General features: G+C 37.4%; 2 protein-coding genes and 1 pseudogene across 2 annotated transcripts; 1 reads left to right on the plus strand and 2 right to left on the minus strand.

Moving 5' to 3' along the window:
- Positions 1-21,185: 21,185 nt before the first annotated feature.
- On the minus strand, positions 21,186-24,363 carry LOC127148305 (uncharacterized). The gene is made up of 4 exons (XM_051081787.1): positions 24,136-24,363; positions 23,681-24,016; positions 21,552-21,641; positions 21,186-21,362 (listed from the first exon to the last, which is right to left on the minus strand). Exons 1-4 carry the CDS (start codon positions 24,361-24,363, stop codon positions 21,186-21,188), a joined length of 831 nt encoding a protein of 276 aa, XP_050937744.1.
- A 587-nt stretch (positions 24,364-24,950) lies between these two features.
- On the minus strand, positions 24,951-25,400 carry LOC107991239 (uncharacterized). Its single transcript, XM_017045896.1, has one exon. It carries the CDS (start codon positions 25,398-25,400, stop codon positions 24,951-24,953), a length of 450 nt encoding a protein of 149 aa, XP_016901385.1.
- A 25,476-nt stretch (positions 25,401-50,876) lies between these two features.
- Positions 50,877-51,954, plus strand: LOC127148107 (ribosomal protein S4, mitochondrial-like; annotated as a pseudogene).
- The last annotated feature ends 20,135 nt before the right edge of the window (positions 51,955-72,089 follow it).

Consider the following 72,089-nt stretch of genomic DNA (forward strand, 5'->3'; position numbering starts at 1 on the left):
AGAATTTTCATAAATTATTTCTATTATTTATGGAGCCTTGTTTCTTCATAAATTATTCCATATTGAATCTTTTAGGGAGAGGGTATAGGCTTAGGGGACAAAAAGGAAATGGAGTGACTACCTCAATTGGGGTTTTATGCAAAGTGAACAACTGAGCCATCAAAATGAAATTCCTCTTTTGAGTAGGTTTAGTGGCTTTCACCTCTTTCTCAACTCCTACAGAGCCTTGTTCATTGATCTTTTTTCTTCTTTCTTTCGCGGAGTATTGCTCTCAAACTCCTAACTACAACTCCTCTCCTGACAGTCAAGTCGCTTTCGCTCGTCTTGACCCCGTAGAAACAAAGGTCCTTAATGAATACGAAGGATTTCTTAAATAAGGGTCCATACTAGCTTAATTAGGCATTTGAGATGAGACTGAATCAATGGATAAAGTCAAAGAATTTGCAAAAAACCATATTCACTTTCTGACTTTATCATCTTCCCTTTCTTCTGCTTTTGATGCGAATAAGGAAAGAAAGACCTGTGAGTTATTGGATGGCTAGCTAGTCTAACCCTCTATTTCCTGACTTGTTTATGGAATTTCATTCTTGCGGTATATCGGTATCCTAGAATTTCTCTCTTTTTAGTTGAGACCTCTGGACTATTCAATCTATTACTTTGAGCCTTCTTCCTTCTCACTGATTTTTTGAACTAATTTCATGCCCTTTGTTTAATGATCTTAGACCCTTATAATTGCCTTGTTGTGGGACTTTCAACCTACTAAAAAGATGAAAGAAAGTCTTTGTTCATTGATTAGGCTTTCTCAACTCCTACGGAGCCTAAATATTCCATAACACCGCTCCGTAGGTCTTTATCTAGTGGTTGTTAATGGTTAGGTTAGGAGGCAGTTGCGGTTTCTTATCAATGGATCTGGGTTGATCCTAGGCTTTCTTCTCTTTGTCTTTGATTAATAAGAGCTATGGTTTTCCGTAGGTTGTTTATAGTCTTTGTTAATTGGGAGAAGAAAGGCATTTGAATTTCATTTAGCCTTTGAATTTTGAAAGAAGCCCTTTATCATTCATTCATTCAGGAAGGAAGGAGTTGAAGAAGACCTCTTCTTCAAGAGCTTCAACGGATCCTTCAACAGCCGCAACTACTTTAAGTAGAGGATAGTTGGTCTCTCATGAATTCCTATCCTGAACAGGTAGAGCTATTTCTTTCTCTCCCGCCTACTCAGTTCCATTAACAAGTTCGCTGCTTCTTTGTGGGGTCCGACTGTAAAGGTTCAAAGAATATCTAGACTTAAAGAGGTGAAGTAAGGCTCGACTGAAAGATGCGAAACAGCTCGACTAAGAAGGAGAGAAAGGGGCGAAGCAACTATTTAAGGAGTGCAAGTTGACCTACTAAATAAGGAGAGGAGCGATAAAAAATATATATAATGAATGAGTCCTTCGATCGAAAATATATATATGATTCATAGTCCTGTGGTCGAAAATTTAATGATTCATAGTTCTTTGGTCTTAATACTTCTAACGGAACGGGGGATAAACAAGAAATTCTTTGCTCTTCTATAGTACAAAATCAAGGCGGTCAATGAAAGCCTATGCTTCAGGACGTAGAAGGAGGCTTCATAGGAGGTCTAATTAAACTACTCTAAATGAGTTGTGAATCTTGGTGAAAAGAAGATTTCAGAACAAGGCTCGACTGAAAGCCAAGGAGTTAAGCGCAAACTCTTCTTGATCCTAGGCCTTGAGTAATGCCGTTGAACTCGTAACTTCAAGTGGATAGAGTAGGACCTAAAGGAGGAAGACAGATGTTACCTTCAGGAACCATTCTCAATTGAGGAGCTAGAACTCCTCCTTTGATTAGGGTTGGTTAGAAAGGAAGAAGCCTAATTAGTTTCCGAAGCAAGCTAGAAAAAAGAGAATCATATGAGGGTCCTATTCCTAATAGATTTCTCCGAAGAGAAATCTCAGATCTTTTGTCTAAGGAAGGAAGGGGAGCAAAGGGGACCTCAATCTTCAATACAGTTTTCTCAAGCTTGGGTTTCTAGTCTTGGAATTAGTCCAACAAGAGTCCGTGGATCAACCCATTTCTTTGTTGCACTCTTTATTTAGTAGCTTAACTTGCACTCCTGTTAAGAATAAGGAATTTTCTTCGCCCTTCTCCTTATCATTTGGAGTCGAGTTATTTCATAATGCACTCCTTTGATTTGATAATGAAGTCTTTTATTTAATGAGCTTTGACCTCTCATTTGATTTTGGAGTCGAGTTATTTCATAATGCACTCCTTCATAGCCATTTCGCTTCGCGCCTACTTTGCCTCAGTCCTTGTTTATCCATATGTAGGTAAAGGACTTGTTAATTCTACCATATTCATCTTATTGCCGGACTTGTGAATTCCACCAGAGATTCCACTATTTGAAAGCCTAGACTTATAAGGAGAAAGTGTAGTGGAAGAAAGCCGTCAGTCCTGAATATTCCATAAAAAGCCTGGGAGGGAAGGAAAGAAAGCCTATCCTTAAAGTTCATATTCCATTTTGAGTCCAAAAAACCCACAAAAGTAGTAAAATCTAAATTAGTCATCTTAAATTATTTATTATTTAATCAATAATTTTATATGTGTAAATTAAATAATTAAAAGCTAAGCCTATTAATTTGAATTACTTATCATCGTTTAGTGGAATAGCAAAGATCTTGTTCTTTTTCTTATGCCTTTTAAATTCTTTTCTCAGACTAGAGAGAAAAACCTATTCAAAGATGCTAGAATTAGCATCTTGTCTCAACTGGATCACTTTCTTTTCCACTAGAAACTAATCTTCCTTGGTCTAAGGCAAGACAAAAGGAAGAGGATGTGAGGCTTCACTAAATGTGATTTTGATTTTTCTACATATATATAACTGAAGGAGATTCCAATCTTGTCTAACTTTGCTAACTTCTCCTTTGTCTCACGTAGGAAAGGATGAACTCGTCTTAGTCTGATGCGTAGAAGGATGAGAATCTTCTTCCAATAATTGAATGAAGAGAGCAAGATGAGAGTAAATTTTTCCTTCTTCTATCAAGTCAAAGGTTCTTTCTTATGTACTCCAGAGAAGTAAGGTCTTTCCGTGTTTATGATCTTTTATCTAGGTGAGGCTCAATTCAAATAGAAAGCGAGAAGGTTTAGAATAGCCATAAGATATGCTTCTTCCATTCTTTCTTTAATTTTCAAGATCCCAGCAGCAAATCAAGTCAAAGGACGATAAACGAAGAGTGAAGAGACTTTTCGAACCTACAGAATCACAGCAAGAGTCAGATTGAACGAAGTGAGTTACTAATTTCTATAGAGCTGGGTCATAAACCAAAGAGGAGTCAGAGTATCAGCAGCTCATTCAAGCTGGCATTTTTGGCTTTCCATCTCTAATTGTATACAAGAGATCATCTCAACCTTCGAAAGTATACATATTCATTGATAGGCTAGGAAGGATTCGAAAGGAGTCAGAGATGTTATCTCCTTTTACCGAATGGAGGTATCATAGCGTAGCGAAAGGATGAAGTCTGAATTAGGGTGATGAGCTTGAGTAAGAAAGACCTTAACTGAGATCAATTCCCATACCTCAATCTACTTCCCAAGAGCGATAAGAACCCGAGTCTAATGGGTTTGATAAAGCAAACAAATGGTTTTGAGTAGAAGCAGATGGAAAAGAAAAAAGGCAAAAAATACCAAGATGGAAAAGAGTTTCTCTACTTATACTATACCTATAGAAAAGATCATGAAAGCAGCGAGAAAAGCGTATAGTCAAAGGGAGAAGCCTAAGGCGTAGAAGGACCATAAATCAGAGATTAGAAGGACGTAGAAGGCTCAGAACCTGCTATCTCTCCCACTCCGCGGTTTAAATTTCAAGGAATAAAAGGATATCAGTTTCAGTGGAATTTAGAGAGGCTCACAGAATATTGAGTTGAATAAGGAGTCACAAAAAAGTATGAAAAGGATTGAGGTGCAAAGAATTTGCGAACAAAGACCAGAGAATTTGAGAGGAGTTACGAAAAGGATATATGGAATAGTCCTCCAGACCTCTTTGATCCTAACAAAGGCTCCACAAGAGTTGAGAAGACGAAGATGAAAGCAATAGGAGGATATATGAAAATAGAGAAGGAGGAGTTCTCTTGTCTTTTATTTTGTATGGGATTGGTCCTACGTAGCTTAATAGAAAAGGAAGTTTGAGTTCTATAAATCAGTCCCACAACAATCAGTGGAATGAACGGATAAGGTGAATATGGAATTTCATGACTCCTTCGGAGGCTTAATGAAATATGGGGGGTTTAGCCATTTTCTAATTTCCATTTTCGAATTTAAGAGCTATAACCTCTACAACTGCAGAAGCAATCGCTCGGTGGGCCCCCAACTCCGGAGCTTCGGTGCTAAGTAGGTCTCTTTCATATGCAAAAGTTGGTACTTCTTGTCCAAGACAAAGAGAAAGGACTTGTACACTCCATGGGTGCCTTGCCTCAAAGAGATACGATTCCCCAGCCCTAACACTCATTAACTCAATTCAGACGCATTCCGAGATCTCTTCTCTTATTTGATATGCGGTTTCCAGTACCATCCTTGGTCGAGCTCTTTTGATCTTCAAAGCGGTACTCAATCCCACCCACTACGTGGTCAATTGGGGTTAATTTATCCTTGTGGGTTCCTCGGTCTCATGCTGAAAGATCTGTTGACCCCTTGTTCATTGAGGCAGCCTCTCCTTAAAGCAACTGCGCAGACATAAGCTCCTTTCCCCTCTGCTCTCCACTAATAACTGGTATTCATTTAAGATGGCAGACTACCTTAACGCTTTCAGTCTAGGATTGACCCTAATGGAATACTTTTTTTCCATTTCTAATTACCTCTGAGATCGATTAGTAACCTTTATAGGATTTTTTCATCATAAAAAACCTGTTCAAGATAAAAGTGGTAATTCGCAAATTTTTTGCACCTTGTTCATTGACTTGAAATTTTCTCTTTTATCAATAGAAAGTCTATCCAACAACATGAAAGTGAAATAGGAGAAAGAAAGCCTATCTATAGAAGTTCGGAGGACTGAAGAAAGTTCAGTCAGGAAAGCCTAACCTCTTGATTCCACCTTTTCTCTTATTTATATCGACTTCTATGGACTTTAGACCTTCAAAAAGGGGATTATGTTCTTACAGATTAAGACCCATTCAATCCCTCATTTCCCCGTCACTCGCTCGAGTAGGCTAGGTTTCTTATCAGTGGAATTCTCCCACAGCTTTCTTCTTTTCTCCTTTTGAAAGCTGTTCGTAGGTGCCAAGGCCTAATTCCCAGTCTGTTTAGTCATTCGCAAGAGTTCGAGCCGAATCTCAGAAAGAAGATCAGATCTTGCGCGGAAAGGGGGTGTGTCAGTGACTTAGCTTGCTTCAATGACCCCTACTAAAATGAAAGAACTTCTCTCCTACAACCTATATTTCCTGAAAGAAAGACCTTAATAAGGTTAGAACTGAAAGGCATAGATTCCATCCTCTGCCTCGAAACCTGCATCGAGAAAGAATGTCCCTCTTCCTTGTTTATTACATTAGTTTGAGATCAGCTTTTGCTTAAACTACAAAACTAATGTGTTCAGCTGACTAAAGATGGGGAGTCTTTATCCTCTTTCTTTTAGTCTAGAATTTTCTCCTCTTCAATGAAAGGGCAACTGAAGTAGTAGATCGAGCTATTCAAACCTCTGCAAGATCTCATTCAAACTCTGATCTTTTCCTATTGGTGCGCCCTACTACGGTCTCAGTTCCCTTTGTTTACTCATTATCTCTAACTCGATCAAGAACAATTTGAGTGAAAAATGATAACATTTGTTCTCACAATTCCCTTCCTAGGCTTTCTTCCATGGAGTGCTTTCTTGACTTTCTTGTGATGGTAGGCTTTCTCTTAGAGGAGAAGGATGTAGAAGTCGATTTGTGCTCTGCTCCATGGAAGCCTTTTTCATTGATCTCTTTTCTTTCTTCCATTGCAAAATATCCTCTTATTTTACTATTACAAGAAAGCCTATCTTCTTATTCCGTTGCCTAGGGGAATGCCAGTTTGAAAGGTTTTGACCCCATATTAGGAGTCGAAAGTTTGAGTGGTTTTCTATCCTTGAAGAAAAAGAAGTTTAAGGCTCCATAAGACAGAGATATTGTTTGAATAAAGTCAAAGAAGAGATTCAAGGTTTGAATTAAAAGGAAGAAAAATCAGGCAATGGAAGGAGTGGAGCCACAAATTCTTTGCGCTTTTATCAATGAGCTTTAATTAATCTAAGGGCTCTTTCACAATCGCTTCGCTTTGCGCCTCATTTTGAGCAACGAATTTGCGCTAAAAGAAATCCATATTTGCAAATTTTTTGCGCCTTATAATTTTAGAGGTCCTTAGAGAAAGAGAAAGAGCGTAAACGTCCAAAATGGACGATGAATAAGAAATCCCCTATGGGTGGATGGAATCAAATGCCTTGTTTGACTCGTTGGAATCTTTGTTTTCTTAGGTCCCCCTTTTCATGGTTTTGGGTCTAAGTCGTAGGCTTTCTTGTCTCAGACGAAGGCATCAAAATGAAATTCTTCCTTCATCTTTAGACTGACGGTTCTTAAGAGGCATAAAAAGAGAAGATGATCCTTTTATTCCTTGCTTTGCTTCTTCCTCTAGGCTTGATATCATATCTGAAGTTTCAGGAAGAATCCAAGAATTTTGCCTAGGTCTCGCTATGGAATAACCTTGATTTCCTCTCCTCATATCTTTTCTTGTCATTTTTCATCTTTTATCTACATATAATTTGGAATATTTAGCTAAAATCACATAAATTTCATCAAGGTGGAATAAATTGAATGGAAAAAGAAAGTGAATATTCCATAAAGAGTCCGACTATCGATAGAGGAGTCTTGTCTTTTCTTTCTTTTTCTCTTTTCCTTATCTTTGCCTTCCTTTCTCTTTCGTACAAATACTCAATCTTCTTCCGGTCGGGAGAGCTTCTAAGGACTCTTCGGAAAGATCTCTTGTTGCTAAAAGGAGGAAACCTAGTTTGACAGAAGAGCTACTTGGGAGCTACTTCTACCCTCTTTGGAAAGATCTCACTCTCACTCTTCTGCTATGCATTCAATGCCCGATTCACACTTATATTACATAATTGAGTGAACTCTTTCTTTCTAGCTTCGCAGTTTTAGCTTTTTTGACCCTAGCTTCAGAAAGCAACTTAAGACCCTATCGATACCTATTGTTGTTATTCATCCATTTAATTACATCTGATTAAATGGCACAACTGAACACATATGCTTATCGTACTTCTACCTATTCTCCTTATACTAAAAAATCTTTTTTTGCCCTAGCTTACTCCCTAACTAATGATCATACTTTTTCTTTCTCTTTCTCTAGCTTCACTCATTATCTCTTTAATTATTCTCATTCAAGGGGTCGATTTTAGATGAGATTGAAGATGAGAATCTCACGAGAATGACCTTTGTTTAAAGAGTGACTTGGCTTTTGGAAAGACTACTTTGATAGCGGGTGTCTCTTCACAAGTTAGAGATGGAGGTTTGTCCCGCATGTTCATGCAGATCGGTACTTCCTTAGAAAAATCCTTTCTAGAAAATGGAGCGCAAATCTAGATAGAGGATAAAAAGATGAATTATTGGTCCCCTAAAGTGAGAAATGAGGTTAGACTGCAATGTATACCTATGGAAAGAAAACTCACGAAAACCGTATGATCATAAAGAAAGGCTCGCCTATACATACCTCTTTCTAGCGTACGCACTTTCTTTCGATTGAAGCCTCTCTCTACCTGCAGGATCAATCAACCTATTCTAGTTCACTTGTCTCATCCAATTTAAGGGAATGAATTGGATAGTGAAGTTTCTTTACACCTAGCCTTTGATCTTTCGCTAGGAGCGAGGTTGCCCTTAGCAAGAATAGTTGGAACCTGGTCAGACGTATGAGACTACTCGAATGGGGTACTCCCATAAGAAAGCTATGATCGGACAATAGCATACAGTAGAGCTCGCTTTGATTCAATAGTCGAAATTCTTTGCCTCTTAACTCACTACGCGGTCTAACTCAAAGAAATTGTAAACAAGCATCAATATGACTAACAATGGTAGAAAAAGCAGAGAAGGAATGAGTTGTCAGATGAAAGGTAATTCACTTAAAAGGCATGAGCATCACTCCAAGAAGGCAATGAAAGAAGCATTGAATTACGACTTACTACTCACCTTTGAATCTCTTGAAGAAAGGGTTGATAAACTCCATGATTGATGGTATATGGATAGTCAAAAAGCGTGCAGAGTGGCTAATCCAAGTCCTCACCGGCCTGCTCCCCAAATGAGCTTTATTGAAATAAGTAGTTAGCCTAGTGGCTGCTCCAATGTGATAGATTACCCCTACCTTCTATAGAGAAAGAAGTCCCGTGGATAATGCTACATACAGTAAGCTCTATTGCTATGCCCTACTGTTCCAAGAACCAAAACAAAGAAGGTCGTCTGACGCCTCAGTCTCTAAAGAAAGCGAGACTCTAACCATCCTAAGGACTATTCAACCTATTGCTTCATTTGATCAGTACCCTAGGCTTTCCTTCCTAGTAAGAGGATATGAACATTGGCTTTTTCTTTCTTTTCCCAGAATGCATGCATTAAGCAAAACATCAGAGAAAGAAATAAAAAAAAGAAGCAAGTTACGTTTTCCCGATAGTTAAGGTTACAACTATTAGAGTTGTTGGACTGAGAGCTTTGTATACTTTATTCTTTTCAACTTCATTGATCTGAAAGAAGTGAAAGAAGAAAGCTACTAGCACACTTTAAGGCGGGTATGTGCATTCTACTTCGTACCTTCGATTTCATTAGCGGTGAAATTTCGCAGTATCTGCCAAGCGAGTTTCAGTTGATTCTCTTGCGCAGCAGGGTCAAGTACTTCCCAATCATCACTAGCGCAGCATATTGCGATTGACTTTGCCTTTTTAGCTTCTTAAAGAAAATGGAGTTTTAGCCATGGCACTTGGCAGAGACGCGGAGTCTAGGATGTTGCCACAGCCATTTCAGTAGCTGAGTCCTCGATAGAAAGAAGCTTGAGTTTTCCAAAGCCAGCAAAGAGAAGGGCAAGGGAAAGGGTGGGGGAGGCAAGTTGGAAAAAGCTACGACAAAAGTAAAATCAAAGGAGGCAGTCTTAGCGAGGAGCAAGGACAAGAAGAAGGATGGGGAGCCTATCAAATTCTTCAATTATGGATGTGAGGGGGTGAAAAGATGTCAAGAGAAATCTGGATTTTTGGCACTATGAAAAGATGAAGATGAGATCCTTGAAGATTTTGAATGCTATATAGGCCAAAGTTGAAGTGCCCAAGGCAGCAAGAAAGGGTCCCTTCTATGTAGAAGGCAAACTAGTTAACTACACAGCCATTATGGACACAAGGGCTACGAACAACTTTCGAGAGGAGAAGGAAGCTAAGCCTTTGGACATTAAATAGATTAAGGAGCCTAGATGGCTCAAGACAGTAAACTTAAGGCCTAAATCCATCTTCGGAGTAGCTCGTGGTGTGAACTTGGGGTAGTGGAGTGGAGAGATTGACTTTGGAGTTCTAAGAAAAATCAAGCTTCAGATGAGGATAAAAGGCACGAAGCGTGAACCTACAATAAGAGAACATTTGAGTAGAACAGACAAAAGAGAAGAAGAAGATCAACTTCAAGAAGAATTGCCTATGCTTCTATCTATGTCAAAATGAAGGAGCGTAAAGGGAGATGGAGTTCTTTGAGACTAGAAGCTCGAAAGAGGATGAGGTCCTAGACAGAGCAAGGTGCAAAGTGAAGCAACTGTTAAGGAGTGCAAGTTTTCCTACTAAATGAGGCGGTGGAGTAAGAAGGTCCGACTATCCACTAGGGTAGGAAGAAGTCTTTCCCGAGTTGAGTCAGTAACTTCAAGACTCAGACTTTCAAAAATAGGCAGTACGATTTCAGTTCTTATCCGACGAGTACGATTGATTTCTTAATGAATAGTATAGTATGAACCAGCTAGAAGCAAGAACAAATAATTTAAGATCTCAACAGCTTTCCCAACAAGCAAGTAGGTAGGGAAAGATCTTAATTATTAATATTAAAATATTCTCTTAATTGTTAATTAAAATAATTATTTAAATATTATTCGTTCAATAATTAATGACTATTATTTATTACTTTAATAATACATGAATAAAATATTATAGAATTTGCGAAGGCGAAATAATAAAGACCTTTAAAAATATATTAATCATCTTAAATTATTTGTTCTATTTTGTTTTTTTCACTATTTTTTCAAACCCTTGTATGGGAACATTTGCCTACTGCATGTAGGCTGGGGGGCCTGAAATTGGTCCTAAAAGCTAGCTAGGATTGATTATTCTATTCCAACTTCAACGATTGCCAAATCCAAATTCAATTCATACACTTGTATTGACCATCTGACCCCTCCGTTAGGAGTTTGAAGACCTCAGTAGTAGTCTGTTTTCATCATCCATATGGAATGAAGAATTTCACAATTCAAAGAAAATACTTATAGATCCTAACATCTGGCTAACGGTTTCTTGTTAGGCTTTCCCCTTCAAGCAGACATAGGAAGAGTGAAGCATAGTATAGTCACTTTCGAAATAAATAGCGAAGTCTCATATCTTTTTCTAGTGAGTGAAAGCAATCAATGAACAAGGAAATGTCCAATGGTCAGTAGGAATCTATATTAAAGCTCAAATACTAGACTAATGAGATAGAATAAATGAATGTATAATAAGATTCAAACTAGTCAATATCATAGAGTATAAGAGTCAGTTGTAGTTCTTGTATCATATGGAAGTCAGGAAGAGTGGTTGTTCTATTAGATAGTGGATCTCCTCATGGAGCAGTGGATATGAAAATGAAATGGATAAAGGCTCAAAGAATGTTAAAAGGACTTTGGACTGATCCTTTAGAGTCTTCTTCCTTCTATTTAAGTAGGTGATGACTGGTTTCTTAGCTCAAATTCAGAAAATGCAAGAGCCAAAATTCACTCTTTGACTAGGGAAAGAGCATCAGAAAAAAGGGGATGAGAATCAGTAAGTCTGATTCGGTAACAAAAATAACTTGTCAATTCAAGCCCTCGGCAGCTAAAGGCTGCTAATAATCATTTGGGTGTCCAAAGATTATGATGAGATCTCTCAATTCTTTACGCGGGATCTCCTGGTATCCTTAGAAAAAACTATGTATTCGTTTATTCTCCTCTTGAAAGAACACTTCTTCTTTTTCATTCTTGGGGGGCATAACAATTCTAATGTTTAAAGGGAGTTGCAAAGGCTCTATCCTTATTGTAGTAAAGAAGATATATAGGCCACATTGCGTAATTTAGGTTTCCTTTTGATCTACGTATAGAAAGATGTCGGAAGCTTTGGGGTCTCCCTGTCATTGTGGCAGAGTTTTTACACCCATAATTAGTATGACCACGAAGATGAGTAGATTCAACTCAGCATGGGTGACCTGCTCATATCTCATAGAGATATAAGGGGTATTTTCTCCTGGGTTATTAGACCTCCTAACTGGAAGGATAATAGAATCCTTATCCGTTCTAATCTTGAGTAGGCAAAAACGAGGGTCAAAACCATACCTTTCTTTAGGAAAGAAAAGATCTTTGATCCTCTCATATAGGGATGCCCCAGAATTTTGAAAACAATCATTGAGAGAACGAATAATGTAATTCTCCACTCTAAGAGAATTGTATGAAATGGTCGGATCGACCAGGAGGTCTTACGTACACGCTCTTGTAACAAAAGCATTCTAGAATGTGGCTATTACCTTCTCCTCACTCGAGTTTTGAAACTTGGAAAAGAGCTTGGGAGGCATCAGCTGTTCAACCCATTGTGAGTTCATGACTCTGAAGCTAGAAGGGATGCTATCACCTTCTATAATAATGAGAGGAATATTCACCTTTTTGGTTTTTTCCATTCTAGAATCTCAAGAAGACTGAGGAGTCTTCTACTACTGGATTGACCCTCAAGCCTCCACCCGCAATAGCTAAATGTTCTTCTTGATTCCAAATTAACCCACAATTGGTTTGTATTCAGAAATCTCAAATCAAAGTCCTTTTTTCAACTTTTTTCTAAGCCCCATACTAAGGGTAAGAACCGCGATAACATTTCAAGGAGAAGTACACCTTGTCCGTAGGATCCCTGTAAAGGAAGAGCTCTTTCATCTCTTGAAACCTATTCCCAACTCAGTTTACAGCCAACCAGTCTAGGAGTAGTCAAATTCATTGAATTCCTTAGGACAGTATGCCTGGGGCTACTGATAATGTTCTTAGCAAACGTCTTTTCTCTGAGAATTTTGTCTTTTTGAAGAGTATTCCACTTATCCTTTGTATGGGCTTTTAGTTTCATGTTTCTATTCAGCGGGTGTGGTTATTGGCAAGAACTTATTTCATCCATCATTTGGGCTCATAATAAAAGAAAAGTTGCTTCTGCTATTCAACATAGAGCCTTGAGCATTGTCCAAGGACATGATGTAGGAGTAACCCATTACCTTCTGGGTGGAATTGTTATAACATGGGCGTTCTTCTTACCAAGAATTATTGCAGTTGGATAATGGCTAGGAGGATTTGAAAGGCATTATGGCACTAATATTTACAAGGTTTAGCTAAGGCTTAGCTCAGGAGCCCACTACTCGTCATATTTGGTTTGGCATTGCTATCGTGCATGACTTCGAAAGTTATGATGATATTACTAAAGAACATCTTTATCATAACCTTTTTGCTTTTCATTTCGGGCAATTAGCAAGAATTGTTCTATGGACTTCTGGAAATTTGTTTCATGTAGCTTGGCAAGGAAAGTTTGAAGCATGGGTACAAGACCCTTTACATGTCAGGCCTATTGCCCATGTAATTTAGGATTTGGTTAATTGGCCGTCAAAGCTTTTACTTGAAGTGGTGCTTTTGACCTAGTGAATTGCTGATTCTGGTGTTTATCAGTGGTGGTATACAATTAGTTTACGCACTAATGGTGATCTTTATACTAGAGCTCTTTTTCTATTATTTCTTTCTGCGATATCTTTAATAGCGGGTTGGTTACATCTACAACCAAAATGGAAACCGAGCCTTTCCTAGTTTTAAAATGCCGAATCTCATCTCAATCATCATTTATCAGGACTATTCAGAGTCCGTTCCTTGGCTTGGACAGGACATTTAGTCCATGTCACTATTCCTATATCCATGGGAGGAATCGTTCAATGGAAGAATTTCTTAGATGTATTGCCACATCCCCAAGGATTAGGACCACTTTTGACAGGTCAGTAGAATCTTTATGCTCAAAACCTCGATGAAAATAATCATTTATTTGGTACTTTCGAAGGAGCAGGAATTGCCATTCTAACCCTTCTCGGGGTATTCCATCCGCAAACACAAAGTTTATGGCTGAATGATATGGCTCATCATCATTGAGCTATTACATTTCTTTTTCTTATTGTTGGTCATATGTATAGAACTCGCTTCACGATTGGACACAATATAAAAGATCTTTTAGAAGCACATATTCCATCGAGGGGATGATTGAGACGTGGACATAAAGGTCTTTATGACACAATTAAGAATTCACTTCATTTTCAATTAGGTCTTTCTTTAGCCTCTTTAGGGGTTATTGCTTGTTAGCTCAGCACATGTACGCTTTATCTGCTTATGTGTTTATAGCACAAGACTTGACTACTCAAGCTGCATTATATACCCATCACTGATACATAGCAAGATTGATTATGACAAGAGCTTTTGCTCATGGAGCGATATTTTTTATTAGAGATTACAATGTAGAACATAATGAGGATAATGTATTGGCAAGAATGTTAGACCATAAAGAAGCTATCATATCCCATTTTAGTTGGGTCAGCCTTTTTCTGGGGTTCCATACTTTAAGGCTTTATGTTTATAATGATGTCATGCTTGCTTTTGGTACTCCAGAAAAACAAATCTTAATCGAACCCATATTTTCCCAATGGATACAATCCGCTCATGATCAAACTGAGTATGGGCTTCGATGTACTTTTATCTTCAACAAGCGACCCGACGTTCAATGCGGGTCAAAGCATATGGTTGTTAGGTTGGTCAAATGTTGTTAATGAGAATAGTAATTCTATTCTTAAGAATAGGGCCAGAAGACTTCTTGGTTCATCATGTTATTGCTTTAGGTTTAAACACAACTACATTAATCTTAGTAAAAGGTGCTTTAGATGCACATGGTTCCAAATTTATGTCGGATAAAAAGGATTTTGGTTATAGTTTTCCTTGCAACGATTTGGGACGAGGTGGTACTTGTGATATTTTGGCTTGAGACGCCTTTGATTTGGCAGTATTCTGGATGTTCGATACCATTGGATGCTGGAAGCACATCACATTATGGCAGAGTAACGTTTCAGAATTTCATGAATCTTCCACTTATTTGATGGAATGGTTAAGAGATTATCTATGGTGAAACTCTTCACAACTTATCAAGGGATATAATCCTTTTTGGTACGAATAGCTTATCAGCCTGGGTGTTGATGTTCTTATTTGGACATCTTGTTTAGGCTACTGGCTTTTTGTTATGAATTTCCTATTGCGGATATTGGCAAGAAGTGATTGAAACTTTAGCATGGGCTCACCGACGCACACCTTTGGCTAATTTAATTTGATGGAGAGATAAACCAATGGCTCTTTCCATTGTGCAAGCAAGATTAGTTGGATTTGTTGGGGTTGATGCCTTAAATCTCGTGGTCTTGTAGTTTGTAATTGTATATATTATACAAACTTTTTATTTATCTAATAAAATAAAGTGTTTTATTTTATTTGACATTTAGTTGCATTAACCCACAAAACCAATAAACTAACATCCTAGGTTATCTTCTGTAACCTAAACATGTATGTGGAGACATACAAGTGGATCATGTTTAAGTGATAACCTAATTGGTCTGTAGTAAATGAATAAGGCTGGATACCTTATCCTAGTGACACTACGAATACGACCTACTTTGTAGTTGTTACAATTATTCTAAAGTGCTACTAATGATTTGGTCCTAATCATTCATGTCAAGACATTAGAGCGAGCGTATTCTATACAAAGAGTTTGTATAAGACCAGACCATGAAATGAATAGTCTCTGTTATTAACACCGTTACTAGTTGAGACTACATTTCACCAGGATGACTATAGGTGACTTGACCTGAATCCTAACTGAGTTGTGAACTCCTGCCTAGGAAGACGATCCTTTGATTTGCATGGGTGAGAGTGGCCTATGTAGCCGACTCAATATGCCTACCATTTTGAGGATTCGTCTAATTGGGGAGCTGAGAACACAGCTACACAAGAAGGAATTCACTCCTTTATAGATAGAGTAAGTAGAGAAATTTCTCTCTTAAGAGCTGATTTCAGGGCTTGAACAATGTGGCGCCACACCCTCTCTTGGCCTGAGAGAAGTTCAGTTATAGTAGGACTATAATTATTGTTCATTAGAGGAATCAGTGGTACTTAAGGAGTTAGATGTAATTACAGGGGCAAAACGATAATTTTTGGCCTAGCTGTACTTACGAGCAATTTGTGAAGGGTCATTGCACTGTTGATTGGTTATATCTAATGGACACAAAAATATATCTACAGTAAGAAGAGTGCAACTATTAGTCTTTAGTGGAATGACTAATAGTTAATGAATAGAGATTAATTTAATTAAAGAGTTTAATTAATTAATCCCATTTCATTGGAGCTTCAATTTGTAGGTCCATAAGGTCCCCTTGTTAGCTCAATAAGGATAAATGAGAATCAAATTTATGTTGGTTTAATTTGAATTGTTCAAATTGATTAAAGGGAATAAATTATATATGATACAATTAATATAATGTATTTGCTACATTATAATGTAAAGTTTTTATGAGAGGTTAATATTTGAATATGATTCAAATAATAATAATAATATGACTAAGATTCACAAATAAACTATAGGTTAAAATTAATATGGATTCTATTCATATTAGAACTATAGATTATACAAGAGATCTAAACCATTGGTTATATTATATATGATATGATATAAAGTTTATATTATATGAGATATAATATATATTAATTAAAATTATATTAATTTTATTTAATTAATTTTTTTAAATAAATAGAATGAATAACTCCCTTGGGAGTTATTCTATGTGGAAAAGAGGGAGGAAGTTATTTTTGATAACTTCCCCCTCCATTTCAATAATAGTTAAGATTTGTTTTTAAAAGAAAAAGAGAAAGATTTTTTTTGAAGCACACTCTTATCGATCTCTCTGTATTCTAAAAGGAAAAAAAATTCTCTAAAAAAATTTTCCCTCACCAAAATTACAGAAGCCCACAACTCTCTTTGATTCTTTACTTGGAGAATAACAAGAAAGATTTTGTGGTGTCTTGGAAGCTTGGAAGAAGAGTTCTTTAAGGTTGTACAAAGGTTTGTTTCTTTTCACCTTTTTCCTCCATGAGAAGCATGCTTAAGTTTTGTTTATTGTTTTTCTTTGAATTTATTGATTTTACAAATTGAATTTCACTTGCACGGCGTTCATACGCTTCCACTTTGGAAATTCCATTCCTTCAGAATTAGCTAGCGCACTTTTCTGTAGGTTATATATTGACTTATGTAGCTTTCTTGATTGCCTCTACATCAGGAAAATTTGGTTCATTTTGTATGTGTTGTATCCACGAAATTCTAATTTCTTTCAATGGAGAAGGATAGTTTCCTTCTTATATTTTTACATCCAGGATCCGACTTGTATCATTGATACTACTAGGAATTAAATCATTATGGCAAGGAAAAGTTTCATTCAGAGGGAGAGAAAAAATTGGAAGAAAAATCCCTTGTAGGTTGATCCTTAAAAAAAGAAATAAGCAAAGTTCCTGAGTGAGAAATGGGAAATTCATGGAAAGTGACAATCCCCACTGCGTTATAGTGCACCCACACGTCTTCATCGACGTTATTTTTTAACCGAAAGACCGAGAGGTAACTATCGAGACTTTAGGCTATATGGACACATACTTCGTGAAATCCTGAATGCATCCTTCTTGCTCCAGCTCTAGAGGGGGAAGGAAGATCAGTCTTAAATAAAAGAAGATATCGGACCACTCGAACCACACAAGGTATGGTAGTTTGACTGAATCTCCAAGTAGGACTTCTTCTTCGATCAACTCTATTCCATGTAGTGAATATACTACAATCAAAATCTTGCTAGAATGAACTTAAATCCTCTAACATTCCCTAGTGGTAGATAGTTGGACCTCTGAATTCCACTAGAAAGTGAAAGCCTATCCTCTATATCTTTATTTAGTTTCCAATGAACGGATGATGTCTCTACCTTGATAGTGACTCTGTCAACCCAAGCTGAATTGTGTCCTCCATCCTGTATTGATCCATAATCATTCTTGGTATCTAGGGTGGATATCCCACATTCAATTCGCAATGAGGAACTATTAACCACCTTTCTATTTTAGAGTCCGCACACAAGCTCAACTTTTGAGATTAGGCTACAACCTAGTGCTTGGTTTAGTAGAGGATGGGATTTGCTACCCGTCCGAAGGCTCTGTAGGAGTTGAATTGAGTTCCATCTTTTCTTTAGTGAATCAAAGAGGTTCGACCACTAAGTGGGAATATGTAGGATGAAAGGACCTCCCTTGTTCGCAAATACTCTGTGCCTTAGTCCTTGTTTTTTATTTCACTGATTTGAGCCATAGGCCTAATGTTAATATAGATTTATGAGTCCTTCGGATGGACCCTTATTTAAAAAATCCATATAAAATCTGAAAGGTATGAAGCAGCTCGACTAAAAAGGAGAGGCTTCGTAGGCACAAAGAATTTGTGTGGTCCTTATCCTTTCAATTTGAAGGAGTGCAAGTTAGAACCATTAATTCTTGGGTGAGTCTTTTTATTTCATTGCTTGTTTTCACCTCGTAGACTCAAATCAAAGGGTCTATGGTACTAGACACATGAGTGAGAGACCTAGAAGATCTTCCCATGTGCTTCACATCGTTGGGCTAAATAGGATCATAAGAATAAGGAGGGTGTATGGAGTAATCCCTCCTTTGTGAGGAAAGAAATGCGAGAAAGATAAAGAAAGATGGGTGTGCATTTTGGTGCGATACAGTATGATACCAAAGGGTGAAATATGACTGAGAAATGGAATTCACGTCTTTACTTTGATCTTTCTATTCTTTGAGTTACTTCATGGGACTGGTTATCAGCAAGCCCATGGAGCTTTTGGGCGAGTGCAATGATCGCGTGTAGGAGTGAAATGTTGTACCCCTTGTCTGCTTTTCGTCACAATTTTGGCTTTCCCTTGGAATTTGAACCCTTCTAGGATAGATCATATGCACCCACTGAAAAGGCTAACTAAGTTAAATCATCCCGTGTCTAGCCTGTAGACCTTATGGATTTGATGTCCTCTAGGTCCCTACCTTTTCTAGAATCAGTGGCTTTCCAGAGTCAGTTTGCATTCTCATAAAGGGCACATCGAAATCTGTCTGAGAAAGGATTTGCTCTTGAATGTGAATTTGAATGACCAATTTTTTACGTGAAAAAGATGAAGTCGATTCTCTCCTTTCAGTCAAGACCTCTATTTGCACAGGAAAATCGGGCATTCCAATTAGGTCAGGGCACATAAGAGGTCGTAGTAGAACTCGAAAGGGAAGTAGAATTAGACTGGGAGAAGGGAGAAGTGAAACTGTTTGATAAGCGATTATCAAATATGATAGATGAAGGAGAAGAAGGATCCCATTCCAAAGACAGAATCAAGTTTAGACTGAGAAAGTCAATGGAAAGTCAAGATTGAGAAAGGAAACTCTCGCACGAGGTACTCGACCCAAGGATGTGAACCCAGACGTGATTTCATTTCTCGTGAGTGAAGGGTGAAATCGATGAATGTGAGAGGAGGTGGCCTTCCTTGGACATATCTTGTGACACATGTGATTTATCCTAATTAGAAAGATGGAAGACAATCTCATCTTACCATCAACAAAAAGAACTTCCACTTTAAATGAAACTGCGGACTATGCGATGAACTCTAATTTTTTCACGAAAAAGTGGGGTTCACTTCCTTTTTCTTTGTCCCTCTTGCTTGCTTGCTACTACCCACTATAAATGAATGGATAAGGCTTAATCCTAGGGTGAAGTTTAGGAAGAAAGCCTATCCTAAAAGGTTAAGCAAGAAAATTCTATCGTTGTCGATAGAGAGAATTCTTCTTTCTTCTTATCATTTTTCCCTTTCATAATTGCTTTTAAAAAAAGAATAGTTCCGACTGCTCGGACTAAAATTCATTGTGCCTTGCTTCAGAGTCCTCACTGGTTTAATTTAAAAGGCTAAAAGAATTTGAGAAAAAAAGCTCATTTGTCAACTCTTATGGAGCCTTATTTATTGGAATTTTTTCTTTTAGCTTGTAGGAAGAAGTCGATTTGTGCTCCTTAACCATAAAAAGGAAGCTTGATTTTCTTGTCAATGAACAAGGACTTGATAACTTCACTAGGCTAAATTCCTGTCTCCGCTTCCTTGCGGAGTAGGGTTGGAGAAGGAAGGGATAAAAATAGAATATGATCCTTCCATAGAAAGAGTTTCGTTATATTCTTGTTTTATTCACTCGATATGGATCCAACTCAAGAAAGAAGCTTCTACCCAACTAAAAACATCGATCTATATCTTTCCTTTCTTGCTGTGACTCTTGATTCGTCTGTGACCTTTGTTCCTATTAATAATCAGTATCGAAACCTTCCCTTGTCGAGCTAAATCTCTTCTTTCCCCTCAAGCCTATATCTACTTACTACTTCAAAATATGCTTTGTCTTTCTTCTCATGAGAGATCCTATTCTACTCCCAATCATATCTGAATTTAATGGAGAATTTGGCTAGTTCATACCTCTCCCTTCAATCTTTGACTTAGGCGAGTACCATAACTGCTACGTGGGGAGGTACTCTAGGATATCAAAGATTTCTTCAAGGGTAATCCAAGGATACATCTCTAAAAGGCACCGCCAAGGAAGTTTAGATATTGCTTCATCCATGAGTACAAGAGCTCGTATTCAACAATATATCATCTTTACTCATATGGATAAGCTCCATTCGGAGGCATCTTTGAAGCTCTGACCTTCATATATTCTACAAGTCGAAACTGGAGATAGCGCAGAACTACGAGAGGTAGTACTACTTCTAAGGCTAGAACCAATGCTAGCGGCATGTGAGAACAAGCCGCAAAAGCCAAGATGACGATTAGGCATCTGGCGCATCGCCCATGGCGAAGGTTGAACTTCAGACGGAGGCGACTTTCGAACCAAGCCTTACAATCCTCAGTTTGTGGATAGACACAAAGGAGTCTGCAACCCCAGATGGTAATTAGACCATCCTAGAGGGGATGAGGACTTCAGGATAGTCTTCAAGGAAATAGGTGAAAGATCAAGTTTCATTTTTTCTAGTTGAAATCCTTTCGCAAATTCCACAGCTCCGGAAGTCTAGACTTTCCTACCAAGATGCTGACACCAAGTTCAATGATCAAGTGAGTATAGGCAGCTTTGACTCTAGAGTCAGCGATGAGAACATCGTTCACATTTAAGTGAACCCCTGGATACACCTGCTTTGATGCTACCCACACCACAAAATAGTACGAAAAGTTGCCAAGAAAAATGAAGAATATCCAAGAGGTTGCTCTGCAAGAAAAGATACAGAAATGCTCTTTCACATAAAAGCAAGATCTAGAATATTCGTGGCCAGGGCCTTATCATAGATTCAAAGGCTAGGTCTAAAGATGGAAGACTTGAAGCAGGATGTAAAGAGGCCACAGTGGCACTCTTAAGATCCACTGAGTGAATTGTGCCTTCCCGCTAACAAATCAAGCAGAGCTACCTAGTCAAAGAAAGGTTCCATCCATAGGGATTCCACTCAGATTTTGGCAAGCCATTGATGGATGGGAAAGAGAAGTCGCTAGTTGAAGTAGTTGCCAATGGAAAAGACTCTTCTCTTGACATTGCCAGTACAACCGCAATACAGGCATCCCAGGATAGGCCTTATACCCATGACTCTCGCCTCTGGGAGATACGGTCGTATTCTTCGTTCAAAGCACATACGACCCACCTATAGTGGAACTCAGTGTTGGGGTCAAAGGCGAACAAGAAAAAAGGGGGCCAAAGACCACCCTACTCACACTGTTGTCCGTGAGAGTGGACGAAAGTGAGTCAAAAGCCAAAAGTGGACATCTCACTTTTGGGACAGCCTAGACCTAAGATACTCTTCTTTGAATTATTGGATAGACGGAGTCATTGTCCTTTGCCATTAGGTGAGCATACCACGAAGCTGTTAAGACAGCCTTCCATCTTAGGGTGAAGGAGAAGCCCTCTTCCAAGGGCCCTCGTATCACATTAGGGACATCGAAGGAGGAGAGAAGGGAAGATAGGACCTGTCCACCATTAATCAATACTAAGTCACTAGGACCGATGATGCTCTCAAAAGTCTTCCTCGACACTGGTAAGCTAAATGAGCTTTAACATCGAGAAGAGAGACATATAGAATTTCATAATACGAGCATCACCTTGTTCATTGATTCTATTTATTATTTATTCAAACTAGGAATAATCCTAGGTATTACCGACTGAGTAGTGGCTACAAAAGGAGACATTTCACACGCATGAAGGTTGTCGTCAACATAGCGTATGAGCAAGGCATGGAACTCTTTGAGCTATAATGCCAAAAAGAGAAGACCAGATACTTGTCCATCGACACATAGGTCTTGAAAAAAAAGATGAGTCGACGTGTGGAGTTTGCTTATTCTTTCTTAATGAAGAGATTCATGGTCTTAGTCATACTTCAATAGTCAGTCGTATGGAAAGCAGAGCACGAGTTTGTACGCTTGTTCTTCCCACTGCTTCCTGAGTGGATAAACGCATTGGGTCCTTCACAGATGAGCATTTGATTGGGTTTATTCAATGAAAAGATGTTGAGGACTTGAGAGAAATTGAGTATGTATGCCACAATGAATAAGTCTCAAATATAAAAAGCTAGTGACTTCAGACATTCCAAAGGCTATGTACTTTACAGTAGATGAAATTAGTACGAAGGATTCCTATTCAAGATCAGATCTTAGACTCTTGCTCGATGAAATTGAGTTGTTGTAGGCACTAGGCTCTCTTTTTTTGACTTGATAGTTTTTTTATAGGCTTTCTTTCTCTTATAATTGTATCAAAATAGGATACTTGAGTAGAACTACTTCTGCTTCTGCAGAGTCCTACGCCTTCTATGTCCTACAGAAAGTTCAGTTAGGAAAGTTTGAGTTCTATCTTTGATACATCTAGATTATTTAATGAGACCCTAGCGGAAGGAATTGCATTTGATGCCTTCTACAGAGTTCGACGCACATAAGAAAAGACAGAGGTTTTCATATAATGAATCAAAGGGTATGCTTTTATGAGTGAATGAGGTCTCGTTGGTAAAATAGCACCGTAACTTAGGGGTGCCTCTGAGTCACAATGATCGATTCTTTACACAGTCTCTGCTCGTCAGACCCTGCCCGCCCAGTTTAGAAAGGTCAAGGAAGTTAGTGAAGGGATCCGCTATACCTCTTTCATTAGCATCTATTTCCATTGCAATCTTTGTTTTTATAGTTTCAAGAGTTTTAAAACTCAGTAGCAAAGATTCTAGAAATGCTATTATGATATTGTACATGTATGATGAACGAGACTCAAGGAAAAAAAAGATGAAATAGACTACCCTTGTTCATTGAGGTGGTACAAGCAAGAAAGAGGGTTAGGCTCAGTTAATATGGTAGATTTATGACGTAGAAGACTCAAAGAACTTGAGATTGAATAAAGAGAGAAAAAAAGGGATCATATCTATAAGACCCACATAGTTGGAAAGGCTTACCTCCATCTTTCTCTAATTCATCCTCCAACAACCCACGGAGTGGAAGGCTCAAAGAATTTGAGATGCCTCTAAATATCTTTCTTTAGATAAGGACAAGCCAAGAGCTAGAAGTGAGAATCAAATTTCATTTAGAGGAAAGTGCTCGAGGAGGGGAGGTATCAGATCGAAAAATCGGAAGCTTCTTTCTTGAAAGTTCTCTAAGCGAAATGAGTTGAGTTTTTCTCACTCTGTCTTCCTGAACTTAAGAAATGATACTGATCGAGTGTGAAAGGTGTGAATAAGGAAAGAGAGTTGTATCAGCCCACTCCGCGGTCTGGTTATCTTATTAGTTTTTTGGTGCAAAATCGAGACTTTCTTTCGAGGGTAGAAGCTCAACTATCACCTATTAAAAAGGAAGAGTCAGCTAGGTAACTGAACTAAGAAGATAGGAGTTAGATCGAGAATTATTTGTGAATAGAGAAATTCCTTATTCAAGTATTGATAGACTAAATTATGCAATTTTATAGATCAAGAGTGGTCAAATTCAGAATTGGGCTAGCACAATAATAGAAGATAGTAGAAAGAAAGCCTAGGGTATTTATACCGAATTAATCAGTCTCAATAAGATCCTGAACTTGAAGAAAGAAAGAGTAGATAGAACAACTGAGTTTATGAGGTAACTTAAAGAATCTAGAACCCTAGGCTTTCATCGATGTGTGGTAGAGGATACTTGTTACGTATCGTGACCTTGTTTAACTGCCTGTAATCAATGCATAATCTTAGGGTACCATCTTTCTTCTTCACGAATAACACTGAAGCTCCCCAAGGTGATACACTAGGCCTGATGTATCCCTTGTCAACTAGTTCTTGCAACTGCACCTTCAGCTCCTTAAGCTCGCTCGGAGCCATTCTGTATGGTGCCTGTGAAATAGGTGTTGTTCCTGGTAACAATTCAAAAGTGAATTCCACTTCTTTATCAGGCGAAAAACCCGATAGATCAGCGGGAAAAACATCTATATATTCATTCACTACAGGAACATCTTCTGGTTTCAACTGTTCTTCTTGCACCTTAACCACGTGCGCAAGAAATGTTGTGCAACCTTTCCTCAACAACTTCGCAGCTTTCAGAGCTGAAATCAAACTCGTAGGGATAATCTTTCTCTCATCCTTAAAAACAACTTCAGTCGAACCTGGTTTCCTAAAAGTTACCTTTTCCTATGGCAATTCAACGAAGCATAGTGAGTGAATAAGAAATCCATTCCCAGAATTACATCCAATGCCTACAACTCTAGGGGAAGAAGATCCACCAACATACATAGACCTTCCACTACAACCTCACAATCACGCAACACTTCACCGACTAATAAAACGTCGCCAACTGGTGTGCATATGACTAACTCCTCAGATAAAGGCTCTAACATCCTATTCAGCATGGTTAAAAACATATTGGAAACAAAGGAATGCGTAGCGCTAGGATCTAATAAAACACGTGCAGGTACATTACAAATCAAAATCGTACCAGTGATCACATCTGCTGCGTCCTCTGCTTCCTGTTGACTCATGGCGTAGACTTTTCCCTACTGCCTATGTCTCCCCACAACTCCCTTTTATCTTGCACCACTAGTTCCCTTCCCTGCAGCTACTGAGATTCTCGGCTGCTCAATTGTGTGGGACTCAACTCCCTAGTCTCTCTGAACTGCTACTCTCAGCTATGGACAATCGCTCTTGAAATGCCCTATTTGTCCACACTGGTAACACACACCAGCGCCAACAAGACACTGACCCCCATGACTCTTGCCACAACTTACACATGGGGTTCTCCTGGATTCACTAGCAACAGACTCCTGACCCGTCCGCAGTTTTGCTACCGAGTTCGCAGACTGATTGGAAGCTCTCTGACTCTGCCTCTGATAAGCACTACCTGAACTCATCTGCCTCAATGGTTTGCCATCCGATCGACGTTTGAAGTCTTGACAACCTGAAACATTCACTCCAGGTGTGAACCTCCGTTGCTCTCGACCTCGAAAACCACTAGTTGTTGAAACTCCTCGACTAAGATCCATTGTCGACTTTTCCTCTATAATACTCTGCTCCACAGGTAAAGCAGTCTCTACTAGCTGGGAAAAATCCGTCCACTTGGCAATAGCGGTCACTGGGTACGTATCTCAAAACATAGCCCTCTCTCAAACCTGCGACACCTGTCACTCTCAGATGCCACAATCACTTTAGCATACCGCGAAAGCTCGGTATACTTCCTCTCGTACTCGACCATTGAAAGTGACCCTTGTTTCAGCTCTAGAAACTCATCTCTCTTTGCCTCACAATATGTGGTGGGATAGTACTTTTCCTCAAATATGCCTCTGAACGTCTGCCAATCTAACGTACATGCATCATTGCGCTTAACTATAATGGATTTCCACCATCCCTCGGCCTCTTTCTGTAACAGAAATGTGGCTAATCTGACTTTTCGCTCCTGAGGACAACTCATTACGTCGAAGCATTTCTCCAGCATATTTAACCAGACCTCGGCGTCAGCTGGATCCGTGGAACCCTCAAACACTGTGGCTCGTAATTTCTTCAACCGTTCAATCCCATACATCTTTTTCGGATTACTAGGCCCTACTCTCTCTGGCCTACCGATCTCATGTGCAGATCTAGCAAATCGCTCACTCTCTGCCTCAATCTGACCTCTTGGGGTACTAGATCCCCTTTTAGATTGACGTTGGGTAGGATCCTACGTCCCATTCCTGATTCTGCCTGCATCATCTTCTAATACGTGGTGGCATGACTCCTATAACATACTGACACATTAGACATGCTATACATACTCAACTCAGATATATGATACTAAACTTATACCCATATTCTAGTCCTGACTGGACTCCCTCTCAATACTACTCGAACCTTACTTCGCTAGTTCTAGCTGAACTGACCCAACGTCTAACTATTTACTTCCTGGATTTTTCATAGCACTAACTACCATGTCTCTTTTCCCATGGAGCTAACTGCTCTGATACCAAGTTGTCACACCCCCTCCCGGACCACCTACTGTCTTAGCCCGAAAGACGGCGTGAAGCCAACAGACATCGTCTCCTCTAACGATCCCTGTTGACCCTACTGAAACGTTAAACCTGATAAACATACCAATCATAGATATAGAATATTCAACATGGAACACCACAAAACGAAATCCACAGAAACCTTTCCAACATACACGAGATGCAGTTCTGACATCACTTGGTTTGTAAAAGAACCTGATATAAATATCACGACCAAAACCTATACAACTAGAGTTTTACGACTACAACCTCTAGGACAATATTATACAAACCTTACAAAACATTTCAACATGAACAGACTCAAAATACAACTCCAACCACGTACTGGAGTTTGATCCAGAACTTTCAGCAGATGTTGGCAGTATATCAGGCACCGGGAGCTCGATCTCTACTTAAAAAGTTCGAAACATTTTGAAAAGAATGAGCTACGAGGCTCAGTGAGTGACTAAATTTAAAACTCTAAACACGGACGTCAAAATATGTGATAAACCTTTAGACGTACAATATGCTCAATCAAAGCATTTAACATAAACGTGTAATAAATAAGGCTTTCTAAAATATCTTCCAAGTTCGTCATAAAAAAATCTAGCAAGGCATAACAAGTACATCAAACGTTTTAACTAACATGACCGATCTACGTGGTGTAGGGCACGCCCAGTACAACTAACGTTTATTAGTCTTACGATGTAGTGGGGCCCGCTCGACACTCCCATCGTCTTTATCGTAGTGGGGCCCGTCCAACACTCACGACAACATTGTTGTCACGGAGTACACTCAACGTCGACAACGGAAATATAACCTGTGTGCACATGGTACCATATAGCCTCAGGCTCAATATCTTAGTCATGTAGTCAATGGAAATCTCCACGAAGTCACATGAAAACATTTAAACATGCATTTTTATCGTTATCTTTTATAAAACTCAAGTTTATTCAGCTTGCTCGTGAAAAACTTTAAATTATTATACAATATTTGCTAACACATGCTTTACTTTAAAAGATATCATTTCAACTACTTTTCATAAAGCCATTAGCCATGTGCTCGATATAACCCTCAATAGAAAATCTAAGCTCAAAACTCATGTTTGAAACCGTTCACAAAAACCATGTATCATTCATAGAAAAACATGTAAAACATATAATTATGAACAACTGTTTAATAACATTTTAGAAATTTGTTTTGTCACTCACAGTCTTATCTAGTTCTCTAGTTTGTAGACTCAGCCTATTTCCTCTTGGCCTGTCAACAATAAAAACTAAGCATTAGAACCATAGGTAGCTTTGTCTTTCCATGCTCATGAATCTCTAAACAATTAGATTAAGAATCACATTACATCCCACTTTTCAGATTTTCTAGATTCGATATCCTAACTTCCAACACCTAGAACTTCCTCAAAACGAAACCAAAATTAATGAAATATACATAAAACTCTTCATTTTCGAATACTCTACAACTTACCTAAAGAAATGAAAACGAGATTCTCAACCAATTCGTCCAGAATTGCCCCGAACACAGACAATACAAAATTCGAGGTTCTCTACCACTCTTTATCTATCTCCTGCAATTTACCCCACTTAAAGTCCTTTTTGGCTCACAAAATATTCATGAAATTTGTAGAATATTGAATAAGCTTTCCAACCATACCAAATAGAGCTTCTGATTCGACTTGTGTATTTCCAGAATACTCAAAGCATCAGAGAACACTAGAAATCCTCCTGGTTTGCTCGAAAATCCTGTGCTCTGTTTTCCATTTCAAAAACCATTAACTTCTCATACTATTCAACTCAAGCTTCCTTCATAAAATTTGTTGGAAAATGAATTAACTTTCAAGAAAATCAAACCTCACCTCTTAGTTCCTTCTGGATAGCTCAAACTGAACAAAACAAACCAGAGGTTGACAGTTGCACCCAGATTCTGCAATGGCTGGCTTTGCATGAACTTTTTCCTATCTTCTTCAACCTCAAACCACGAAATTATTCTTCTTCTTCTTCCTTCACTCTCTCCTCAAAGTGCTCTGAAAGTTTTGATGGAAAATGATAGAGGAATGAAATGAAATTGGGCTAAAAAATGAGCTTGTCGGTGGTGGGCTTTGTGTTGTCCAATTCCACTTCCTTTTTTTTCTTTCTTCTTTTAACTTAGTAATCCCAACAATAGATGAAAAGAGAAAATGATCCGAGGGAAATCTCAGGTTTACATAGTCACTTTTAGTTATAACACCGTAAACTATAAACTGACTATTTCAATTATGATGACCTAGGTATCTTGATCTTAATCCTGAGCTAACTATGAACTTCTATTCATTCGGTGGTATCCTTAGATCTGCATAGGTGAGGGCAGCTCATCATTGTTGGCCCAATAAGCCTCCCATTTCAGGGATAAGATTGAGTAGATAGCTAGGGACATAGGGTGCAAGACGGAATTCACTCCTACCCACTTCTGGGATAGTAGATAGGTTGTTCCCTTGAGAACTGATTCCAAGTCTGAAACAAGAGGCCCCACCTTCTCATTGGCCTGAGAAGGATTAAGGTTTATAGGTTGGACTTTAAACCAATTGTTCAATAGTGGATCAATGGGTCTTAAGGAGAAAGATGTAATCTCGGGGGTAAAACAGTTTTTTTTCCAGCCAAGATTACGAACAACCTGTGAAGGATCAACTTACTCATCATGATTATATTAGGTGGACAGAAATATATCTATAGTGAGGGGAGTGCAACTAAGAGTCTTTAGTGGAATGACTCTTTAGTTAACAAATGTTGATTAAGCTTGGTCTAAAAGAGTTTAGCGAGTTAATCTCGAATCGTTGGAGCCCATGATCTATAGGTCCATTAGGTTCCCCTACTAGCTCATATGGATTCAACTAAGAACAATATGTTGAAGTAGCTCGAATTGTTCAAATTAAGAAAATAGAGAGAAACCGATAAATATATAAGATATACGTCGGTAGATATAAACTTTAAGCTTTGTGTTTAAATATGATTTAAATAAATATGAATATGGATTCATATTTAGAAGCTTGGAAAGTTTTGAAACAGTCGAAGTTGTAAAAGTCAACATGTTGATTTTAACTTTGAATTTTGACTGGATTTATATTCAAATATGATTTGAATTTTAGAAAAATGAATGTGGATTCATACTCGGGAGGTTCGAATTAGTCACGACGGTTAAAATAGCAAAAAGTCAAAAAGTTGACTTTTGACCAAGAAAAGTCTAAGTTTGACTTTGACTTAATTGGTCAAATGACCAAAATGCCCCTTTGACTAATTACTTAATTAACTAAAAGTTAGTGGGCAATGTGGCAGCCTATTGTGAATTAGAAGCTACTAATTTCATCAAAAAGTGAATGGATTAATTAGGTGTTGAGATTATATGAAATAATTTGCATGCAATTTGCATGTAAATTTCATATATAAACTTCTCATTAAAAAATGAGATCAAGATGATGCTTTTTTCTAAAAAATTACCTAAACGATAGACTACCTCCTTCCTTCTCTTAAAGTTTTACTTCACAAACCAAGTCCCACAACTTCGTTCTTGGTCCTGAGATTAGTAGGTCAACTTAGTAGTTGTCCTTGCTCATGATTTTCAGGCAAAGAAGAAGCTTTGGATCGAAGAAGAAGTTCAGAACTATAAAAGGTAAGTTCATCGTTTACCTTTTATGCTCTTCGTTTAGGTCCATCACATAGCATATGCATGTTAACTTCTAAATCGTTTAGATGCATTTAGAGTAAAACATGATCATTATTATTCTGCTGCAGCATGCCTCTTGATGTTTTTCCTTCACTCTCCTTCTATCACATCTACCTTTCCCACCCAATTGACCTTTCTAGGTAGGCTCGATGCATTCCGTCCTTTTCATAGAGCTATGATTTGGCAGCGCGATGACAGGGAAAATTTCATTGTCCAATTTTATTGGTATTGTTATCCTTAAATTCTTTGAGCCTTGAAAATCTCATTTGGTTTTTAGTGCCTTACATCCAAAAAATGCCTTTCTCTTGCTCTTTGGCCTCTTTCACACCCCGGCCTGTGCTCAGTCCTCTTTTATCCACAGGCTCAAATCTATAGTTTTGGCCTATACACTAATAGGACAGAAAACCGATGCCAAAACTCGAGTCGCACGCTAAATGATGACCAATCCATCAATCGCCATTCACATTTAGGAAGGTGTGAAGTGATCTCATACTCATTTTTTTTAAGAAATTCTATTTGTTGATCTACATCATTTAGCTTCCCACTGGAAAAGGCAACCGGGTGTCCCTCATGGGCTAAGACCGATCAATGGCGTAGTCTGACGCATCGGTGTGCACTTCAAAAGGCATCAAATCGGAAGCTGCAGCACAAAGTCACTCGCCACAGTGCGGCCTTGCCTTAACCGATTGTCTGAGTGGTTCTACCTTTCTTCCCGAATAGGATTACCTATCTTCGCTATGATTGTGCTTATTTCGTTATTCCAAATTTGGCATCGGACATGTACAAGACAAGCCAAAAACAAACTATAAGACTTTCTCATCCTCTTTCATAGGGGGATCTATTAAGTTGCCGCCAGAAGCATAACCCCGTCTTTTTTCAGCTCAACTGATAGGGTTCTAAAACAACTCAAAATAGGTTCTTTAACTAGAAAGAATGAACCTCACTTGATGAAAGAAAGAAGACTCAGCTCGTCAGCCTCTAAAGGATATTCTGAATCGCGATATTACTAGGCCTCTCAATCATACTTATACTACGTCTTTCAAGACCCTTATCGTATCTAGATCACCATAAAGCTAGATAAGTAACCTACTCTCACATGTTAAGGTTTGTTATGGCAGCTTATGGACAAGAATATAATACGAAAAATGATCAGACCCTTTGTATTATAAACCCTCGCAACCAATGTAGGGCCTTGGATCTAGTCACAAAAGCAAGGCTGCTACACGTATACACACAACACGAACATATTCATGATAATTACTAAGTAAGGGAACCTTGGTTTTTCACTCCTTTCCTTTTATACCCGGGGGAATGTCATTGAGTAAAGGATGTTAAGAACACCCACTAGGAGCGACTTGATTGGTGCAAAGGATTCTCGATTCTTGAGCCATTCTAATTTCATCGAGAAAGACAAAAAAAGAAAAAGAAGCTATAAAGATGGTAACTTGGATGAACGGAAGAAATGAAAGAAAAAGGTTGGAGACGGAGCACCCTTAGGTATGGAGCCAACCAGCCGGAAAGTGAAACGAAAGAAAGGATCCTTAAATGGATGAATGAAAGAAATGAAAGACTTGTTTTTAATAGTTCTGAATTCTTTCAAGTGAAACAAGTGAAACCTGATTTTTCTTTATTTATGAGTTCAAGTTAAAGGAGCCAACCCTTTCACTTTTACTGAAAAAGATGTTCACTACTCTCCCTCTCTTTCTATTAAGAAGGAAGAATGTAGAAAATAGAAGTCAAAACACCTCATAACCTTTACTCTGTCAAGGTTCCATAACTCTTGGGAATACATACTATTGAGGGATTCGGGAAAAAATGGAAAGAAGAACCAAGTACCATGATGAGAGAGATCCCATCCCTTTCTTTGAGATTGATGAAAGGGTTTACCATATGTAACTGGTATGATTGGATCTATGCTTATTCGAGCCTAGTTTTGATTTTGGATAGACAAGCATTCAACCACGGAGTCCTCATGTCTCCATAGCATACAGGCTCAAGAAAAGAGCCTGCAGACTTTAAATTTTGGAGTCCTTTCAGTCGAGCCCTCAGACCATCTCAACTCCTATTGAGCCTTACTGCCCATTCCTTAAGTACGTGATTACCCAGAATCTGAATAAAATCCTAGGGAATAGTCAGAGAGGAGTCTATCTATATGCTTAGCTTTAGTAGATTTCAATCTTTTGTTGCCCATTTCCAAAAACAAGTCAGTTCTCTTTTTCTATTGCTAGCTAGGGAATCCAGAGAAGCAGAGTTAGCTCGTAGGTTGCTGATTAGGAAGTTGGCTATGGTCCATCGCAGACGACTAATGGCTGAGGTTGCCAACAGGGCATTGTGAGACAAAGGAAAGAAAAAGGATAGTGCCCACAATCTCACGAATACCTATGCATGTGCAAGAATGTGATATGGTAAAGGTCGATATGTCATTGGGGCACTGAGTGTGGTAGACCGGGCGTTAGTGCCCTTACCACTCATACGGAAGAAATGCCATTATCCTTTGTTGAGGCAATTGAAATAGAACTGAACTGAAAGGGGATATGATGTATGGTGTGTCATCACTACTATAGGGAAAAGTTGCAATGAGACTCGCTGCAAAAGTCGAGTTAGATGAGTGCGTCCTCTTGCGCTCAGAAGCGAAGATAGGAATCAAGCTTCATAGTTAGGGCAAAGTATTGGCATGCTGTTATTGGTAGACTAATTCACAAAGGATGAATTGGAAAAAGTCAGATACCTGAATAAGGGTTTGGCATGATTTAGCGGAAGACTCTGTGACGGCTTGTAAGCCTCTGTCCTAATTGTTCTAACTAATAAAGCATAGGAAAATCTCAGATTCTAATAGAATTCCTTCAAAGATGCTTTTCATAATGCACCCCTTCTAAAAATAAGGAATTCGCTTTGCCCCTCTCATCATTTTAAGTCGAGTTATTTCATAATACACTCCTTCAAGTAATTTCGCTTTGCGCCTTCAAACAGACCTTTAATTTAATCCATATGAATATAAAACGAGAGATTCAAGGCTCATTGAACCCAACTGAGGTTAGGAAGGAGAGGGTCAAAGCCCTCAATAAAAAATAAGGACTTATCCTGTATTAGGAGTGCAACTTGTTTATATCCATATTCATTTTGTAGAATTAAAAGGATTAATGAAATGGGTAGTCAAATCGAGAAATCTCCTTTCATATAGAAAGTAGAGACTCATTTTCAAGCAATATGAACCCCTTTCTTATGGCGAGAAAGAGAAATAACCAACCGAGACAGGCACGACTACTATTTGATCATTACCCCTTAGTAGAGGGCAAGAAGAGCGAGAGTATCCTCAACTATTTCCTCAAGACAAGAGAAACTCCCTCTTCAGTGGGTTTAGGGTGGAGTTCATTTCGACTTACTCAAGGAAAGTCTTGCAAGCCTTTCTTTAGTATTTAGTAAAGGAAAGGGGTTGCAAAGATGGAAAGAGAAAGCTTTTACCTTACTAGTCTTAGATAGTAGAGTAAAAGGTTTCGAGACAAGAGATCTTTTGCAACCGGCTCTTTGTAGTCGCAAGGACTTTTAGTCTCTATATAAGGGTTAAAGCCCATACTTAACTAAGATTAGAGTGGGTTCAGTCTAGAAAGCTGGAGTGGAATCAGTCCCACCTAATCTATATATGTTAAAGAAAAGCTTGCATGCGCTTAAACCTCATTCCTTAGCCTGAGACTCATTCTAAACAAGTCATCTTCCTATACCTACAAGTTTGAATAAGGTATCAGGGAATCCACAATGCCTTTCATAGTGCCACAAGTGTGAGGGAATTTCATAATCCTTAAGTCTTTTCCCAAATCCTGTTACAAGACGTATTAGGGAGGATGAATATAAAAAAAAGGCTTGGTATCTGTAATCAATATGACCTCGATGTCGGGGAAAGCTAGGCTTTGATAAGTGATCAACCAAAGACCCTTGCCTTAAACCTCATCTCTCATGCCTAATAGAATATGGAGAGTGAAACCAAGGCATAGGAAAGGCTTCCCAGAAGTATGAGAATGCAATCACCTCCACCTTTTATTTATTAAGTTTGAGTAGTATAAGAGAGAATGAGCACTCAAAGTCTTTTTTTATCTTCACTCTTGATTTGCGAAAGAAATAAGAAGAGAAGGCTTAAAGAATTTGAGTCCTCTTCATTTTTAGAAGATATGAATCGTCCTCGAAAACAATCTTGGCTCTCGATAAGACTGATTTTTCTCTTAATTGACTTTCTTTTCTCAGAGAATGAGATGGAATTTCATCAAAATATATATAAATAAGAGATTGCATCCATACGTCTTTCTTCTCTCTTCTTAGTGAAGGGATGAAAGCCCTTTGCATAGCGGAAGAATTACAGAGGCCTTAACCCAATTTTAATTGAAACCTAAAAAATACCAATACATTGGCAAAATAATTTCTATGGCTATGGCCAAGCATGGTGAATTAAAAAAAATATAGAGAAAAACAAAGAAGAGGAAACTTACGATCGTTGACGTCTCTGTATCTACAAAACACCAAATTGAGGCACCACCACTTGGAAACCTTCGTATTCTCTGGATTGAGATGGTTTGTGGGAACCAATTGGTAGGAAATTGAGAATTCGCATACAGAACTTATCTGTAAAAAAATGCGTATAACTCCCCTTTCTTCAAACTGAAGAAGAGGGATGTTGGAGAGAATCGGGAACGTGGGTAATCCACCCACGTTCTCTATTAATATAATTTTATTAAATTAATAATAATATTAAATTAATTAATTAAATCATATTTTATTAGTATTTCATTTAAATCATATTTAAATGAATATCTCTCACATAACCTATAGTTTTAATTAAATTAAATTAAATTAAATTAAACTAAACTATTAATTAATTCTCTAATTAATTAATTACTAAATTAAATATCTTATATTTAATTTATTTCAAATTTGAATCATATTCAAATATAAGTTTCTCTCATAATCTATAGTTTTAATATGTATCATATACATATTAAATTTTAACCTATAGTTTTAATATGAATCTAATTCACATTAAAATAATATTTGAAGTCATTCAAATATTTTATTCTCTCATAAATTAATTTAGAATTATATCCAAAATTAAATTTATACATTAAAGTCAAATTAAATATAAACTTTATATTATAATGTATCATCATACATTATACTAATTTCCAAAGTAAATTTGAACATTTGAAATTACAACCAATATAAATAAATCTCACTACCCTTTACGAGCTAGGAAGAGGACCTAATGGACCTACAGATCAGAAGCTACAACGATATGAGATTAATTGGCTAAACTCATTAACCACATTAATCAATATTTGTTGACTGTGTGTATACTCCACTAAAGGCTCACAACTAAACTCTTCTCACTGTAGATATATTTCTGTGTCCAAGAATATAGACCAATACCAGTAAGTTAGTCCTTCACAAGTGTTCGTAACACCAGTTGGGTCAAATTATCATTTTACCCCTGAGTTACTTCTAGTCCTTAAATACCAGTGCTTCTCTAATCAACAACCTATTTATTGTCCAACCACTAAATAGAAACCCCTCTCGTGCCATAGAGAGGGTAGGACCCTTTGTTCAAGTCTCAGAGACACCATGTAAGGAAACATTTATCCACTCACCCTAAAGTCGGGAAGGAGTGAATTCCATCTTGTGTGATTACTTTCCCAGCTCCCCACTCAGTTTTGTCCCCAAAATGATAAGCATATTGAGTCGGTTAACTGGCCACTCTCACCTGTACAAATCAAAAGACAATTCCTCGCAAACAGGAGTTCATAATACACTCGGGATTAAGGCTAAGTTACCTAGGTCATCCTAATAAAATAGAAACACATCTAGTTAACAGAGATACATCTAGTGATTACTATTTCGTGGTCTGGTCTTATGCAAACTCATTGCATAGGATACCTTCACTCATATGTCGCATACATTAACACATTGGTGGTGGCGTGCTCGACTTTTCATTATAGGTTTCAAAAAGATAGGTTGAATGAGAAGGTTGCCTCATCCGCCGCCGTAGGTAGTAGGGCATAGATCTCTCTTTTGTCATCTCTCAGCTAAGGCTGATTCTTGGATTTAGTGGACAAAAACTAAGACATTCAGAGATGTAAACCCTCCTTCCTCCATTATCAAATTCTACCATTGAGGAAGAGGGATTCGATCACCCGAATTTGAGCATGAAATAGCTCTTTATGCTAATTCGCATATAAATCAAGCATCAACCTTATTTTGACTCCCTTTTCCACTTCGACCTATCCATTAATTTCACCCTTTTCCATTACATTTTCTGAGAAAGGAGATAAATAGAGTTCAACTTAATGGCCTATTTAGTTTCATAGTTTCATGGGCAATTTGAATGGACTAAAAAATCACATTCAAAGTAGGTGAGACTTCTCTACCCTTTTGGTTGCTTTTGACAACCCGATAAACCTTGGAATGAACCCATTTAAGAAAGGTCAGATACCCGTCGTGGAAGAAATGCTCTACGTTTAGGGGAAAAGTTGACAGAGAACGCCATCCGCTGAGGCTATAGCAGAAGTGCTTTCGGTTGAAGTGTTTATGAACCTACGAGATTACCCTACCACCACCTTCTTTCATTAAAAACATTTACCAAGCATGTGTCTCATCCATACCTTTGACTAAAATATACCACAAATTGTGTAATATCCCATAGCTGTTTTCGAGAATTGAATGTGTTTGAACCCTTAACATCGATCCTGAGTGAAGGCAAACATGGTCTTCTTATTCCTACCTTTAAACTAAGAAAGATTCTTCTTCCACTGCTTGCATATGTCTTTCTCTTCTTGGAATTGATTCATATTGCCAATTGGTTTCTATGTTTGTTGAAGTCGATGTTGCCAAAGAGGAAGCTAGGTTCCAACAAGAGAGAGCAAATAGGGAAGCTCGAAAGAAAAGGCTAGTTGTCCGATTAGTGATATGACACCTGATTTGAATGTTTTTTACTCATCTTTCTCGGTCTCGCATTAAAGAGTTAAAAGGATATTGATTAAGCGTATAAAAGTCAAGAAATCTTTTCACGTCTTTGAGTAAAAGCTAGGGAAGACTCACATCTACAACAAAATTCTCTTGCCCGAGAAGCTAGACGACAGACTGAGAACGAAGCAAAAATAGATCGCCACTATGCGAGAGTGAGATGGGCCCAGAAGAGGAAGAATAATTATCTCTTTTTTTAAAAAAAATGAAAGGCTTTGAGAAGAAGGAGAATTGGTTAGAAGAGGCTCAACAAGAGAGGGGTTGGGCATGTAACACTATTCTCTCCCATTGTACAGTAGTTTCTTAGAGAGAGGAAAGAGGAAAGAAGGGTCGGACCCCAAGAATTCCGATCTTTTATAAGAGTCTTCTATCTTGAAAAAGAGTTCCATATCGCTTTCGATAGAAGAAGAAGTAGGTATAAGTTGCTCTCTCTAAATTGAATAAGAGAAACATCTTTATGGATCCGAATTCGTCGTCCCAGTAGCTGCTAGAGAAGTTTCAGTAACAGTTCTTATTCCAAAGGGCTATTTCAATATATAATAAAAGAAGCTTGACCTAGGAATGAGAAGAAATGGAAGAAGGATAGGCTTTCGTCCTTTTAATAGGTTTAAGAGTTCAAGCCCTAGGGTGTGAGGATCGACTTTCTTTCTACATTTCTCAATCAAAGGATTGAAAAGCTCGGTGGGTGACAGTAACTTCAACTTCCTCTACTGCGACAGATTCTGATTTCAAGCGAGCTCATTCCAATCCTGAGCCACTTCTATGGTGTTCTGATTCTGACGATTCATCACCTCGATGAACAAGGGGCAACCCTTCTGAAACCTCAATTCAATTGCCACAGCCACTTCTGCATGGAACTTTATCAGTCTCGTATTTCCCTTTTCTGTCGACCGCCTCAATGAACAAAAGTTTCTTATCATGAGAAAATGAACATTGGTCAAGCATCCGTTTGGCTGTAGGGTGTGAGGATGAAGACGATTTTGCACCAGTTAAATCGAGTAAATAAGATGGTCAACCTTAAGCCTTCTTTCTATTAACTTCCAAACTTGAAAGTGAACTCTTCTATGGCATTCAATGTACTAACTAAAAGGACTCTCCACTAAGGGACTCAATATGGGGTAAACTGGAATCTTACATGCACTCGTATGCCAATTAAAGTAATAAACTACTGCATCACATCACTAAAAAAGAGGAAGAAAGTAGCGAGACGTTGCAAAGAGGATCATAATATCTCAAGAGAAAATTCGAAGGTTCAGAGAATTTATCCCCCACGTAGCGATGCTTACCAAAAGGAAGAAAGCCTACTTAATCTATTCCTAGATTCAACTATGGAGGACGCGGGGTTCGAATCAAGTAGCTTTGTAGTCTAAACCCACGGAGCAGTTGCAGCTCTTCGTTCTTTTATTATGAAATAGTAAATAGAATTAGCCGATTACGGATTATGATCAATTAAGAATCCAATCTGCATTTCCTTTCATCTTGTATTCCTATCTCGAACATACTCACTCGCCCAAAGTCAAGACGTACAAAGTCAGGAGATCAAGGGCCAGGTATCCTTATCTTTCTTTCGATAGAGTTTTGCTATCTTTTGGTCTCATTGATAAGTTGCAAAGAATTTTCGGATCAAAGAGGAAAGCTAATATATATGGAATCAGACTACTCCTCCAAATGATAAAAGGCGAACTTTCAATCGCTTCTCAAATTGTTTGAGTGTTGGACTCAGATTTCTACCATATTCATCTTCTTAGATAGGCTTTCTATCTCCCATAAAAGGCCTCCCCATAAATCAGAGGTTAGGAGCTTGACTTATGGATGTTCATTGATTTTCGTTGCCTTTTTATTTGATTCCTCTAATAGAAAACCCGATTGAACTTTCATTGAATTCTTAAACTGATTTATGGAACTGATTGAAGAACCTACTAAAAGAAAAGGAAGAAGAAGAAAAGATCAAAGGCTAAGACTCAAGGCGTTAACCTACTAAAATAGAAGGAAGAAGAAGAAAGATCAATAAACAATCAATGAAGACAAGACCGTTCCGTTAGAATAAAAGAGGTTTGGAGGGTCTGTCCAGAGGATAGGCTTTCTTTTCACAATGTAGATGTATCAAAGATGGAACTAGAAGACTATTGACGAATTTGGAAGGGAAAGGAGGGAAGTAGCTTTATCGAGTTCTAAAGGGAATGGAAGAGAAGAGTAGTGGGTCACCCAAAAGCATACTAGATCAAAGCATGGATAAGCTAAATCACCTTGTTGATGAAAGACATGTCCTATCCTTTTACCTACATCTGATCCCGACTCAATTCCATTTTCTTAGTTACCTCTTGCTCGCACCTATTTGGCAAACTCTGACCACTAAGTCTTCATCGTTGTTGAATGAGTTCCATCTTTGAGGCCTCCAAAAGCCTAGAAGGAAGAAAGCCTAGGCTCAAAGAATTTGAGTCACCTTGGACTATTCGTTTGCATAATCTACTCTCATTCGGTATTATCAGACATAGAAGAGGTTATAAAAAAGGCTCAATTATAAAATAAAGTGAAGACTGAGTGAATAATTTTATTATAGAAAGAGAGGCTCAATCATAAGATAAGCGGAAGGTTGAGTTTATGAACAAGATAGAAAATTCAGTTCAAATTGTACCCAGTAAGGCATCCTTAGATTTAACTACGGAGGATGATTAGGAGCAGTCTGATCTTCTTCTTCCCGCTCCCTTCGAAGGCGCAAAGAATATTGTGTTTTCAGTTAGATTAGCTTTCCATTAATTCCACTGATTGTTGCGGGACTGCTACCTCTGACAATTCTTTGGCTCGAAAGCCGACTCAACAAGCACCTTTATTAGTTTTCTTCCTTCTTTTTTTAAATTCTATCTACACTGGTTAAAGTCAAAGAATGATACTAAAGTGGCTCACACCATCTATGCCCACTTTGCAGATTACTAGTTAAGGGAAACCTACCATATGGTTTCTAAAGACTTCAAGAAGGGGAGTAGCTCGAGGGTGCTCAACTGTGCTTGGAGAAGTTAGCAGTCATCAGTCTGAAACCATGAGTCAAGCTATAAAAATAATCAAGCTAGAACCTAGCCCACATAGTGGTTTCAATTAGAAAGAGAAAGCCTAGGCTTATCTTTTTTTATTAAGTCAGGAAGGGAGGCAAAGATGCTGCTCGAGCCATTGTTACGGGATCTTTTGATCTATCAGTAGTTGCAGGATATTAAGAGAATCCAAGAAGAAAGAAAAATGAACTATGAACTTAATTCTTGGTACCCCGAAGAGAAAGGGCATACCGCCCCGTGGAAGGAGAGTTAGAAAGTAGTAGACGTAATCAAAGTAGAAGTCAAAGCTAAGAGTGAGAACGAGATGATAAGAGGTTGCAAGATCCAAAGAAAGGGAACTGACAGTAACAAAAGGTTTCGAAACTGTTGAATTAGGAAATTTGAGGAAGTAGAGCAAGTGGCTGAAGAAGAGAACCAACCTAAGAGAGGTTCATTCCCTTTCATCAGAGTCCGTTGTTCTTGCTGCAGCTGTAGCTTAAGTTGTGGAAGCAATTCCTAGGAAAGATTATGGTTCTCAGGTATCCAATCAATTAACCCTTTTTCAAGGAAGCTTATGTGGAAATGAAAGAAAGAATTCCTCTTTAAGTGACACAGTTACTACTGAGATCTTTCGTCCTATCAATCTGCTCCTTCTCTACTTTCTATATTCTACTTCGAGATCTTACCTGTCTTATTGAGTACTTCTTCCTCTTGTATAATACCAGAAATAGCATCTTTCCACTTAAGCTTGAACCCAAAACAAAAGGGTTCAGCATATTCAAATCGAGGTATATTGCATAACCTCGTTAACTCTTTCTCGCTGAACACCGATATCGATCGAGACTACTAAATTAGGTCTTGCTGACTCTCAAATTTTTTGAGCCTTTCTAACTCAAAAATAACGAAAAGAGCTAAGCCACAACCAGTTCCCTTGACTCTTGAAGTTATGCTTCCAACCCAACTCTAACTCTAGCTTCTCTGACTCTGAATAAAGAGTTCTTCTGATCGCCTCAATGAATCTGGATTTCTTTCTTTAAAGGCATCCTTATCTTGGGTGTAGACGGCGTAGTAGGTTGAATATGAAAAAAAGGAAGACAAGAAAGAGATCCCTGCTTTTCTCTTTTCCCGTTCTGTAGGCATCGACTTGTTCATTGATTTGATGACTTCCATAGAATGGAACCTACTAAAAAGAAGTGAATGTGGTAGATTTTAGACATAGAAGCAAAAACAAAGGCTCGACTAAAAGGAGAGAGTTTCCATATCAGCCACTAAATATTCCATATTCATTCCCTTAGACTAATTTATGGCTTAGAAGGCAATTATCAGGAGCAAAGAATATGCGAAGGAGTTAGAAATCCATATGAACCTAAAAGGTGTGAAGCAGCTCGACTAAGAAGGAGAGGCTCGACTGAAAGGCGAGTTGAAAGAATTTGCAAGGAGTTGAATCCTTATCCCTATTAAAAGATTTAAAAGCTCAAAGACCCATCCTTCAGGCCACTAAATTAGCGAGACCAGTCATCTGGACCCTTGTTTATCCACAAACAAAGGAGGATCGACCCCATGGAGTAGGAAAAATAGAAGGTTTCTCTTAGTTGAGAAGACGCTTATGTCCCACGGGTCGCTCATATCATCGAAGTAAGCATCCCACAAGAATTGAGGCAATTGAAGAGGTCATCTCCTCGAAAAGAGCAACTACAGAGAATGCCTTTGATTGATACAAAGTTGGAACTCATTCCCCTAAGATGACTCTTCGTCTTGAGGGTACTGCTCTATGGGGGTCTGACAGCTTATGTACTGATTCCTAGTTGGCACCTTTCTAGTTGGGCTTCATGCTTGGGCGGTCCAGTCCCATATGTTGAGTTAGTTATTCGCTGATCCCAATCCTTCTTCTTCTGAACTCATTCCCCAATGGGTCTCGGTCTCTACCCATCCGAAGGACTTGTTCATTCTACCATATTCATCTTTTGTCGAGACTCTGCCTATTTATGATCACTCCCTAATTTCTTTTATGGATGGTCATTGATGAGTTTCTAAACCTCTCCATGGGGGGGAATTTTGTAAATAACATAAATGCCTGGTTCGAGCAAATGAAAAAGAAGCTGCTGCTCGACCCTCTTTGACTGTAGATCTTTCTAAGGCAGGAGAAGTTTCATCCTCATTCTTGTTTCTGAAGTTGCTTCTTTCTTCAATTGATAGAATATTGCTCTTTCATGAGCTAAAGTGGTAGAAACCCCTTATTTATCTATTAATTCATAAATATGTCAGGCAAGAGGCCTTCCATAGAGAGATTTAGATATGATACTCCTTCTCACACAAGAAAAAGAAAGACCACAAGGGTACCCAACTAAAAGAAGAGGAGTTTGCTCTGGGTCTCGAAACAGTGGGCCTCTTATGAAGTATTAAGCTGTTCAAGCGGGGAATCTCCTGGTGTCTAACCAAAAGATTAATATGGTAGAATGAACAAGTCCTTCGAACTAATTAAGCTACTGGAACAAAAAAAAAGGTGCAAAGAATTTATGGGGGAAGAGGTGGAATTAAATGACTTGAAAGGAGTCCAAGATTTAAGTTGAATTAGTGAACAAGGCTCAACTGAAAGGCAAGGCTCATTGTAATATGAGCGAGGCGGAGTAGGCGCGAAGCGAAGCGACTGTGAAGGAGTCCTTTATATTAGAAATAACTCGACTCAAAACAATAAGGAGAGGCTCCGTTAGGAGTTTTAAGCAAAGTCTTTATCCCTTATTCTGTGAAGGAGCCCTTTCTTTTTTGAAATAACTCGACTCAAAACAAAAGGACCAAAGAATTATCGAAGAATTTGAAAACGAATTCCTTATTCTGCCAATGTTAAGGAGTACAAGTTGACATAGCTACTTAATAAGGAGAGGAGTGAAAGCGGCTCAAGTGAGGTTAAGAAGGATCATAGAGTTTGAGATGAAAATAATTGGATAAGCTACGTAGGATGAGTCAGAAATCCATATTCATCTCAAGGATCAAAGAATTTGATAAAGGCGAGGCGGAGTATGCGCAAAGAATTTGCGAGTCCTTATCCTTCAAATGAAAAGGAGTGCAACGAAGTTCATAAAGGGTGAAAAGAATATTTCAGAACAAAGGCTAGAACAAAGGAGGATGAGAAATGAATAAGAGTTAAGGAAGAGGTTGTAGACACGGGATATGCCTCTCTTTCTCTAATCAAGTCAAGTTCTCATATGCTTGATTTGTCTATTCTAGAATTCTTCATCATGGGTTAGAAAGCCCTCAAAGAAATGTGATAATAGAGGTGACTTTCCCGTGGCACATGAAGAGCAAGTCTACTTATATCTTCTCGCTCTCTCAAGCACTCAAATTTCAAACTTGGCGAGAGAAAGATCAACCATCTTTCTCCATCAATTAACTCAAAGAAATCCTCATGAAAGGTGTTCATAACTTGTAACCTAAAGCACTTCAGAATCTATGAATTCACCCTAGTTTACCCTTTCCCTAAATAGGTTTTCCCAAGAAGTCTAGAATACTAGAGGAATGAAGAATGAGAAATTCACTGGCTAAGAGCACGTCACCGGCCTCACGACATTATAGATCGCTACTCAAATCAAGGCATATTTTTTCATTCTTTTCACTTTGAGACAAGGAAGAAGACTAGTCAGAAAGAGAAAGCCTAGTTGAAGAAAGAAAGTTTAGTGAGGAAGGACGCTCGTGTAGTAGAAGTAGTCTTCTATCTTCTTCCTTTGCCACGTAGCGGGCTTCTTCAACTAAAAGGGAGTCCTCTCCTTACAGTCCAGCCGCTTTCGCTCCTCTCTTTGAGGTACCAAGAATTGGAAGACTTTCAGGTTGGGCGTGCTAACCAGTCCGACTCTCTTTTACATCCCTTTACCTCTTTCAACTTCTTTTCATGCTCAAATATGAGTCATCTTGGGGATAAGATTCGACTACCTATCAAATTTCCCACTATGTGGGAAAGAATTTTCATGGTTTTTGACATAGGTGGGGAATGGGATTCGTCATATTGGACTCAAAAGAAATTTGATACGCTCGAATCAAAACCATAAGCTCAAATTCAAGAAGGGGAACCATCTTTCATTCTCTCTTTTCTTGTGGTTAGCATTTGCTTAAGAGAGGGAATTAGGACAGAAAGAATCTCTTACTGGACGGCTTGCCTCAGGGAGAGAGTTTTCAATCACCACAAAATGGTAATTTCTTTTCGCTTTCTGGGAATATCGGATCGCATCTTCCTAACGATGAAAATGAAATGCAACTAGCTAGTACACTTGCCTTTTCGTATTAGGATCCATATTTTTCTTTCTCGTGCATCTAGAATGCTAAGGCGCACCCTTTGCACTTGCAATATGAGATAGAGAAGGGCCTTTCATATTATATGAGGTAGTGAGGGGTCAATCTTCGGGTAGGCCCAGCCAGCCCTATTCATTCCCCCTTCCAACTGCGAGACCTACAAGCCTCTTCATTCCTCTTCTGAAGAGTGGACATAAATTTGTGAAGGCTTTCGTCTTTCATTATTTTATGAGTAAGTAGTAAGATAAAGGAGGTAGAGAAATCTTGAGGATACTGGGTAAGGATTCCCCCGCTGGGTTAGTTGAGCCTTTTAGCTTCATTAAGGAATCAATGAAAAAAGGCAATTCACACGTCTTTCTTTGAATATGGCTAAGCTACTTCTAATCCTTATCGCCTTCACTTCCAAAAAGAAAGAAGAGGTCATTCATACGAGTAGATTTTCAAGTTTTGTGGAACAGACTAACCGCACTTTGATGAAATCGATCTGCCTTATGCTTTTTCAGTGAAAGAGGGTCAAAGCTCATTGATAAAGAGCGAGTTAAATGGGATTGAGATCAGTAAATCCATCGGCCTTTGATGAGGCAAGAAAATCTTCATATGTTGTACACCCTGGGATTGAGGTTCAATTTATCAGAGCATCGATTTCTCAAGGCAGCCCCTCAATCCCAAGAAAATCCAATCCTACTTTTCCTGCCCAAAATATCAAGAATTAGCCAAGTGAGATAAGAAGTTTAGTGATCCCACCTATTTTGATGGTGCACATGTCTTCAATTCTTTTTCAAAAATCACTAGGGTAGGGGTAATGGCCTCAATCATGAAATAGGCCTCACATAGAAAGACCTCAATCCCTATATTCTCCATTCTGGCAAGGACACTCTTATTAAAGCAAAGAAAGAAAAACAACTCTAATCAAGGGATGAAATCTTTCTAAGTTGATATATAAGGTCTCGCCTATGGTCAGATTCAGATCTCTATGTTGGCTGCTCTCCGCGACTAAGAATTTTCCTCATGACTCCTCTCTCAATATTCTTTGAGCCTTCTCTACAAAAATCTAAGACTGATTCTGGCCGATCCAAATATGATAGTCGATTCGCTGAGGTGTCTATTTCGATCTAATTCAAGAGGCAAAGAATTTGTGGTTCCCTTTCATCGATTTCAGCTTCAAGAGCCCATCGGTTTGACCTCGTCTACCCAAACCGATCCTATGTATCATTCTTCCCCGATGTCGGTATTTAGCTATTTGATCGCATGGAATCATCCCAAGAGTCAAATTGAAAGGTGGCCCGAGAAAAAAGAAAGATCTTTCTTACCAAAGAAGACAAGAAGACATAGACAATAAAGAAAAGCTCTCTTTATTTCTTGCTTCACCCCGAGACAGAATCTGGTCAGTCAGGATTCAACAAGGAGCACAAAGAAGCTTAGCTCTGCGAAAATTATATATAAGTGGTTCATAATAAGAAGATATGAAAAATATATAAGTAGTAATCTTGGTTCTTTATTAAGAGTTGATAAAGAAAGAGACCTAAGCATAGTAGATAAAGACTAAGAAGTTAGAGTTGATAAGAGGTTTCAATCATCAATTTATGAAGGACTGATTCTATATTGATTCAAGGATCAAAGAATTTGAGGATCGATTATTGACTATATGAATTCGCAGATTTCAATCATCATATGGTAATGATTTCAAAGGATAGACGATAAAGAAAAGCTCTCCTAACTTCAAGTGTGGAATTCAAAAAGAATTTGAGAGCGAAAGTCCTTATCACTTATTATGTTAAGAAGTGCAATGAAAGAAATCCATATTAACATTAGGCAGATTCATATGTCCTTATCAATGAGACCACATAAGATTTTTTTTTTTAGTGGAATACTCCTAGCAGAGGTCTCGACTGAAAGGAGAGGACTAATTAAGCTAGTAGAACAAAAAACAAGGGTCAAAAAATTTGAGATGAGAATATGGATAGTCCTTAAATAAGGGTTCGTTCGTAGGTGCAAAGCGAAATGACTGTGAAGGAGAGCATTATGAAATAAATCAACTCCAAACATAAAGGATCAAAGAATTATCTCAGAATTTGAAAGTGAAGTCCTTATCCCTTATTCTGTGAAGGAGTGCATTATGAAATAACTCGACTCAAAACAAAAGGATCGAAGAATTTGAGAGCGAAAATCTTTCATTATAGCCCTTATATTTATAAATAATTTGACTAAAAAAACGATCAAAGAATTAGTTAGAATTTGAGAGAAAAAGTCATTATCCCTTATTTATCGCTCTTAAATTATGAAATAACTCGACTCAAAACAAAAGAATCAAAGAATTTGAGAAGCCATCAATCAAAAATAAGGACTTATCCCTTATTATGTTAAGGAGTGCAATGAAAGAAATCCATATTAACATTAGGCATTTGCGAATAAAAGCTCAAAGATCATTGAATAAAGTCACTAAAACAAAGAAGCGACTGAGAATCAATCTACTAAAGGGAAGAAAGAGACCTGCTCTGTCTTCTCGGTGGGCAAATTAATGGTTCTAACTTACACTTCTTCAAATTCAAAGGATAAGGACTCCACAAATTCTTTGCTACTACTCTGCCTCTCCTTTCCTTCTTAGTCGAGTTGCTTCGCACTTTCCAGTCTCAAATTCTAAAACTCCTACTTTGCCTCTCCTTCTTAGTCGAGTTTCTTGCTTTCGTTTTGAGTCGAGTTATTTCTAATCTTAAGGGCTCCTTCACATTGAAAAAAATAAGGAATTCACTTTCAAATTCTTCTCAAATTCTTTGATCCTTATCGTGTTGAGTCGAGTTATTTTAAAAAATAAAGGGCTCCTTCACAGTCGTTTCGCTTTGCATCTCCGGATCGTCCAGACTACTCCTACGATTTTAAACTTACCAACAAAAAAGCAAGCTTCTCCCAAATTCTTTGATCCCCAACTCCGTGGTTTTCCACTGAAACTTTCTTCTTGTCTTTCATTGAGTGGGAAGGATAACGGATCTTCCCTAACTGCTGGAAAAGTGAAAGAAAACGTAGCGGTCTGAGTTTCCATGATCACCGATGCACAAGTGTGGGGACCGTATGGTGGGAGTTTTTCCCATAACTATGCCTTCAGACTGACTACAATGAAGGATACCCCCTAAAAATCTGAGATAATCAACTTCTTTATTCCCTATAGTCGTCTTAGAAAGGGCTCGCTTCTAATCTTAACTTCTAAAATGTAGTCAATGTAGTTTACTCAATTACATCGAGCCTTTTCTTTTCAACTCCTACAAAGCCTCTATATGAGATTCTAATAAGAGCTTTGAAAGAAAAAGACTAGTTTCTACAACAAATGCTTCACTCAAATTCTTTGAGCCTCGAACTGATGACTTTCTTCCAAATAATAGGTTTATGGCAAGGGCCACAGCCCGAACCAAGTCTTCCTCAAGTGAGCATACTGATGAAAAATCCTTTCTAGCACCCAATCTCTCAACTCCATTAAAAAAGAGGACTAGAAAGCCGGAGCGCTCTTGATGAAAGCGTATTGCTACAAGTTCGAATAGTCAAGAAGATTGGACTTTCCCTCCCTCGTCAAGCTTGATCCTTGTAAGTCAAGCATATGATAGATAACTTAGTCGTGACTTGGAACCTCATTTTCCATGTAGCGGGAAAATGCATAAAATGCTAGGTTTGCACCTCTCCTAAAGAGTCTGATTCCTTGCCGTAGGTTTAGAGGTAGGCTTTTTTCCAACATAAATAGTATTCGAATATATTCTTTGAGTGGTCTCATTGATAAGGACATATTCATATTCAAGTCCTTTCGGATATAAAGGTCAGAACTCTTGACTCGTTTTCTCTTCTTTTCTTAAAGAAATGTGCTTCACTTCTTCTCAAATTCTTTGAGCCTTGTAGAGTAGGTTATTATCGTAGGTTCTGCCTTCCGTTTTTCCTCTGAAGTCACTTCCCTTCTAACCTCTCCTTTATAGTCTTCTTTGATTTGGGTAGATTCTTGTTCTTCTTCTTTCTAATATGATCTTTATCTTTCTCTCTATTTTTCTCACTCGATTCTGTTCTTTTCTTTTATTCAAGCTCTTCTGATCTTCTTGTCTTTCTTTTAATCTTCTCTAAGCCTTCCCATGGAGTAGTTTCAAGGCAAAGGAATTTCATTTTAATGCCTCATTCTCCTAAACCTACTTAAATAACCTACTCAACCTACTATTTGGAAGAAAGCCTATTAAAAAAAAGGAGCCTTCTAAACCTACTTAAAGGAAGCTGAAGGTTCAGAGCTCATTGAATTAAGTGCATTTTTATGCCTCACGGTCAGCCAGAAGTTTTGGAATGAATGAATCTGACCTGTCTCAATAATTAAGGCAGATGAATATGGATATAAATAAGTCCAGAGGACATGTCAATATGGAGAAATCAAAAGCTCCAGATGATCAAAGAATTTGAGAAGAATTGGAGAAGCCTCCTACGCGAGAAAATGGACATTTGAAATGTTTTCGCTATAACTAGAAGCAAGAAAAGACGTCAAATCTCTCTCCTACTTATTCAATAAGAAGAAAAAGCCTCAAATCTATGGTTTTAGTCTAATGCCAATTCAATGGATAAACAAGTCTAACGGAATATATAAATTTGAAAATCTCCGCAAAGCTCTTGATCAGATATAAGTCAGAAAGAAATAAGAAGATATGAACTTTCTATAAGTCCGGAGAAGGATAGGCTTTTCTTTTCTTCCTTTTTCTTCTCTTATTCTTCTAGTTTCATCTTCGACTTAATGGATCAACTAGAAAGCTTATCCTCATATTCTTCCAATGGAATTCATGAGTCCTATTCAATTCCTTGTTCATTGAGGACCTTTTCGCAAATTCTTTACTCCTAGCATCAATAATCAGCTAGAAGACTTAAAATGAGGGGTCAAGATGGGCGAAAATGGCTCGACTATCAAGAAATGAGCCATAATTAGGAGCAAAGAATTTTCTCTTGACTCTGAAATCTACCATATTCACTTTTGATAGGTCCTCCGTCCCTCTTCCTATGGTGGAGCTACTTCCATCCCTCCTTCGAAGTTTTTTTAGTGGAATTCTTCACTATAAATTCTTTGTGCCTCTCCTTTTTAGTCGAGCTGCTTCGCACCTTTTCAGTCGCTTCATTTTGTGCCTTACAGACTCCTTTCTAGTCGCTTCTCAAACTTTTGTTCATTGATTCAGGTTCATATGGAATTAAGCTAGTCAAAAACCCTTATTTATTCTGAACCCCTTATAATTGCCTGTGGAATTCAAATGGAATGCTAATCTGACGGAAAATGCAATATTCTTTGCACCTTTAGAGGGAGCGAAAGAAGAAGATCAGACTGCTCCTACACCGTTAAAGCCCTCAAATTATGAGTCTTATTCCTACCAACAACATCGATTAGTCGTTTCACTTCGCTAGGCTTTCTTCCAAATAGTAGGTTTAGAATATTGCTCGGACTTGCTAGGCTTTCTTGACTTTACTTTCTTCTGGAGGAAACTTCAGCATTATTAAACCTTGTTCATTGATTGCACTCTTTCTTTCTTTTCAAAAAGTGGGCATTTGCGCCTTCTCACTTCTTTTTTAGTGGTTTCATTGAGAATAAAGTCAAAGACTTTACAGTTTAGAGGCTCGATTAAAAGGAGAGTGAGACTAAATCAATGAACAAACCTCTATAGGACTTGAGGTTCGAAGGCACGAAGCGAAACGACTGTGAAGGAGTGCATTATGAACTAACTCGACTCGAAATCAAGCGAAGTCCTTATCCCCTATTTTGTGAATGAGTGCATTATGAAATAACTCGACTCTAAATGATAAGGATCAAAGAATTATCTCGAAATTTGGAAGCGAATTCCTTATTCTTCCAATGTGAATGAGACCTTTTAATGTAGAATTTCCTTCGTTGCACTCCTAATCCTTATAAGGAATAAGGAAGAAGATTTTCTTTTAAATTCTTTGGACTTTTCCTCTATTTTAAGTCCTTTTATTTCAAAAAGCAAAGGGCTCCCACCTAATAAGGATAATGACTTTCACTTCGCCCATCTTATCATTTGGAGTCGAGTTATTTCTAAATATAAGGGCTCCTTTAAATTTAAGGATCAGGACTTCGCTTCGCCCCTCTCCTTCCTAACCTCAGTCGAGTGGCTTCAACCCACTCCTCTACTTTGAGTCGAGTTATTTCTAAATATAAGGGCTCCTTCACAGAATAAGGGATAAGGACTTTGCTTTCAACTCCTAATGGAGCCTTTTATTTTGAGTCGAGTTATTTCATAATGCACTCGTTTTAAGTGGCAGAATAAGGAATTCTCTTTCAAATTTTTCTCAAATTCTTTTATCCTTACAGTTGAGTTATTTTATAACCTTCGGACGGGTTCAAAGAATATTTCTGAATAAAGTCCACTTGCAAATTCTTTGCCCCTCATCTGGAGCTTTTGATTTCCATATGAACCTCTTCTCAAATTCTTTGATCCTTGAACTTCTTTTATAAGATATTATGGCCTTTCATCTTTTTATTCTGCCTTAATGAATCTGAAACCTTCTTTAGGCTTTCTTTTCTCTCAAATTCTTTAAGCCTTTTCATACTTTTCCTTTTATACTTTCCTAATTTAGGCTTTCCTCTAATCTCGCTATTCCATAAGCTAGCTTCCTTTTAGTTTCTTCCTCTTTCTGTTCTTTTTTCTTCTTGTTCATTGATAGCATTCTCGTCGAGCTTTGCACCTTTTTTTAGTATCATGACGAGGGTAGGCCTTTCTTCTTTTTCTGACTTTTAGCCTATGCTGGCAGCTTTCATTCCTTCATGAGATCTTTCCGAAGTCATTTCGAACTAGAAGAATGATCATTCAACTGACAATCTTCTTTCTTTTTATCTTTGTTGTTGAATTGGACGTTCATTCTATCTTTTCTAAGAGGAGGAAATTTTCTCATCTTTCCCATTTCTATTCTTGTAACAGAGGTATATTCATCATGTCTTTTTTGCTTCAGGTTAGGACATCTACTTTTCACATCTTTGACATGGATTCAATTCCCATTATAAGCAATGTGATGAAAAAGAGGGATGAAAGAAGATATGCCTTGCCTGCATTAAGATTTCAAATTTTTCATCTACTTTTAGAAAATGTTTGGAAGAGAGAACTAACAATAATACAACGCTGCTCTCTGAAAATTGAGAAATAAGAAGAGATCTATTAAAAGAAAGATTTATCTGAAAGAAAATCTAAACAGTTACATCCAATCACAAACTACACGAAAGTTGCCCCATTTTCATGGGGATTTATCCATCACAGAGATGCATAGAGAAAGAGAACAAACTTCTTATAACCCTTTTAATTTCCACTCAATCCATAAACAAGACCGGACGTTATTCCGATTCGTCTCCATATTAGTTCAACTATTCCTCAAGCAAGGCAGCCAATAAGTCATCGAAGGGTTTATGTGAATAAAGGAATGGTCAAAATTACTCATTTTCAACTGTCCCACGTGATCTAATATATTTTCAAGAAAATGAGGCGAGTAAGAGCGATTCAGAAATAAGGATATCTTTCTATATTGAAATATCAGTTCACAAAATCATAGACAAATTCCTTGATCACCCAGTCAGAATGTGGAGAAGAAATCAAAGAGAATGGTTCCACCTACTCAAAACTCAAAAGGGATGTCGCCTACTACGAAAATCCTGATTTTTGCAAGAGTTGTGTTCTTTTATGCAAGAAGAAGACTTGAAAGACCAAAGAAGTTTGGATCTGAAAAAGTATGCTTAGGAAGTTCCTTTGCTGAGCACAAGAGAATGAAAAGAAATTTGTATCATTTTCAATCCCTATTCTTATCGAATAGAAGGCAGGAGAAAAACCTCAATCTTCCTACTGGAAAAAGAAGTCCTATAGAAAGCAACTCTTCTTTATATAGTAATTTGACCTATTACTTCACATCCCCCCATCAGTTTACTATGAAGAGCAAAATCAAAAGTCTCTCAGTACCTACTCATTATTTAGAGGTGAATCATAGAACACTAAAAGTTGTGGTATCTTATGGACCTAACATAGGTCACATCCCTCACGACATAAGATTGAAAGATCCAAACCTTCCTCTTCGGAGTGGAAATGGATGTGGTCAAAACATATAAAGATCGACTCGTTCATAGAGACATATTTATCCATCTCTAGTCTCGTCTAGATCGATAAATAGATCTCTTTCTATCTATATGTATCACTATCTACGTGGATAGAGATAAAGAGAAAGAGAAAACCTACCATTTAGATCTTGATTCACTATTGCCTTCTTTAGCTAAGGACAAGGAAAAAGAGTTTGTCTTCTATTATTACTTGCAGGATTGGAGTATATACAAGCGAGCAGAGCCCAAGGAATGGGGAAGCCCGTCATAGAGTAGTCGACTAGAAGTATCAGACTGCTCGACTAAGAGATAAAAGTAAAGAAGAGTAAGGAAGTGAATATGGACATAAACAAGTCCTGGAACAAGATTCATATGTCCTTGTTCATTGAGGATCCCTCCTTTTGAGTCTTATGACTGATTATTGACATTAAGAGCAAAGAATATGCCAAAGAAGTGATTGGTTCAGAGGTTACAAAATAACTTGACTGTAAGGCTCCGGTAAGAGTTTCAAGCGAAGTTCTTATCCATTATTCTATGAAGGAGTGCATTATGAAATAACTCGACTCAAAATCAAAGGCTCCGTTAGGAGTTTCAAGCGAAGTCCTTATCCCTTATTTTGTAAAGGAGTGCATTAATGAAATAACTCAACTCAAAACATAAAGGATCAAAGAATTATCTCAGAATTTGAAACTGAAATCCTTATTCTACCACTGTTAAGGAGTGCAACGAAGTGAATTCCACTAATATGGTCTGGAGGACACTCAAAGAATTTGAGAATCAACTGAAAGTTTGCCTTTCAATGTCCCATTGATAAAGACACAGGTCTCATTAGATTAAGGATAGTCAAGAGGAGCAAAAGTGACTCGACTTACAAGAGAAGAGCCGTAGTTAGAAGTCTAAAAACGGCGGTTATAAAATAACTCGACTGAAAGAAGAGGTTCAAGGTGAACGGATGAAAACCCTTTACAGCGGAAAATTACAGAAACCCAATTTTAATTGGAACCTTAAAATTACCAATACATTGACAAAAAATTACAAAAACAATTTTTTATGGTTAAACATGCTTTGAATAAAAAATACAAAGAAGAAAACTTACGCTCGTTGACGACTCTGAATCTACCAATCACCAATTTGGGCACCACCACTTGGAAACCTTCCTATTCTCTTTAAGAGATGGTTTGTAAGAACCAAAAATTGGAATAACGGAATAGAGAGAATTTTTTCAGAGAGAATATTTTTGGTCAGAGAGAAATGGGAGAGCAAAATTTTTCGTAGAACTTCTTCGCAGAACTCACTCCTTGTTACGCAAAGTATTCCCACTTCTGCAGACGAAAGAAGTGGGAAGTTGGAGATAATAAGTGGAAACGTGGGAAAACCACCCACGTTCCCTATTAACTTAATAATAATTATTAAGTTAATATATATATTAAACTAATTAATTAATTTAATTTAATAATTAATTAATTTAATAATTAATTAAATCATATTTAATTAATATTTTCATTTAAATCATATCTAAATGAATATCTCTCGCATATCTCTCGCATGATCTGTCGTGCAGTGACCATGATCTCATGTTTCTTGCTTAATATGTCAGACATACTAGCAAAGATGTGGAGGCGAGCCTTGTCATTGGCCTTTGTCCAGCGGTCATATGCATCCCTAACACTTTGGGATGCATATTTAGTGGGGAAAGGAGGACAATCCTCCATTAAGACGAAGCGTAGATCAGCGATAACTAAAATCATATTCAGTTTCGATTTCCACGTCGCATAATTTTCACCGGTTAATTGATCTTTTTTTTTTTAAGCAATGTAATAATTGAGGATAGCTACTGAAATAACAAACAATTGACCATATTAGTTATCTTTGTCTTAACCCATTACATAAAACAATCCAATATATTCAGCAAAAAACAAATAATCAAAGAACCCTAATAAAACTAATGATTTAGTTTTTGCAACGATACTTCAGAAGTTTAGAGCAACAATCACCGAAGGGTGATCAATTACTCCTCTTCTGAATTGAGACAATCTCAACTAATTACTAATACCAGAATAACTCTTATTCCTATAGTTCTTAGCTATCGTTGTTCGGTCAAGGATTCATTAACTAACTTAATTCATCTCGTAAGTGTTACCCTACCATTTTCAGATCCCAGAGGTACGCTTCAACAGGTTACCATTAGGAAAGACAACTGTTGAAGATTAACCTAAGAAATCCTATCCATTTCTGGAGTTTGCAATGTTCCGACTTATGTGATCAAGCCCTCCGAAGGGATGGTCGCTCCAGGACCACACGCAGGCAGATCATAGAAATCTCACGGTGCAACCTAATGTAGGAGACCGTAGGATACGTTGACACACGTCCTTCTCCCACTTACATTGAACATTTCCCCTATTCACCCTGTTATTGACCCATACAAACACTTTCCGAAGGAAGGTCGCGCCCAGGGCGACACGAAGCCGAGTATGGATCTCACGTGTGAACTCTTAGGGACGTGAGAGCAAAAAATTGATATATCATATATACCATTTTTCTCCCACTAAAATGTTCTATTAATTTAGGGTTTAGTTGCACTTAGCTAAATTCCGGCTAAATGAATCTAACTAAGTCTATTCTTATTATAACACTTATAATAAAATTTTACACTAAAGTTTCTAGGTGTATTAAACCACTTAATTTACCTAGTGACATCTTATGCTAATAGGAATAAGGTTAATTTAACGCCGGTTCCGGGTCAGTTCCCAGGTAGAAGGTGTTCCGTAAACCGTCAACTTAAGTACCCCCAGCCTTAGACAGAACTTTACCGGTGGAGTTCCCTTAAAACCTTAAATCATATTTGTCCTATTTAGTTTCATTAAACTAAAAATAAGACTTAATTCTAATCCTATTAGAATTAATGTGATCTTAGGTCTATTTAATTTTAAACAATTTAAAATTAAACCAAATTAATCCTAAGATCCTATGTTTGCATGCAACTCTTTATTATAGGTTGACGGTTTCTAATAATCAAATTTTATAACTATTATAAAATTAGTTAATTAGCCCTATAATCATGCATACTATGGTTTAAATAATTAAAATCAAATTATAATTAAATAAAATCATATTACATGCATACATTATATTAATATAACAATTATATAAAACTATGGATGTAATATGCACAATGCAAATTAATTTTCATCTTTTATTAATATAACAATTATATTAAAAAATATGAAAATCAATCAAGCATACACGATACCTTAATTTAAATATAACAAATTATATTTTACTAAGTAATGTCATGCATCATGCTTATTCAGTTTCATATATTTAAAATATCAATATATTTTAAATTACTCATGAAATTCATAATCATGCATTAAAATCATACATTATAACATTTATAATATATAAAAATGCATGAACATGCTTAACCTAAGGTGGGATTTATCTAAATGACATCCATAAAACATTTAAATAACAATTGAACCTGTAAAATTGGCCCCTAGGATAAAATAAAGCAAAAATTACAATAATAAAGCCTTAAATTTATCCTAAAAGTGCTTCAAAAGCTCCAAAACCGGTCTCAAAACCTTCAAAAAGCTTCCAGCCGAGCCGTCCGTACAAAGCCAAGTCGCGTCGTCCGTACAAGTGCCGCCGAGCCGCAAGCCATCCTTACAAGCCGAGCCGAGTCGAAGAGCCGTCCGTACAGCCGGTGACGTCACGATGACGTCATCCCTTCTTCAACCTCCAAACGCAGAACTTTTTTTTTCGCTTCGGTTTCCGTACAGAATCAAAAAAACTTCCGTTCATGGCCTTCCGGTTGTCCGTTTTGAGAAAATTTGGTGTCAAAAAACTAAGAGAAACACCCCGAATCCAAAAATTGGACTCTAAATTACAAATTTACAAATTAAAATGCCCAAAAAATGCAGGGGCCTTTACATTTTGATCTTATCAAAACAGTAAATCTATGGCCAAAATTACAGAAACATTCAATTGCAAAAGACACATTCATAATGTAGAGATCCCACCTAACCAATGCAAATTTTTAAAATTCTCAATTAAAATTAACCTGGCTCGATACCAATTGAAGGGATGAAAACCCTTTATAGCGAAAAATTACAGAAACCCAATTTTAATTGGAACCTTAAAATTACCAGTACATTGGCAAAAAATTACAAAAACAATTTTTTATGGTTAAACATGCTTTGAATAAAACTTACGCTCGTTGACGACTCTGAATCTACCAATCACCAATTTGGGCACCACCACTTGGAAACCTTCCTATTCTCTTCAAGAGATGGTTTGTGGGAACCAAAAATTGGAATAAGGGAATGGAGAGAATTTTTTCAGAGAGAATATTTTTGGTCAGAGAGAATTGGAAGAGCAAAATTTTCGCAGAACTTCTTTGTATAACTCACTCCTTGTTACGCAAAGTATTCCCACTTCTTCAGACGAAAGAAGTGGGAAGTTGGAGATAATAAGTGGGAACGTGGGAAAACCACCCACGTTCCCTATTAACTTAATAATAATTATTAAGTTAATATATATATTAAACTAATTAATTAATTAATTTAATTTAATAATTAATTAAATCATATTTAATTAATATTTTCATTTAAATCATATCTAAATGAATATCTCTCGCATAACCTATAGTTTTAATTTAATTAATTTAATTAAATTAAATTAAACTAAACTATTAATTAATTCTCCAATTAATTAATTTCTAAATTAAATACCTTATATTTAATTTAATCCATAATTTGAATCATATTCAAATATAAATTTCTCTCATAACCTATAGTTTTAATATGTATCATATACACATTCAATTTTAACTTATAGTTTTAATATGTATCTAATTCAAATTAAACTAATATTTGAACTTATTCAAATATTTTATTCTCTCGTAATTTAATTTTGAATCATATCCAAAATTAAATTTATATAATAAAGTCTAATAAACTTTATATTATAATGTATCAATATACATTATATTAATTCCTAAAGTAAATTTGAACATTTCAAATTTCAACCAATATAAATAAATCTCATTACTCTTTATGAGCTAGGAAGGGGACCTAATGGACCTACAGATCAGAAACTACAACGATATGAGATTAATTAGCTAAACTCATTAACTACATTAATCAATATTCGTTAACTGTGTGTACACTCCACTAAAGACTCACAGCTGAACTCTTCTCACTGTAGATATATTTCTGTGTCCACGGATATAGACCAATACCAGTAAGTTAGTCCTTCACAAATGCTCGTAACACCAGCTAGGTCAAATTACCGTTTTACCTTTGGTTACCACTAGTCCTTAAATACTAGTGCTCCTCTAATGAACAACATGTTTATGATCCAACCACCAAACAGAAACCTCTCTCGTGCCATAGAGAGGGTAGGGCCCTTTGTTCAAGTCCTGGAGACACCATTTAAGGGAACACTTATCTACTTACCCTAATAGTGGGAAGGAGTGAATTCCATCTTGTGTGATTATGTTCCCAGCTCCCGACTCGGTCTTGTCCCCAAAATGATAAGCATATTGAGTCGGAAATTTGGCCACTCTCACCCGTACAAATCAAAGGACAATCCTTCGCGAACAAGAGTTCATAATACACTCAGGATTAAGATTAAGTCACCTAGGTCATCCTAATGAAATCGAAATCCAACTAGTTAACGGAGTTACATCTAGTGATGACTATTTCGTGGTCCAGTCTTATACAAACTCATTGCATAGGATACCCTCACTCGCATGTCGCATACATGAACACATTTGATCAATGTGTTTGTATCAAATACAAAGTGAGTGTATCCATAGTGTTAACGGGATAAGGTACCCAACCTTAACCCTATACTATAGACCCTTTAAGTTGATCTTGAACATTGATCCCCGTATGTCTTTACATACTGTTCAAGACTCATCAAACAGCTTAGGATGTTAGTTTATTGGATTTAGGTTATTAAGACAAAACTAATAATATAATCAATAACACTTATTGAAATTATAAAAATAAAACACTTTATTAATGGTAGTCAATTGATTATATTTACTATCTACGAGTTTTAGGACATAAAACCCAACACAAGGCTCATTGAACTCGATTAAGGTTAGGAAAGAGAGGTTCAAAGAATTTGAAAGCAAAGTCCTTATCCCTTGATTAGGAGGCTTTAAGATTAGAAATAACTTGACTCATGACAATAGGGTGTGAAGCAGCTCAACTAAGAAGGAGAGGCAGGGTAGGCGCAAAAACTTTATGGGTCCTTATCCTTATTAGGTAGGAGTGAAACTCATAATGGAACAGGTTAATATGGATTTTTGACGACTGAGGTCTCGACTGAAAGGATAAAATAACGCTCCAGATTAGTTGAGAAGAATTTAAGAAGAATTTCTCTTCTTTCTTTTTTCTTTAGGGGCCTAAAAGGCTAAAAGGTGGGGGAGAAGCAAGCCGAACCTCTGATCAACCCCTGGAAAACATCAAAAATTCTTGACGTCGAGAGAGATTTGAGATTTCGTAAGTAACTCAACGAGTGCTTTCTAAGCTAAGAAGGGTTTGACTTGGAAGAAGAAAATGAAATACGAATAATCGCGCTGGTCGTAATAGATCAACTTTCATGCTAGTTCTTGCTCCAGCATGTTTATTCCATTTTACGGAAGGACGAGGTACCATGATACTTTCCGTTTTGTCGAGCCCAGCTTTGGTCTTTAGCTTGATGGTTGTACGTGCTAAAAATTCGATACATTCTATTTTGTTTCCCATCCCAGTCTTTCCACTTCAGGTTTACTTCTTTTGTTAGGTCTCGACTTCTTCCCTATGATCTTCCCAGTAGTTCATATAGGAGTTATAACCATTTCATTCCTATTCGTTGTTATGATGTTCCATATTCAAATAGTGGAGATTCATGAAGAAATCTTGCGCTATTTACCTATGAATGGTATTATTGGACTGATCTTTTGGTAGGAAATCTTCTTCATTTTGGATAATGAAAGCATTCCATTACTACCAACCCAAAGAAATACGACCTCTCTTAGATATACGGTTTATGCCAAAAAGGTACGAAGTTTGACTAATTTGGAAACATTGGATAATTTACTTTACACCTACTATTCCGTCTAGTTTTTGCTTTCTAGTCAGATTTTATTAGTAGCCATGATTGGGGCTATACTACTGATTATGCATAGGACTACCCATGGAGTGATGAAAAGATAAAATGTATTCCGATGGAATGCTCTAGATTTTAGAAGGACTATAATGAGGAGGACGACGAAACCACTCACGATCTACTAAAGGCCAAGTAGCTTGATTGGTTCAAATCCAAGTCATAAAAGTAAGGGTGAGAAAAAGGTGTAGGTTGGCCTAGCTTTGGCTTGCTGTGGTCATTATGGCGATTAATGATCTATATGCAAAGAATAAGAGTCTTCGCAATCTCTCATCTCCTTCGTTCCGATTTACCTAATTCCATGTGTGTAAGAAGTTTGATTAATATGCAATCTTGAGTTCTTCGAATGGGCAAATAAGAAAAAATTAAACAAAATTATTGAATTATGACCCGCTCTTGATATTGATAATAATTCAAGACCGAGCAATTCTTCTTTCAGATATGACTCTTTTCGTCTCGAGTTTCAGTGCAACACAGTTTTCTGAGTATGGTCGGTACCCCAATTGGTCAGGACTCGGAAGTAAATGACCAATCTGCGCTCTAAACCAATTTCACTTTGGTTATTCTGGTGTTTTTAGGATCAAAGGCATACCGCTCTGTGAGTCAAGGTGGCCATAAACAACCTTGTGAGAATTGCTCTTCTTTACTATGAACAAAGGTCATTAAAATAGAAGCCAGTGAATAAGGAAATGAGTTAATCAAATATGCTCTTCTTTGCGATCGATTTTAACGATCTACCAGAAGCATCTCCATGTTTTCCAAGGAACTTTGTGTACCACGGTTTAGTTGGTACAGACTTCCATCTTGGTCTAAACTCCAACCCTTGTTCAATTGGTATAGTGTTCCAAAATGGGGGATAAAGATCAAGAATTGGCTTAATGTGCCACTTTATCCACCATCTATTAAGAGTAGTTTGAATTAATTCGAGATCGGTAGGGGTCACAATCCTACTCAAAGTACTAGCCTTTTTGTGCAAGCTGAATAAGCTTGGACACAAAAAATAACAAGTACGGTTTCATAACATTGGGATCCCTCCTAGAAATAGCTTGTCTATGAAAAGATAGGATAATTCTAGGACTCCCACTCCTAGTTAAAGAGATAAAGACAGATAGATCATAAGGGGTGGAATCATCTACCACTACCCTCATCATCGATGTTCTGCATTGCAAAAAGTACAAAGCAAGAAACTGTCAGCCTTTCTCTGAATTTGTCAACACTTTCACCAGAACAAGTGTGTGGCTATACATCATTCCTTAGTAATATCTTCAGTGAGTGAGAAAATTTGTGTACTCAAGACTAATTTTATGACTCTCTCATTCTCGTCTTCCAAGACTCTTCCTAGATGACTTTAATCTAAGGAGAAGAGCCAACAGAAAAGAATTTCTTGTTCATTATTCACTTCCTCTCGTACGACAACTTAACCAGGCGGTTCAAGAAGAAGAACTGCTACTTCCAAAACCACTTCTTTTAGGGAAGCTTACTCAGCATCTTCGGCAACATCGTCTGAGTCCTCTTACTCTTATGAAACTATGACTGATTCCTATTCTTTCCTCTCGTTCTGATTCCCAATATTTTGATGAGTACTCTAAGAAGAAAGCCTAGGACACAGCCTTTATACTGCTAAGGCAGCCTCATCTCTTGTTCGATTAGTAAGCTCGTTCATTCTCATTCATTGGCTTTTTTCTCTTTTGACTTGGATTCTAACCTCTGATGTAGGGTCGACAGACGAGAGGTAACTGACAACGTGAATGAGTGGGTTTCGCAAAGGAAGACTATAGACTTATGACTCACTTTCTCATTAATGAGTTTCTTTTCTCATTATAGAGAAAGCGAGACTTGTCCTCCAGACTTGTTAATGGTTGATATTATGTTAGAAAGAATCAAAAGCTTAGATTATGAATTCACTCATATAATATTGTTGATGAGAGAATCTCCAAACGAAGAGAACTCACTCACAAAAAGTGGACATCAGAAAGTGGAAGAGGGACTCAGTTGCTTGCCTAATGGCCTGGTATCCTTATTTTTAGGTTGTCCAATCTCTTTCTCGTGCACCAGTCATAGTGGTTGAAATAACAATTATTGAACTAGATTTCATTCTTATATCCTCTCTACTTTCTCTTTCATTTGGAAACGATGAAGATAACAAAGGCACATTATGAGAAAGATCGGAGGGAAATGTTCCAACGAGGAGGCTATTCACTCTCTCTATTACCAACTTTCAAAAGAAGATATTTGCTTTAAACAAAGCCTAGGATGAAAATCATCCATGAAGAAGCACCCATCGTGCAATCAGAAGATAGATCGAAAGTTAGCAGCTCCTCCTCACATAAAGGTGGGCAGCAATTCGACCAGTTGTGGCTCTTGCTTGTCTTGTCTCTATGGCAAAAGTAGTTCTTTCTTTTCTTGTACATCTAGTAGAAAAAGTCTTGGAACTAGTCATAAAATGGTCGGTGATTATGAGATTCTTCATAAAAGTATGAACGATCAATGAACAAGGGAAGACATTTTTCGCCCTATAAATGAACCCTTTTGCCTCTCGCCCACGAATTCAACCCAAAGATACAAGGCCTTTGATTGTACATCTTTGACGCAAGGAGCAAAGAATTTGCAAAGTCGACCACCTACTAATTTGGAAGAAGAAGAAAGTCAAAAGAAGAATTTGAAGAATTTGCAAAGTCGACCACCTACTAATTTGGAAGAAGAAGAAAGTCAAAAGTCAAGGGATGAAAACCCTTTACAGCGGAAAATATACAGAAACTCAATTTTAATTAGAACCTTAAAAATACCAATACATTGGCAAAAAAAATATTGGTTAAACATGCTTTAAAAAATTACAGAGAAAAAACTTACGCTCGTTGACGACTCTGAATCTGCCAATCACCAAATTTTGGGGCACCACCACTTGAAAACCTTCCTATTCTCTGATTGAGATGGTTTGTGGGAACCAAAATTGGAATAAGGGAATGGAGAGAATTTTTTTTTTTTTTAGAGAGAATGGATAGACTTCTTCGCAGAACTCTCTCCTTTTCAAAAAATTTTGTTACGCAAAAAATTCTCTCTTCTTCAGTCGGAAGAAGAGGGAAGTTAGAGAGAATAATTGGAAACGTGGGAAAACCACTCACGTTCCTTAATAATTTAATAAATTAATATTAAATTAATATAAACTAAACTAGTTAATTAATTAATTATATTAATTAAATAAATAATTAAATAATTAAATCATATTTAATTAATATTTCATTTAAATCATATTTAAATGAATATCTCTCACATAACCTATAGTTTTAATTTAATTAATTTAATTAAATCAAATTAAACAAAACTATTCATTAATTCTCCAATTAATTAATTTCTAAATTAAAAAATATCTTATATTTAATTTAATCCATAATTTGAATCATATTCAAATATAAATTTCTCCCATAACTTATAGTTTTAATATGTATCATATACACATTAAATTTTAACTTATAGTTTTAATATGAATCTAATTCACATTAAACTAATATTTGAACTTATTCAAATATTTTATTCTCTCATAATTTAATTTTGAATCATATCCAAAATTAAATTTATATAATAAAGTCTAATTAAAATATAAACTTTATATTATAATGTATCAATATACATTATATTAATTCCCAAAGTAAATTTGAACATTTCAAATTACAACCAATATAAATAAATCTCATTACTCTTTATGAGCTAGGAAGGGTACCTAATGAACCTACAGATCAGAAGCTACAACGATATGAGATTGATTGGCTAAACTTATTAACCACATTAATCAATATTCGTTAACTGTGTGTATACTCCACTAAAGACTCACAGCTGAACTCTTCTCACTGTAGATATATTTCTGTGTCCACGGATATAGACCAATACCAGTAAGTTAGTCCTTCACAAGTGTTCGTAACTCCAGCTGGGTCAAATTACCGTTTTACCCCTGGGTTACCTCTAGTCCTTAAATACCAGTGCTCCTCTAATGAACAACCTGTTTATGGTCCAACCACTAAACAGAAACCCCTCTCGTGCCATTGAGAGGGTAGGGCCCTTTGTTCAAGTCTCGGAGACACCATTTAAGGGAACACTTATCTACTTACCCTAAAGGTGGGAAGGAGTGAATTTCATCTTGTGTGATTATGTTCCCAGCTCTCCACTCGGTCTTGTCCCCAAAATGATAAGAATATTGAGTCGGCAATCTGGCCACTCTCACTCGTATAAATCAAAGGACAATCCCTTGCAAACAGGAGTTCATAATACACTCAGGATTAAAACTAAGTTACCTAGGTCATCCTAATGAAATAGCAATCCAACTAGTTAACAGAGTTACATCTAGTGATTAGTATTTCGTGGTCCAGTCTTATGCAAACTCATTGCATAGGATACCCTCACTCGCATGTCACATACATGAATGCATTTGATCAATGTGTCTGTATCAAATACAAAGTGAGCCGTATCCATAGTGTTAATAGGATAAGGTACCCAACCTTAACCCTATACTATAGACTCTTTAAGCTGATCTTGAACATTAATCCCTGTATGTCTCTACATACTGCTCAAGACTCATCAAACAGCTTAGGATGTTAGTTTATTGGATTTGGGTTATTAAGACAAAACTAATAAAATAATCAGTAACACTTATTGAAATTAAATAATAAAATACTTTATTAATGACGGTCAATTGATTATATTTACTATCTACGAGTTTTAGGACATAAAACCCAACAAACTCCCACTTGGACTAAAACTCTAGTCCTTATGGGATGTACATAATAGAGTAATCCTCAAACATTGGAAATGGTAAAATGTACAAGTATATTACATAAAACGTATATATACAAATACAATAAACTAGGGCATCATCATACCCATTACGCATCTCCCACTTGCCCTAGGTTACCTAATGTACATATCTCGTAGACCTAGACTTTCTAGATGACCCTCGAACACTTTAGCCGTGAGAGTCTTCGTAAATGGATCAGCAATGTTGTGCTCCGAAGCGATCTTGGTGACGATCACATCCCCTCGTTGCACAATCTCCCATATCAGATGATACTTCCTCTCTATGTGTTTCCCTCGTTTATGGCTGCGAGGTTCTTTAGAATTGGCTACTGCCCCACTGTTATCACAATATAGAGTGATGGGCAAGTTCATATTTGGAACAACTTCCAAATCATGTAGGAACTTCCTAAGCCAAACTGCTTCTTTTGCTGCTTCACAAGCAGCGACGTATTCAGCCTCCATTGTAGAGTCTGCAATGCATCCTTGCTTGATGCTACGCCATACTACAGCTCCCCCATTTAGGGTGAACACTGATCTCGATGTGGATTTCCTAGAATCCTTATCGGTTTGGGAATCAGTGTATCCTGTAAGGATCAAATCCTTAGCTCCATACACAAGCATGTAGTCTCTCGTTCTCCTAAGATACTTGAGAATAATTTTAACCGCCGTCCAATGGTCTAACCCTGGGTTGGACTGATACCTACTGACTATTCCCACTGCATAACAAATGTCTGGCCTAGTGCAGAGCATAGCATACATTAAGCTACCCACAGCTGAGGCATAGGGAATACGTCTCATATCCTCAACTTCTTGAGGTGTCTTAGGACTCTATTCCTTAGACAAGTGAACTCCATGCCTGAAAGGTAATAAACCCTTCTTAGAGTTCTGCGTCGAATATCGAACCAACAATTTGTCGATATAGGTTGCTTGAGACAGTGCTAGCGTTTTGTTCTTACGATCCCTTATGATTTGGATCCCAAGAACATATTGTGCCTCTTCTAAATCTTTCATTTGGAATTGGGCTGCTAGCCAAGCTTTAACGTCAGTAAGGTAACCCACATCATTCCCAATGAGGAGGATATCGTCCACATAAAGTACTAAGAAAGCTACTTTTCCTTTGTTGATTTTCTTATATACACAAGGTTCATCAACATTCTGGTCAAAACCATAGGATTTGATCGCAGTATCAAACCTAATGTTCCAAGATCTAGATGCTTGTTTCAACCCATAAATGGATCGATTCAGCTTGCAAACTTTTTGCTCTTGACCTTGGGTTATGAACCCCTCGGGCTGAGACATAAAGATACTCTCTTCAAGATTGTCATTCAGAAAAGCAGTCTTGACATCCATTTGCCATATTTCATAATCATAAAATGTGGCGATGGACAAGAGAATCCTTATAGACTTTAACATAGCAACATGAGAGAAAGTTTCCTCATAGTCAACCCCTTCCCTTTGGGTATACCCTTTTGCCACAAGTCTAGCTTTAAAGGTCTGTACCTTCCCAGCTGAATCTCTCTTTCTCTTATAGATCCATTTGCACCCTATAGGTTTTACCCCTTCAAGTAGATCTACAAGCTCCCACACTGAATTGAAGTACATAGACTCCATTTCAAGGTCCATGGCTTTGACCCATTGGTCCTTATCTACATCATTCATTGCCTGTTTATAGGACAATGGATCCTCAACACCATCATCTGGTATAACAACTTGAGTTTCAGTTAAACCCAAATAGCGGTTAGGTTGTGATACAACCCTCCCACTGCGTCGAGACATTCTCAACGATTGAGAAGGATGAGATTGACCTGATGTGGTGGTTTCATCAACCCTTGATGAGGGACCAACTTCATCAACAACCCTTGTTGATTCATCAGTAGCTTCACTTAATACTAATTTGCTTCGTGGTTTATGATTTCTCATGTGGTCTTCTTCCAAGAAAGTAGCATTTGTCGATACAAACACTCTATTTTCTTGTGGATCAAAGAATAGACCACCTCTCGTCTCTTTAGGGTAACCAACAAATTGGCATAACCTTGAACGAGGTTCCAACTTCTTGGGATTTGTCACTAATACGTGTGCTGGACAACCCCAAATTCTGAAATGACTTAAACTAGGTTTACGTTCTCTCCATAACTCGAAAGGTATTTCAGAAACACTCTTCGAGGGAACATTGTTCAAGATATGAACTGCAGTCTCTACTGCATACCCCCAAAACGAGCTAGGCAATTGAGCGTAACACATCATTGAACGAACCATGTCTAACAAGGTTCTATTTCTCCTCTCTGATACACCATTTTGTTGAGGTGTACCAGGTGCTGAAAGTTGGGATTGGATTCCATTTCTATCATATAGTCCTGAAATCTCAAATTCATGTACTCTCCACCTCGATTAGATCGAAGTATTTTAATCTTTTTACTTAATAGATTTTCAACTTCAGTCTTATACTCCTTGAACTTTTCAAGAGCTTCAGACTTATGCTCCATTAAGTATAAATAACCATACCTAGAATAATCATCTATAAAAGAGATGAAGTATTCAAAACCCCCTCTAGCTTTTACATTCATCGGACCACAGAGGTCTGAATGTATAAGTTCTAAAGGCTCTTTGGCTCTATAACCTTTTCCAGTAAAAGGTCTCTTTGTCATTTTGCCTTCAAGACAAGATTCACATGGAGGTAATGAAACATCTTTTAACTTGTTTAGAAGTCCATTCTTTACCAATCTCCCGATCCGATCGAGATTTATGTGACCTAATCTTAAATGCCAAAGATAGGTATTGTTATTTGGAGAAATTCTTTGCCTTTTATTTTGAGTATTAGAAGTTCTAAACATCTCATGATTTAAAACTGCTTTTGCTTCATTAGGTCTTAATACATACAAGTTGTTTTCAAGCTTAGCTGAACAAATATGTAAACCATTCTTAGAAATGAACGCTTCATTCATAGAAAAGTTAATTGAGTACATATGTTCAATAAGACAAGAAACGGAAACTAAGTTCCTTTTAATTTTAGGAACTATGTACAAGTTTTCCAAAAACATGAATTTATTTCCGAAAAACAACTTAGCATCTCCCACTGCACGAGCTGAAATGACATCTCCCGTTCCAACCTTGAGTGTCATCTCACTGTCCTCAAGCTGCTTGAAGGAACTAGTTTCTTGTAAAGAAGAACAAACATGGTTAGTGGCCCCTGAATCAAGTATCCAGGCATTTTGGTCATTTTCCACTAAACATGTTTCCAAGACAAGTAAATCATATTTACCTTCCTTTTCTTTCTTCTTAACAAGGTACTTAGGGCAATTTGTTTTCCAATGCTCATCAACATTGCAGTGAAAACATTTCCTCTTGATGGCTACCTTAGCCTTCCCTTTGTCCTCAACAGCAATAGTAGGACCTTTCCCTTTCCCTTCTTTCCTCTTTTGAATTTTCTCAGATCCAGAAGGTGAAGGTACAAACCTCCTCTTAGAATGGGCAACATTTGCCTCTTGTTTGATCTGAATGGACGGTTGTCCAAACATCTCTCTAAGAGAGTCCATGATTTGATGTGCAGTGACCATGATCTCATGTTTCTTGCTTAGTATGTCAAACATACTAGCCAAGATGTGGAGGCGAGCCTTGTCATTGGCCTTTGTCCAACGGTCATATGCATCCCTAACACTTTGGGATGCATATTTAGTGGGGAAAGGAGGACATTCCTCCATTAAGACGAAGCTTAGATCAGCAATAACTAGAATCATATTCAGTTTCGATTTCCACGTCGCATAATTTTCACCGGTTAATTGATCTTTTTTAAGCAATGCAATAATTGAGGAAAACATGCTGAAATAGCAAACAATTGACCATATTAGTTATCTTTGTCTTAACCCATTACATAAAACAATCCAATCAATTCAGCAAAAACAAACAATCAAAGAACCCTAATAAAACTAATGATTTAGTTTTTGCAACGATACTTCAGAAGTTTAGAACAAAAATCACCGAAGGGTGATCAATTACTCTTCTTCTGAATTGAGACAATCTCAACTAATTACTAATACCAGAATAACTCTTATTCCTATAGTTCTTAGCTATCGTTGTTCGGTCAAGGATTCATTAACTAACTTAATTCATCCCGTAAGTGTGACCCTACCATTTTCAGTTCTCAGAGGTACGCTTCAACAGGCTACCGTTAGGAAAGACAACTGTTGAAGATTAACCTAAGAAATCCTATCCATTTCTGGAGTTTGCGATGTTCCAACTTATATGATCAAGCCCTCCGAAGGGATGGTCGCTCCAGGACGACACGCAGGTGGATCATAGAAATCTCACGGTGCAACCTAATGGAGGAGACCGTAGGATACGTTGACACGCGTCCTTCTCCCACTTACTATGAACATTTCCCCTATTCACCTTGTTATTGACCCATACAAACACTTTCCGAAAGGAGGCCGCGCCCAGGGCGACACGAAGCCGAGTATGGATCTCACGTGTGAACTCTTAGGGATGTGAGAGCAAAAAAAATTGATATATCATATATACCATTTTTCTCCCACTAAAATGTTCTATTAATTTAGGTTTAGTTGCACTTAGCTAAATTCCGGCTAAATGAATCTAACTAAGTCTATTCTTATTATAACACTTATAATAAAACTTTACACTAAAGTTTCTAGGTGTATTAGACCATTTAATTTACCTAGTGACATCTTATGCTAATAGGAATAAGGTTAATTCAACGCCGGTGCCGGGTCAGTTCCCAGGTAGGAGGTGTTCCGTAAACCGTCAACTTAAGTACCCCCAGCCTTAGACAGAACTTTACCGGTGGAGTTCCCTTATAACCTTAAATCCTATTTGTCCTATTTAGTTTCATTAAACTAAAAATAAGACTTAATTCTAATCCTATTAGAATTAATGTGATCTTAGGTCTATTTAATTTTAAACAATTTAAAATTAAACCAAATTAATCCTAAGATCCTATGTTTGCATGCAACTCTTTATTATAGGTTGACGGTTTCTAATAATCAAATTTTATAACTATTATAAAATTAGTTAATTAGCCCTATAATCATACATACTATGGTTTAAATAATTAAAATCAAATTATAATTAAATAAAACCATATTACATGCATACATTATATTAATATAACAATTATATTAAACTATGGATGTAATATGCACAATGCAAATTAATTTTCATCTTTTATTAATATAACAATTATATTAAAAAATATGAAAATCAATCAAGCATACACAATACATTAATTTAAATATAACAAATTATATTTAACTAAGTAATGTCATGCATCATGCTTATTCAATTTCATATATTTAAAATATCAACATATTTTAAATTACTCATACATACTGTTCAAGACTCATCAAACAGCTTAGGATGTTAGTTTATTGGATTTGGGTTATTAAGACAAAACTAATAAAATAATCAATAACACTTATTGAAATTAAATAATAAAATACTTTATTAATGACGATCAATTGATTACATTTACTATCTACGAGTTTTAGGACATAAAACCCAACAAAAAGAAGAATTTGTCTGACACCTAAGGCGACCTTGTATTTCAGCTTTTGCACTTTCCCAAGTTTTTCATCTTAGTTGCTCTCAGGGATGACTTTAGATGGAATGTCCTAAGGCTAGCCCTAGATCTTATTAACTTGGTAGGATCTTGACTTCGGATGGAATGTCAAAAGTGAGAATGAGATCTTGAATCAGAGCAACTGAATTAGATAGAGATAGGCTTTCCCAATAGGGATTGGATAGGTATCAGCTCTTCTTCTCAATTACAGGAGAATTTCTTATTCCAACTAAGGCTCGAATGAAACGAGTTCATGATTCAAGCTTGATGTTTTGGTTTTAGAAGTGGCAGTTGGTCTTGCAGCTAGAGATGAAGCTCTTCCTTCTAACTTAAGGTTCGGAAGCTAGATTCTGAAAAAGAAAGTCACAGTGGAAGGCATAGAAAAAGTTGTTTATCCATATGCAATTTCAAGAAAAAATAGGTCTAAGTTAGAGGTTACAAATGAGAGCGGACCGCTAGCCCAAGCTTCTCAATTTTAAGAATGCTTTCGTCTTATTTTGAGGTATAGAAAGGGCCCACGGAGCGGTGCAATGTAATTGAGTTAAACTAATAAAGAAAATTGAGAGGTGAGATTCCATTTCATCTTCAGAGTTCAGGCTGAATTCATATTTTTTGACTTCATAGAAGGAGAAACGGGGAAGAATTCATCAGACTAGAAAGGATAGGGCTGAATTCAGAGAAAGAGTCGCTATGAGCAAAATCGATTTACCGATCTTCATGTGTTAATTAAGTAAATGACAATGGACACTTTTCTCCCTTTCAAACTTTGCAAGTTTACATAAGCCTAGCGCTTCTTATTCTCATTAAGTATGAAAATAGAGATTGATGCCTTAGAAAATATAAGATTTCAATTACCAAACATGATCATGATTAAAAGTCAAATAGCCCTATCCATGAAATTGGCACTTTTGTAGAGGTCTTCAAGTTGGACAAGGTGAAAACACTCAAAACTCGAATCGAGTGGACATGTCCTCATCTTGTCGACTCTAAAAGAAAGGGATTTGAGGGGTCAAAGACATGAGGATTCCCCCAGCCCATGTAGCGGTTCCTTCCCACTTCCATTCTTCCATTTTAAGATTTGGACATCTTATCCTCTATTTTGGGATAATGACTTCGTATTTGAGCATGAAAACCTCTCCTACAGAGTCTGATTCCAAAAAGTAGGTCTACAGTCGCTTCCCTTCTAGTCTCCTTTTTCTCTCCTTTGGTGACCATTTCTTGGCTATGTCAACCTTTCTGGGATGCAATCTCCCTGATGATATAAGGATCAGACAATCTCTCCGTTCCTCAAACGAAGGGACAAACGGGGGACACATCAACTTATGATAGAGGAGCCTTTAATGCTTAGTAAGAAACTGCCTCAAATTCAAGCGACTTCTGGTCTTGTACAGATGAAAGGTACCCGCGTAGTGGCCATTAACTTTTCGACTTTGTCTTGAATCCATAGAGCTATTTCCTAAGAGTGAGAAAACCAATTACTTTATATTAGAATGAAAACCACAATTTTTTACTTTGGGAAAACGATAAAACTTTGTTTTCAACTTTCCCTATGTCTTACTGATGAATTCAAACTTTCATTCTTGTTTGATCTCAAACTTCTGTCCTTCAGACTAGTCTCACACTTTCCTTTCTTCCATCAAAACTAGGCTCCGTAGGAGATTGAGAATCCCTTTCTATCGGAATGAATAGTGAGCGCGGACTCTGTCTCTGACCTTTATACAAATCCCGCCATCTTCGTACCAAACCCCAGCTTCACCTGCCCTTGTAGGAAAGCCTGATGATTCTACAGCTTGCATTAGTCCCGATTCGGGCAAACTAGATGAAGTTAGATTGAGCTATATCGGCCCACTTTGTGGTTGTGCATCGAAATCTTTCTACGGGGAAAGAGATCTAGTCATAAAGTCTCACTTTGAATCTCATTCTTACGAAAGCGAGGCAGATTCTGAGAATTATGCTACAACCCTTCCTCTCCTTCATTAGTTAGCACCTATAATAGTGTTGAGACTAATCACCTTTGATGTGTCCTATTCCAGTTCCACTTATTTCATCCATTTCTTTTGTGAATATACCATCTTTCTCATAATCGCTTTTCAAGCGAGGAAGAAGGAAAGAAAAAGAGCTTCAAGAAAGGTCACTTCAACCTAGCCTGGAACAGAGTGTAACATGCCCTCTTGTTTTGAATTTCATATGCATGTGATAAATGGTGGACTCAAGGGAAAATAGAAAGTTATCCTACCCGTTCCTAGCACAAAAGGATCGCATATGGTTAAAATTGGGAATTTGGACACTCCCCACGTACTCGAAGCTAAGCATCTCTTTTTTGAATTCGCTTTGGCCTATAACCACCACAGCGAGAGAAAGCACCTCACCATTACAAAGTGACTAAAAAATCAACGAAGACATTTGACCGCTCCATAGGTTGCTCACCCAAGTCTCAAGTCTTGTGGGTGGGTCATGGATTAGGCTTGAAGATTGATTCCCATGCGTATTCATTATATACGGTACTTGGTCAAACCTAGGAGTAGGGGTCGTGAAAGAGGTAAGATTCAAACCTCTCTCATCGCACCAGCTATGTGGAAAGTCCATTTTAGGAACTCACTTAAAGAGAGAAAGTTCATATCCCTAGCCACTG

Source organism: Cucumis melo, chromosome 2 (genome assembly GCF_025177605.1).
Source record: "Cucumis melo cultivar AY chromosome 2, USDA_Cmelo_AY_1.0, whole genome shotgun sequence".
NCBI lineage: Eukaryota > Viridiplantae > Streptophyta > Magnoliopsida > Cucurbitales > Cucurbitaceae > Cucumis > Cucumis melo.

Bases quoted from the DNA above. Each gene is read 5' to 3' on its own strand.
- LOC127148305 (XM_051081787.1), bottom strand. From the start codon at position 24,363: ATGAGTCAACAGGAAGCAGAGGACGCAGCAGATGTGATCACTGGTACG. The intron at 24,017-24,135 runs GTTGTAGTGGAA...GAATTGCCATAG, and splicing joins AAGTGTTGCGTGATTGTGAG to GAAAAGGTAACTTTTAGGAA. The intron at 21,363-21,551 runs GTAATACCTAGG...AATGGTGGACAG, and splicing joins TTGTAGCCACTACTCAGTCG to GTCCTATCTTCCCTTCTCTC.
- LOC107991239 (XM_017045896.1), bottom strand. From the start codon at position 25,400: ATGTATGGGATTGAACGGTTGAAGAAATTACGAGCCACAGTGTTTGAG.